Source organism: Hibiscus syriacus, unplaced genomic scaffold (genome assembly GCF_006381635.1).
Source record: "Hibiscus syriacus cultivar Baekdansim isolate YM2019G1 unplaced genomic scaffold, ASM638163v2 tig00109972_pilon, whole genome shotgun sequence".
Classification (NCBI taxonomy): Eukaryota; Viridiplantae; Streptophyta; class Magnoliopsida; order Malvales; family Malvaceae; genus Hibiscus; species Hibiscus syriacus.
The window spans coordinates 777,824-845,666 of record NW_024062543.1 but is presented as its reverse complement, the minus strand read 5'-3'; the positions used below and the strand labels follow the sequence as shown (position 1 = coordinate 845,666).

The 67,843-nt window shown below is 34.7% G+C and overlaps 4 protein-coding genes and 1 pseudogene across 5 annotated transcripts; 3 read left to right on the top strand and 2 right to left on the bottom strand.

The window, feature by feature from the left end:
• The first annotated feature begins 4,377 nt into the window (after positions 1-4,377).
• Positions 4,378-5,742, top strand: LOC120211408 (serine/threonine-protein kinase STY46-like). Its single transcript, XM_039209949.1, has 5 exons — positions 4,378-4,429; positions 4,938-5,018; positions 5,143-5,196; positions 5,389-5,523; positions 5,667-5,742. Exons 1-5 carry the CDS (start codon positions 4,388-4,390, stop codon positions 5,739-5,741), a joined length of 387 nt encoding a protein of 128 aa, XP_039065880.1. The 5' UTR covers positions 4,378-4,387; the 3' UTR covers position 5,742.
• Positions 5,743-7,871: 2,129 nt separating this feature from the next.
• Positions 7,872-11,405, top strand: LOC120211294 (mechanosensitive ion channel protein 8-like). The gene is made up of 5 exons (XM_039209870.1): positions 7,872-9,415; positions 9,494-9,617; positions 9,916-10,209; positions 10,423-10,625; positions 11,108-11,405. The coding sequence occupies exons 1-5, from the start codon at positions 7,872-7,874 to the stop codon at positions 11,403-11,405; spliced, it is 2,463 nt and encodes an 820-aa protein (XP_039065801.1).
• Positions 11,406-30,986: 19,581 nt separating this feature from the next.
• LOC120211293 lies at positions 30,987-34,006 on the top strand. Its single transcript, XM_039209869.1, has 3 exons — positions 30,987-31,006; positions 31,106-32,771; positions 32,876-34,006. The coding sequence occupies exons 1-3, from the start codon at positions 30,987-30,989 to the stop codon at positions 34,004-34,006; spliced, it is 2,817 nt and encodes a 938-aa protein (XP_039065800.1).
• A 4,435-nt stretch (positions 34,007-38,441) lies between these two features.
• On the bottom strand, positions 38,442-54,825 carry LOC120211407 (transportin-1-like). 2 transcript variants are annotated; one of them, XM_039209947.1, is made up of 29 exons: positions 54,467-54,825; positions 53,681-53,968; positions 52,842-52,931; positions 52,690-52,767; positions 52,508-52,588; positions 52,145-52,195; positions 51,897-51,982; positions 47,461-47,527; positions 47,298-47,354; positions 47,186-47,216; positions 47,026-47,084; positions 46,791-46,904; positions 44,362-44,475; positions 44,056-44,154; positions 43,690-43,815; positions 43,511-43,585; positions 43,328-43,399; positions 43,091-43,201; positions 42,222-42,305; positions 41,443-41,550; positions 41,055-41,156; positions 40,782-40,844; positions 40,634-40,708; positions 40,431-40,502; positions 40,180-40,307; positions 39,969-40,020; positions 39,821-39,889; positions 39,677-39,736; positions 38,442-38,972 (listed from the first exon to the last, which is right to left on the bottom strand). In XM_039209947.1, exons 1-29 carry the CDS (start codon positions 54,653-54,655, stop codon positions 38,889-38,891), a joined length of 2,685 nt encoding a protein of 894 aa, XP_039065878.1. In that variant the 5' UTR covers positions 54,656-54,825; the 3' UTR covers positions 38,442-38,888. The 2 variants fall into 2 exon arrangements, with proteins under 2 accessions (XP_039065878.1, XP_039065879.1); XM_039209948.1 differs by having other exon boundaries at positions 40,180-40,304.
• An 8,428-nt stretch (positions 54,826-63,253) lies between these two features.
• The window catches only part of LOC120211292, an 8,373-nt pseudogene continuing 3,783 nt past the window's right edge, over positions 63,254-67,843 (bottom strand).

Here is a 67,843-nt window from a genome sequence, read left to right as displayed (position 1 = left end):
ACTGCCGAATTTAAATCATAGAAACATATTCAATACCTTAATAACCATCAACCTTAAATTCCACCTTTCAATCTAAAAAAATACTCAACAAATTTACCTGAAAAGACATATAAATTCACGAATTTGGGAAATGGTCAAACAATTATACTTTAATTATTTGAGTATTTATCACATTAGCTATAAAAACTCTCTCTCTCTCTCTCTTTTTATATATATATATATTTCTGACATCATTTTCTTCAAAATCATTAACAAGGTCACCTTGAGAAATGATCTTAACTCTTCAATTGGTAATTCCATCATATTCACCGGGAACATTGCCATTGTAATCTTTATTAATTGTTTCCTACCTATCCACTCATACTTGTACCATCACCCATTAGGGTTTACGACTATCATTTTAATTAAGATTGGTTCTAAAGGAATTCCTCTAGCTCTAACCAAATTTGTACTAATGTATGAATGTATAGAACCAGGGTTAACTAATACAAATACAGGCTCATCAAAAAGATGAAAAATACTTGTTATGATCTTCGGGTCATCCTGATCCTCATTAGTCTTAATATTATAAATTCTGGCGACTCCCCGAGTCTCTTGTCGCTGCATGGATTCAGATTGTCCCCTTGATTTTCCCTTCCCCTGCTTCTATTAAAGACTGAAACATATATTTCAAATTGCGCCGAATGGTCCCCAGATTTCTTTGGACAATTTCGAGCAAAGTGACTAGTCTCACCACATTGGAAGCAAGCTCCACTGAGAAGTTTGCATACTCCCTGGTGCACTCTACCACATGTCTAACATACATTTCTTTCTCCTACTGCTCTACTCGAGCTAGCAGCAATCGACTGGAACTGTTCTATTTTCTGTGAAACTGCAGCAGAATTCTCTCTGTCAGTATATCTAGAACTCGAGCCCTTGCCTCTCTTAACATAATGAGGAGTTGAAGGCGTTCCAACCCTTTTCCCCATTTGCAAACTCTGTTTCACTGCTAATGTCTCCTCTTAAGCTCTCTCGATAGCTTTGGTTCGGTTAATAACTTCTTGCAAGCTAGGAAAACTCAAAGCCATCATCATTTCTTTCAACTTTGGCCTCAACCCCTCAATAAACCAATCGTGTCGGGCCTTATCATTGGGAACCACCTCATTAGCAAAATGACTCAACTTATTATACTCAGCCTCGTAATTATGTACTGCTCGATCACCTTGTTTCAAATTAAGGAACTTTAACAACATTGCCCGTCGGAACTGCTCATCCATATGCTTATTCTTGAATTCTTCCAGGAAGAATTACCAGGTCACTTGCTCCGGTGGTGCATACATCGTAGTATTTGACCACCATACTCGAGCTGATCCCTAAGTAAAGATACAGCTCCACACAACCTTTCCGGATCCGAACAGTGAAAACTTTCGAGCATTATTATAACATCATTTAGCCATAAGTCGGCCTCCATAGGACCTTCACCCTCTTCTCCCTGGAACTCTGGAGCTCCCAAGCTCTTTAGTTATTTTGGGATAAACATTCTCGGGGTTGGAGGAGCATAGGGAGGCGGAGGAGGTTGAAAACGGGTCAATATAGCGTTGAGAGCTTGCATAAAAGCTCCATACTCTAGTACCGGCATCCCTTGATGTGCAGGCACACTAGCATTTTCAGATGAGACCGTCTGCCAACAAATTACATCGGGAGGTCCATCTTGGCCTCCTCATCGTCGATCAGGGGTCGGTTTCGTGAGAATCAACCATGTTTGTCTATAAAAGATTAAAAACCATTCGGCCTTCTTCTCCTCAGTACGCTGTCGGATCGTCCCCATTTTGAAATATGTTGTTCTTCTCACCAATGCGCACATCCTCACCGCTCGGATCGTCGATCGGAGGTCACTGTCTCCGGTAAGGCTTAGGCCGAATGGTAAAGACCCCATCTTTTTCGATTGTTTTCTTTTTTTCTTGCTATATATATATATATATATATATATATATATATTTCGAATAATAAAAAAATGGAAATTTTTTTCTTCTACTGTATTTTTTTTATTGATGATCCTCCTCCTTCCTACATTTGTTTCGGTTAGGTTATATAACTCACTTATCCCAAAATCTGACACGACCCGTTTCAAGCCCAATACCCGGATCCGACCCTTGCCTCTCTTAACATAATGAGGAGTTGACGGCGTTCCAACCCTTTTCCCCATCTGCAAACTCTATTCCGCTACTAATGTCTCCTCTTAAGCTCTCTTGATAGCTTTAGTTCGGTTAATAACTTCTTGCAAGTTAGGAAAACTCAAAGCCATCATCATTTCTTTCAACTTTGGCCTCAACCCCTCAATAAACCAATCATGTCAGGCCTTATCATTGGGAACCACCTCAGTAGAAAAATGACTCAACTTATTATACTCAGCTTCGTAATCATGTACTGCTCGATCACCTTGTTTCAAATTAAGGAACTTTAACAACATTGCCCGTCGGAACTGCTCACCCATATGCTTATTCTTGAATTCTTCCAGGAAGAATTGCCAGGTCACTTGCTCCAGTGGTGCATACATCGTAGTATTTGACCACCATACTCGAGCTGATCCGCTAAGAAAAGATACATCTCCACCCAATCTTTCCGGATCCGAACAGTGAAAACTTTTGAGCATTATGATAACATCATTTAGCCATAAGTCGACCTCTATAGGACTTTTAACCTCTTCTCCCTGAAACTCTGGAGCTCCCAAGCTCTTTAGTTCTTTTGGGATAAACATTCTAAGGGTTGGAGGAGCATAAGGAGGTGAAGGAGGTTGAAAACGGGTCAATATAGCGTTGAGAGCTTGCATAAAAGCTCCATACTCTGGTACCGACATCCCTTGATGTGCAGGCACACTAGCATTTTCAGATGAGACCGTTTGTCAACAAATTACATCGAGAGGTCCATCTTAGCCTCCTTATCGCCGATCAGGGGTCGATTTCGTGAGAATCGACCCCGTTTGTCTAAAAAAGATTAAAAACCATTCGACTTTCTTTTCCTTGATCCGCCGTCGGATCGTCCCCATTTTAAAATATGTTGTTCTTCTCACCAAGGCACACCTCCTCACCGCTCGGATCGTCGATCGGAGGTTACTGTCTCCGGTGAGGCTCAGGCCCAATGGTAAGGACCCCATCTTTTTTCGATTGTTTTCTTTTTTTCTTGCTAAAATATATATATATAGATTTCGAATAATAAAAAAATGGAAATGTTTTTCTTCAACTGTATTTTTTTTATTGATGATCCTCCCCCCTTCCTACATTTGTTTCGGTTAGGTTATATAACCCATTTACATTAAAAAAAAACTGCTGCTGATGGTTGATGCATTTGGTGATGAAATGATGTTGTTGTAGGGTATGGAACTGCTTCACGTGGGAGTCTGCTTGAGTGTTTGGTGAGGTAGAGATGGCCACGACAGAGAAGCAACATGGTGTTGGCAGTGGGCCTGGTCGGGTCGGATCTGGGTATTGGGCTTGACTCGGATCGGGTCGGTTTTGGGATAAAATTGGCGATTACAGAGATAAGTCGTAGCTTTAATATAATTGGGTATCTCTGTTTCCTGTTTAATGCTATATCGGCGATCAACTGATAGTGTTAGGCTTCTCCAATTGCAGTGTTTTCTACTTTTCTATACTTCATTTACTTTACAGAAAGAAAATCAGCGACTTTCATATGCTAATGTACATTAGCAAGTAGTCATTTTAGGTTTAATGTCCTTGATCAGTTTTCTAGCTTATAATTCTAACATCATGAAATCTGCAGATTTTATATTTTATCAAAATGGAATGCTTCTTAGTTCCAGGAATAATCTATTCTTCTCATCAACAATTTTCCTTCAAATTTGCAGGAAAGTTCGGAATAAGAATGTTGTACAGTTTATTGGTGCATGTACCAAGCCGCCAAACTTGTTTATTATAACAGGTACCCTACTGATTCTTAAGTTGTCTTTATTAACTTGATGAAAGTGAAATTATGATTATTGATCTTTCTCACTTGGTTATTCTTTTGTAATTGAAAGAAAATGCTAATGTTAGTTTTCTTTCCGTCTTTTCTCTCTGCAGAATTTAGGTCCGGTGGAAGTGTATATGACTACCTTGACAAACACAAGGGTGTTTTCAAGCTTCCTACCTTGTTTAAAGTTGCAATAGATGTTTCTAAAGGAATGGACTACTTGCACCAAAATAATATAATCCATAGGGATTTGAAGGCTGCCAATCTTCTAATGGATGAAAATGAAGTAAGATGATTAAAGTTGCCAAAGTTTATAAATCGAATTGACTTAAGCTTGTCCCTAGTTGCTTCTTTTCTGAAATCTTCCTTGGGAACAATTCATTGTGGTCAAATTCTAAGACGGGCTTTGCATTACAGCTGGTTAACTCAATCTGGAGTTATGACCGCTGAAACTGGAACATATAGAAGGATGGCTCCTGAGGGGAGGTCTTATTGTAAAAGCTGTTCGAAACTGTTTCATGAATAAATATAACTCTTCTAGAAATATGGTTTGGCTTAATGAAGCTAACTGATCCAGCCAGTTAATTTCCAGTAAAAGTTAATTTGCGACTTGAAGTCATTGATGAACCATGATACAAGTTTTCTTCATTTACTTTTCTAACCCTAGTTTAAAGCTATTCGAAGAATTTAGTTACGTTTTGTTGGTAATTTAAAGTTTCATAATTTTTGTCCTAGATGTGAGACATTTTGAAAAGGCAAATAATATTTTTTAAAGGAACATTCAGAAATCGGTTTATTTGCCTCTCTGTCTTCGTGTTTCTTTATTATGACTAGAAAGGAAAAGAGTCTTGTAACTTGATCAGTTTGCTCTCTTTATTCATTCTTGGTTTTATTTTCCTCTTTAAATAATTGATAATAACACTAATCCATTTGAGTTGAGATTATCATTCTTCCTCTAATTGATTGTTCATCTTGCTTTTGCATTGAAGGTTATTGAACACAAGCCATATGATCACAAGGCTGATGTTTTCAGTTTCGGAATTGTACTATGGGAACTGTTAACTGGAAAGGTATTTTCTCGGTCACTATCTTTTCTTTGATATGTTCGGGATACTTATACTTGAAGATGCCTGCCGGTTTGTTTTGGTTCATTGTCTGGCTCCTGTGGTTACTTGCTTTTGCTTGCATTTTCAGATTCCATACGAGTTCTTAACCCCATTACAAGCTGCTGTTGGAGTGGTTCAAAAGGTATGCCTTTTTTCTGTATCAATAATCTTAAGGTTTGGAATAGGATATTTTCTTCTTCTTCTTCTTCTTCTTCCCTCCCTCAGGAGCCTAAAAGAAAACAGGTTATAGAATTTATCATGACAAATTGATAATGAAAAAGCATCGGAGGGTTATTTTTGTAGTACTAAGACCTTCGTATTCATATTATTCTAGGGTCTACGTCCTACAATTCCAAAGCACACTAACCCGAAGCTCACCGAACTGCTCGAGAGATGCTGGCAACAAGATCCATCACTAAGACCCGATTTTGCTGAAATTATAGAGATTTTACAGCAAATTGCCAAGGAGGTTTGTGAATACAGTTCATGCACTCCCTTCTCATTTCCCTTTCGAAAAGCACAATCTGGAGAGCGAGCTTCCAGTTTGTGAATGCAGATGATGAAATACGAGCAACAATATCAATTTTAACACTGGATGAATCTGTAAAACAGTTAGGAGATGAAGCCGAGGATCGACGTAAATCTTCGGGAGGATTTTTCTCCGTCCTTAGAAGAGGCCACCATTAAAGACATACATAACCCGAACAAAAAGCATTTTTAGCTACGTTAGCCGGGCCTTTCCCGGCATTTGCATCAGCATTGTACAGTATTTTTTTTATTCACCATTGAAGGTCATCTACAACCATGTCAATCCTTCTGCCAGCCACTTCAATCCTGAGGTAAAAAGAAAACGAGGTCGTTTTGTTCCATCAAATGATTATTTGTAAAAAAAGATGAGTTTTGTTCCATCAAATGATTATTTGTAAACAAAATAAATTACGCCAAATACCACTTATCTAAAAGATAAATTACGCCAAATGCCACTTATCTGTAGGTGATGAATGGTTTGTACTATTGAATTTTCAATTGTTTCAGTTATAGTACTAAACTTTGGTTAAACTTTAATTTTGGTTTTAATTATAGCATTGAATTGTTGAATTTTAACGAAACAATGATGTGGTGGATCATCTTTATATCAACATGTCGATATAAACAAAACATCATTTTAACATATCTATTAATATCCAAAATGACATCGTTTAACACTAGACTTTATGGATGTATCAATTTTACCATTAAATTTTAAAAATATTAAGTTTTATCCTTTTAAGCACTATTTTTTTTTTGCTTTTTATTGACAATTAATCATCGTCTGTCACCGGTCGTCATTCGCAACAAGATCGCTATCAAAACATACTCAAAATTAACGAAAATATCTAATTTTGAAGTATGTTGTTCGCCTTCTCAAAATAATGTTTCTTATTGTTTGGATTTTCGAATAAATACTTCAAATTTCTCAAATCCGAGAAAACCCTCAAACTCTTTAAAATAGTAAAAATTTTGTTTAATGTTGTCAATTTTGAATGAATTTCATGAAAAATCGATCCTATGGGAAGGAGGAGGGAAATGAATATGTTTTGATATAGATCTTATCACAAATGATGATCGGTGAAGGACGGCGATTCACTGGATGAAAAGTTTAGCGCATAAAAGTGAACCGTTTAAAAGTTTAGTGCTAAAATCAATAGACCCCTAAAATTCAATGTCGAAAACAATTTCGTTCCAGACCTCAATAGCCATACCAAAATGATGACGTTGTGTTCATGTCATCACATCATTTGAATTTTAAAGTGTAATGTAGGGCTGAGCAACGAAATCGAGAAAACTGAAAAATTGATATGAACCGGACTATGCGGTTCGATTTGGTTCAGATTTTTCAATTTACGATTTGATTTTGATTCAATTTAAAAAAAATAAATATAAATTCGGTTCAATTTCAGGTTTTCTACATGAAAAAACTGTTTGAATTGAATCAAATCAAATTAAAATATAAAAGAAAATAAATATCCAAAAAATTCTTTTTAAATTTATTATAAGATAAATTTAAATAAATGAAATCTTAAAATTAATAATATTTTTTATAAATTTAAATTTATATATTTACACTCAATTTAAGCTTTAGTTTTTTGTAGAGGTAAAGTTTTAAAAATAGTGAATAGTCAAAAACTGTGAAATCGAATCGAACCAAAAATCACGGTTTTATGCCATTCGGTTTTGGTTACAATTTTTAAAAATCCACAAAATACGATTCGATTCATATTTTAATGAAAATCGAAGCAAATCGAATCGAATGCAATCCTCGTTCTTATGTTATAGATAAAAAAAAAAGAACAATGGAAAATTTAATAATATGGACTGTATATCTCCTAAAGCTGAATGGTAGAGTTTACTTAAAAGAATACTATTATTTGAGTGAAGAAAAAAATGGAAAGTAGACATGTTTGATTGGCCAAATGTCTTACCATTTACTCTTATAATTAGCAATAACGGCCTGACCATGTATTTTCTCTGACTCTGTCTCTATCGTCTTCAACGCCACCTTTTACTCTATCTTCATATCCATCCTCCTCTCTTTCTCCGCCGCTTTCCACTGTTGGCATGCCAAATTTATTTTCAAGCACAACCTCAATATCTTAATATTGAAGAATCATCATTGAAAACGAACCATCAATGTCTAAATGAAACCCGAAGGCCTTATCGTCTTCGTCAAACTCGTCTTAGAACGTAAAAGCAAGCAGAATTGGCAGCAATAAATCCAGAACCGAAGAGCTTCCGATTCTATCCGATTTCGATAGCCACGAGGAAGCGTTAATCGCCATGGATGGTGATCCGACTAAATCTTCGGAGCCGGCGGAGTCCAGGACGCCCGGCAACAGAGATTTGAACCAAGATCCGAGTTTTAGGCAATCTGAGGTAGAGTTCTGGAGCGACAGGGGAGAGAGGAACAACGGCGGTAACGGTATATTCGAGTACACGCAAGGGTGGCAAACGGGGGAGGAATCGCCGACGTGGAAGATAATGAACGATCATCTCATGAACAGAAGCAATGAGAATACATTAGAGATGGGATTAGACTTAGACGAACTTAAACGCGACCCGTCCTTATCTCTAGACTCTAGAAGGGTTTCTTTCGAAACCACCGGCGTGAGTCAAACGCATCAACAAGACGGAGGAATAAATGATCAGACCGATTATATGTCGAGACGCATATCGAACGTGTCTGCTCCTCTATTCGGAAAATCGGGTTTGCTATCGGCAATGAAGAGCACCAAGTCAAGGCTTATAGACAGGTCAGAGGATGAGGTACAATTGATGTCCGGTTTGTTAGGAAAATCCGGTCAGCTTCAGTCCGGTATGCTCTGTAAATCGGAAAACGAAGAAGAAGACGACCCTTTTGCGGATGATGTGTTGCCTGATGAATTCAGGAAAACCAATTTTAATGCATTCACTTGGGTTCAAATTGTGAGTCTTTTTGTCATTGTTGCTGCTTTGCTCTGCAGCTTGTTCATCCCTTCATTGAAAGTAATTGACCTATGGGAGCTTGCTCTATGGAAATGGTTAGTGTTCTTGTTGGTTTTGATCTGTGGAAGATTGGTTTCGGGTTGGGGAATCCGAATCCTCGTCTTTTTCATCGAGATGAACTTCTTCTTAAGGAAAAGGATGTTGTATTTCGTATATGGTTTAAGAAAACCGGTCCAGAATTGCTTATGGTTAGCCCTAGTGCTCTTGGCATGGCGTTTCTTGTTCGACAAGGAAGTCGAGAAGGAAAGCGTATTGCTTCAATACGTTACCAAAATCCTCATATGCTTGTTGGTGAGCACGTTCTTGTGGTTACTCAAGACACTGCTAGTAAAAGTACTGGCTTCATCTTTTCATCTTAGTACTTATTTCGATAGGATTCAAGATACATTGTTCAACCAATACGTGATCGCGACGCTCTCCGGTTCTCCGGTAATCGAAGCCCGGAGGATGGAAGAGGAAGACGAAAGAACGGCAGCCGAGATCAGAAGGTTTCAGAATGCTGGTGCAACTGTGCCTTCGGATCTTCGTGACGATGCCTTCCCACAGCAGAATAGCGGGGTGTTGAAGAAAACAATCACCAGGCTCAAAACGTTTTCTCAACGAGATTCGTCGAAGAAAGAGGATGCAGGGATCGCATTAGAACATGTACATAAGCTCAATCAAGAGAACATCTCTGCTTGGAACATGAAGAGATTGATGAAGATGGTCCGACACGGAACATTGACGACATTGGATGAGCAAGTGATGGAGGACGATTCGGTAAAACAGATCAGAAGTGAACACGAAGCAACGGCGGCTGCCAAGAAGATTTTCCACAATGTGGCTTGCCGTGGGTCTAAGTGAGTATTCTTTGTTGATTAGTTTGCAAAATAAAGTTGTTAAGGAACACTCTTGTTGTAACTTGTTTTGGTCTATAGATTTATCTACTTGGAGGATTTGATGCGGTTTATGCGAGAAGACGAAGCTTTGAGAACAATGGCGACCTTCGAAGACGCTTATGAGCATGGCAGAATCAGCAAAAAATCCTTGAAGAATTGGGTGGTAAGACATAGTGGAACATTACATACGAGTATATAATCACCCTACTCATCTTTAAAATACACCAAAACTTTTTTTAACATAATAAAAATAAATCAAAATTGGAGGGGCAAAATTAAAATAAACCAAAATTTAAATGTCTGAATTAGGGGGCAGTGGCCCCCAACATACACATGGCTCCGTCTCTGCTAAGAACTAATGATAACCTAATTACCAGAGATGAATCAAAAGTATTGATCATTTATTACAAGATTGAGTAATTAACATGTAAAGAATGATTAACTTCAGCTATTCATTTCAGTTAAATGCCTACAGAGAACGAAAAGCCCTGGCCTTAACCCTAAACGACACAAAGACGGCGGTAAACAAGCTTCACAAGATCATAGACGTCATCGTCGGGACCATTATACTCGTAATATGGCTTGTCGTTCTGGAAATCGCTTCCTCGGAGCTCATCGTACTCTTCAGTTCCCAGCTGGTCCTCGCAGCCTTCATCTTCGGCAACACCTGCAGAACAATCTTCGAATCCATAATCTTCTTATTCATCATTCACCCTTTTGACGTCGGAGATCGGTGTGAGATCAACGGAGTGCAGGTACAATACCAAACAAAAAATCCCATTAGTTGAATCAATCCCATTATTCGTTATCCTTACCGAAAGTTTTAAACTATCTTACATTTTAGATATTTTCTTTATATCTTTTATTAATAATATATATTAAAACGTTATTTAATATAAAATCTTACATGGATCTTTAGTTTTTGTGTTTATAGCATGTGTTCTAAGCATGTATATGGGTGTTTTTAGCTTGTGGTGGAAGAGATGAACATTTTGACAACCGTTTTCTTGAGATACGACAACATGAAGACGACGTTTCCCAACAGCGTTCTCTCGACGACACCAATAGGCAACTTTTATCGAAGTCCAGACATGCTTGATCTCATTGAGTTCGTGGTCCATGTTGCTACTCCGGTCGAAAAGATTGCTCTCGTCAAGCAAAGAATAATAAAGTACGTGAAAAACTATAGGGTAAACTATGAATTTGGTCACCCACCTATTTTCATGATTCCATTTTAGTCACCCAACTATTTTTTCTTCAAAATCATGCATGAAGTTACGTTTCGGTTCCGTTTTGATCACTCGCCGTTAAAAATGTAACAGTGATGTTGACGTGTTATCATAAGATAACGTCAGATAAAAAATTGTCACGTCAGCAATTTGTTTATTTTTTAATGACGGGTGACTAAAACGTAATGTTTGGTATGATTTTGAAAAAAACTAGTCGGGTAACAAAAACAAGACTAAAAGAATAGGTGAGTGACTAAATACATAATTTATCTAAAGTTATTACATGAGCTTTGTTCACCATGTATCTATGATCTCGATAAGGATTCATGAAATAATATCTCGAAAATAGAGGAACCATCTTATATCGTTATTTGTCGTAACGAATCGTACCGATAACACGAATACATTTTCATTTTGTTTGCAGTTATATCGTTAACCGGAAGGATCATTGGTGTGCTGATCCAATGATTGTGATAAAAGATCTCGACGAATTGAACCGGATAAAGTTGGCAGTTTGGGTAACTCATAAAATGAACTACCAAGACATAGGAGAGAGGCTTGAAAGGAGATCTCGACTGGCTGAAGAAATGGTGAACAGCTTCAAAGAATTTGACATTCAATACCGTTTGTTTCCCATTGACGTCAATGTCTGCAACTTGCCTACCTCCTCCCGTTTCCCTTCCACATGGACCACGGCCGAAAGTTCCGACAAGATCGATTGACGGTGAGATAATTGACCCGGAGAGTAAAACAGTTACGGTGATCGAATTAATTGTTGTAAAGATAAGGTTAAAGATTTTGATAACAAAATTAACATTTATAGTGGAATATGTGCTAGTGTAGACAGGGATATTATTGATCATATGCTTGTCGATTGATAGACTATTTTATTGGGATTTCTTACTTTTTTTTTGGCAAAGTAGACACATGGTCTGTTTGACTATAGAAAATTGTTTTATTAAGTCTCTCGGCTATTTAAAATTGTAAAATGTTCCTCTGATTGTTTTGTTAAGTCCCCGATTATTAAATATTTATTATGTTTTAAAAACGTCCATTTCTTCTAAAAAAATTGATATACGTCTAAGCTAAACGTTATCGACTACCAACTCCTTGTTGGTCCACTAACTGAGACAGACCTCCTGAGCTTTCTGTTGTGGAAAAGGACCTTAATTGTGCTAGTATAAGTTGGCTCATCGATGGTGCCAAAAACTCTTCTTATTTTCGTGCCTGTGCAAGCGGTCGACAACGCAGAAATTTCATTCCAAGCCTTTACAATTTCGTAGGTTTTGGGTACATCATCCTCACAATATATATATGGATGGAAATAAATTTTTTATTTTAAGAGATGAACTTATAAAATTTTAAGAAGAATTAAAATAAATTTTTAATAAAATATAAAAAATATTTCAGATATATGTATAAAACTTTAAATTTTTTTGGAGACGATTGTTTCCCTACTCGTTGTCTGTACTTTGCATGGGAAGGTTATTAACTACTTTACACATTTGTTTCAGTCATCAAATCTAGATTTTTGGACTCGACCCGAATCCTTAGATCCATTTCCGTTTTATAGGATCTGGATCTTAAAATTTTGGACCCGATGGATCCAAACCAGATCTGGATCTTCTGATTAAAGTACGAATCCAGGTCCAGATCTGACACTGAGATACTGGGTCTGGACCAGTTTATAGAAAATCTCACCTTTAATTTTAAATTTATATTTAAATCTCACCAGTTTATTGTTTGTTTTAGGATGTTGATGATTTAAATAATGATGAAAACTAGCACTCTAAGGAGGTAGAAGTGCGGTACTTGGCTTGAGACAATATAATGTTTCATGATCTACATTTTTAATGTTTGTGTTATTCAAAAGATATTTTTTGTAATTGTGTTGGAGTTTTTTTTTGAGATTTTAGTTTATCGTTTTTTATTCTACTACTATTTATATTGAAATTAATCTTTTCTTAATTGTATATGTGATTTGAAATTAGTCAATAACAATTTTATTATGTTAAAAAAATAGGTTAAATGGTCTTTTTTTAACATACCCGTTTTAGACCCGAATTCGTGAGATCCGTTGGATCTGGATTTGGGTTTCAAATTTCTAAACCCATGGATCCAAAGCAGGTCTAGATCCAAAATGTAAAAAAGAATCTAAATATGAGTCTATCTAAATCCGATCTAGATCCGATCCGTTACCATCCCTAATCACATCTCATGCGAACAACATTCTTATTACCACCTATACTAGTGATGAGATATTTGCTATTTTTGGGAAAATTCACCTCTTAAACTCCAGTTATTGATAGCCTCCCTGTAAGTTTTTTCTGATCTTTTGGCCTCTCATTGAGAAAGAGAGAGTCTCTGTCTCAATATCTTTTATAATTGGGTCCGATGGGTTCAGTAAATAAAATTGTCTTATTCCTAAAATATAATATTTATAATATCACGTATTATTATAATATAACTAAGTACTATATTATTTCTAGGAATGGTACGAGACCCGAACTCGATAGGTTTCGATCCCACTCGATTTAATCTAGTCAGATTTTTTTTTTAAAAATTCAACTTGAGTCGAGTCGAATTTTTAGAGAATATGTTCCAGTTGGGTCGGGTGGGGTGGAATTAATCTAAACTCGGGTCGAGTTGAATTTCGGGTGGAGGTATAAAATTTTCGGATTTGGTCGAGTTGGCCGAAACCTCGACTCATGCCCATCCCTAATTACTCCTTCCGTCCTACTAAATGTGTTAATTATTGATTTTTTAGAAGTTAAAAAACTTACATTTTAACTATATAAAATAATATTATTTTGCATGTTTATATTTTAGAGTAAATAGTTGAAAATATTTTATGAAAAAATCATATCGTAAAATATTTTATAAAATATATAATGAAAACTATGTTAACTAGAAAAAATAAATTACATTTAAAATATATATTTTACGTAAACCAAACACTAAAATAATGAAAAAACGTTTTTCATAATTTATTTTTATGCTATCTAATAGAATCTTGGTTATGTGTTCTCACTTTATGTTTTGACAGTTGAAATTTAAAGAATAAATTGATAAAATATTTAAAGTTAAATTATAATTATATATAAAAATAAATATTAAATATATTATTATGTCGAAATTATTAATTAATTTATCAACTCTATCGATCATTTTATAAGAAAACATCAGATGGTTTTAATAAAAAGTTAGAAGCTTAATTACAAAAAATTGTATAATCTGTAATTTTTTTCTTTTAGATGTTTAATGTTTTTAACGTATAAATTTAATATTTCAACGTTACCATTTTAAATAGATGATCCATTATAGTCATTAAAAAATTATGTCAATCGCTCAAATTGTGACTTTTTTTTTTGAAAGGTTGCTTTGTGTTATATATTTCAAAGAGCACAAAGCGGGAATATCGGTGAGGGTCTCATTAAAATATATCCCTAAATATATTTTGAAGGTATCGAAACGATTTTTTTTCCTTAAATTGTGATTTTAAAAAAAACATTTTTAACTTATCTTTTTTGGTTAATTTTTAATTAAAAGCAATGTGATTTTAAAAAATCTATCGTTTCAAAAAATTTGAGATTCCTTTTAAAAAAATAAAATAAGATTCTAGGAGTCACCACCAATATTTGATTAAGGTGTGATTAACCACCTAAAACATTTTGTCATTTTAATAAAAAATATTAATTTTAATTAAATCGAAGAATTTGCGGTATGGGTACCCAAAAAATGAGTTCGGGAGTCGGTTACGTGTGGGAGAAGGATTAACACCCCCACAATGCCCTAAATCGGTACCTAGTTGACTAATTAATTGTCTTTGCAATGAAATTTACAAATTCAAATTTAATTTGGTTTAAGATCCCTTAAAACAACATATGTGAATGTTAGAACGAAACCAAGTAATATTTAATTATTTCCTATCAAGAAGAAACGATCTCACATACCTTGAGACAATCAATTCTTACTCCAATTGAAATAAAGAAATATTACGGTTTTGTTGCAATATTCAAATGCACAAAATTAAACAAATTAAATTAAAAAGTATCTATCCTTTTAGAAAGAAGAAGAATATTTAATTATTTAAAGACGTCGAGATCGGACCTTTGATAAGTTCTAAAGATCTTTTCTCGATAAATTTAAATAAACAAACATTTCTTTTTCTTTCGTTCCCAAATTTTCGATGGAATCATTTTTTTGTTTCACTTTTGGAATACGCTTTCAGTTTAAAATCATCGGAAGTGACTTTCTTATAAGTTAAGACAGTCTCTTCACAACGATTTTAAAATGGAAGGGTATTACCCTTAATCCAATTATTTTATATAATTCGAGTTGAGTCAAGTTATGCTTATGAGGGCCTCATACATATCATGCAAAAATGGCGTCTTATGGTTCATAAATAATTTGCTTTCATGCACATGTACACACAAAGTGTTAACTATTAATCAAACATGTATAACTAATTAAAAGAAATATTTATCAAAGTAAAAATAATACCTACGTGCTAATCAGAACACACATTAGGAAAGAAAAGCAGTGATTAAAAATAAAATAAAAAAACAGCAAGTTTGGGGGTAACACTCAGCAAGTCAAGTAAATACAGGCCATTTAATATGAAGGTTAAATATTCCAGTCCCTAAAGTTGCAATAAAACCAAGAGCGTACATAGGACTAAAGTAAAAAATCTAGAAATAATAGGCCAAAAACATAAACAGTACAAAATAAAAATAAACAAACGAGATGGACTATAATGAAACATGCAAAAACTTAAAGGTCAAATGTCTGAAACAACATAAATTAAAAAGTTACATTTGGGACAGAAATGAAACACACGTAAAACTTAAGAACCATATTGTAAATTTACAAAACCTCGAAGCAAGGACCAAAACACAACAACTTGAAACTAGAGAGAGCCTGTGCGCGATTAAACTTCTCCCAAATGTGGGTTCTAAACGGTGTCGTTTTTCCAACTAGATATATAGGGTATTTTCGATAAGAATTCTAACCTAAATCATTTTATCAGCTCTTAAAAACCCTCCACGCCATTTCCTCTCAATCTCCTCTCACTTTTTCCTTTTTCTTCTCTCAACCCTCAAGTTTCCTGCAAACTGGGTGGCCGCTGTTAGGTCTACACCTGAAATAGCGAGAAAAGGTTGAAGAAGTAGAGAAGAAATGTAGGTTTACAGAAAGAATGTTTCAATATTTACATTCATAATCTCGTTTTTGTCCATTACATTCAATATATTACTCAGCTTATCCAATTATTTATTGACAGTTGGTATTCCTTCTAACAATAAAACCGCTCCTAGTCCAGCTCAGCTCTGGCCCGCCTCATCCTCATCAGTTGACTCCTTCAGCCCATTTGTCATCCTTCAGCCCAGTTACCATTATCCCTCCTCATCTGCCCACATTATCATCAGGTAAAGTATTCAAAATCCCTAACTCATTCTCAATTCCCCATTTCTCATCACCAATCCCTAATTTCTTCTTCCCCATTTCTAATTTTTCGTCCAAGGCCATGACAATACCCACCCCGTTCATTCGATGCATGTCCCCAAGGATCGAAGTCAGGGAACTGTAATTTCAAGACATTAAAATCCTCCCATGTAGCATTCTCCGATCCTAAATTAACCCACTGAATTAACAATTGAGTAACTGCTTTCTTGTCTCTTTTCACGATTCGTTTGTCTAATACCAGGTGAGGATAAACACGAAGTTTTCCTTCAGCATTAACCTCCGGTGGATCTCGAGAGGTCACTGCTTTATCTCCGATTTTCTTTTTCAATAGGCTAATACGGAAAGCAATGTGTATTTTTGATTTGTCAGACAGCTGCAATTTGTAAGCCACTGACCCTATCTTTTCTGTGACTTTGTAGGGTCCATAGTACCTGGCTGACAGTTTAAGGTTTTTCCTTAACGCCACTGACGTCTGCCTGTATGACTGTAATTTAAGGTAAACTTTATCTCCCACCTGTAATACTCTGTCACTTTGCTTTTTATCTGCATACTGCTTCATACGTTGTTGTGCTTTGTCAAGCTGATCCTGTAGGATTGTATTCATGTTATCTCTTTCCTGTAGCCATTTTTGTACATCTGCCACTTTTACTTCTGTTAACCATGTCATAGTAGGAGGAATGTATCCATAGAGGGTTGTGAATGAAGTAGTTCCCAAAGCAGTGTGGAAGCTGGTATTATACCACCATTCTGCTTGGGACAACCATTTACTCCAATTAGTTGGTTTCATGAAACACATCCCTCTCAAATATTGCTCCAAACATTGATTTAGACTTTATGTTTGACCATCAATTTCTGGATGGTAGGCTGTAGTAAATAGGGTATGAGTTCCCAATAGCTTAAGTAATTTTTTCCATAAAAGACTTGTAAAAATCTTATCCCTGTCAGATAAAGCTATTTTTGGCTTCCCATGTAGTTTATACACCTGATCCAAGTAGACTTTAGCTACTTCTGTTGCAGTAAATGGGTGTACCAGGGGTATGAAGTGTGCATACTTAGTAAACTTATCAATAACAACCAATATGCAATTGTACCTATTAGAAGTTGGAAGTCCCTTAATGAAGTCCATAGTAACAAATTCCCAAGCTTGTTGGGGAATTGGTAGTGGTTGAAGCAACCCTGGTTTTAAAACATGCTCATCTTTAATCCTCTAGCAAATATCACATTGCAACACATAATCTTTAATCATCCACTTCATCCCTTTCCAATAAAAATAAGACTCCACCTTGTGATAGGTAGCTTGAATCCCTAAGTGACCACCTTGGGGAGAATCATATAGAGCCTTTATAATCTACTTCCTTAGGGAGCTTGTTTGTCCAATATAGACCTTACCTTTATTCCTTAGGACACTCTTTGAATAGGACCATTCTGTTGCATCTTGAGTAGGAACAACTAGTTTAGTGATCATTTTTGCTGCCACTGAATCATTCTGATAACTCTGCTCAACCTCTTGAACCCAGGTTGGAATAACAACAGTAGATGTTGATTGTTGTAATTCCACCACATCATCATCTCTTCTAGATAAAGCATCTGCTGCCAAGTTATGTCTTCCTTTTATGTACTGAATAATATAATCCAGTCCTAATAACTTTGTAAGCCCTTTTTTCTGTATAGAAGTAGTCAATTTGTGTTCTAGTAAATGTTTTAGGGCCTCATGGTCTATCTTTATAATAAACGAACCCCCTTTTAAGTAATGCCTCCATTTAAAAATGACCATAAGTATAACCAAGTACTCCTTTTCATATATGGACAGATCCAATTGTTTAGGTCCTAATGACTTGCTAAGATAAGCCATTGGTCTACCATATTGGGATAAAACTGCTCCAATTCCTTTAGAGCTTGCATCTATCTCCAAACAAAAACCTTTAGTGAAGTCAGGCAGTGCTAAAACAGGAGCCTGGCACATTGCAGTCTTAAGAAGTTGAAATGCAGCTCTGCTATCTTCTGTCCACTGAAACTGGTCCTTTTTAAGCATAGTGGTTAGATGTTTAGCAATCTCCCCATAGCCCTTTATAAATCTCCTATAATATCCTGTCAAGCCAAGAAACCCTCTTAGAGATTTTAAGGTTTTTGGTAATTTTCATTGCTGCATAGCCTGAATCTTTGCTGGATCAGTAGCTACCCCTTGATTAGATATGATGTAGCCTAGATATTCCACTTCTTTTTTACCAAAGAAACACTTGGATCTCTTTGCAAATAACTGATTCTGTTTTAGAATTTCCAGAATAGTCCTGAGGTGTCTGGTATGACTTTCCAAATCCAAACTGTAGATGAGAATGTCATAAAAAATCGGTACAAATTTCCTTAAATAAGGCTCAAATAACTTGTTCATTAATGCTTGAAAAGTGGCTAGGGCATTTGTCAATCCAAAAGGCATAACCTTAAACTCAAAGTGGCCATTATGAGTCCTAAAGGCTATTTTAGGGATGTCTTCAAGAGTAATTCTAATCTGCCAGTACCCTGATTTCAAATCCAATTTAGAAAAATAAGTTGCTCCAGTCAACTCATCCAACAAGTCTTCCACCACAAGAATTGGAAACTTATTTTTTATAGTTAAGGCATTCAATTGCCTATAATCTATACACATCCTCCAACTTTCATCTTTTTTCTTAACTAACACACATGGTGAGGCAAATGGACTTTTACTGTTATGAATTATAGAAGAATATAACATTTATTTAACTTGCTTTTCAACCTCTGACTTCTGATGGTACGGCATCTTGTAGGGTCTGATATTCACTACTTATGTACTTTCCTTTAATTTGATTGAGTGGTCATGTTCTCTTGGAGGTGGCATTCCCTTTGGTTCTTTAAAAACAACTGAGTATTCCTATAATAAACTTTTTAACTCAGCATGTACCACTTCATGACTAACCTCCCCACTCAACATAAAAATTTCCCCTGTTAGATCATTATTTTTTTTCCATTAACTTCTATATTTTACTGTTTGATATCAATCTAACAGTAGATGAACTCTGCCCTCCTTTTAAAGTAACATATTTCCCTTCTTTTTGGAAGCTCAAAGTCATGTGATTAAAATCCATCAGCAATGGACTATATTTTCTCAACCAATCCACCCCTAACACCATATCACTCTCTTCCAGAGCTAAAACTCTGAAATCATGTTCAAATTGAGAACCTTGCATTCCCTACCTTAAATTTTTACTTATAGCTGAACCGTATAATTTTTCTCCATTAGCAACTGTAATGGTTAAGGGATGAGTCTGCTCCACTTCTACTCCTTCTTTAGACCACTGCCCAGTTATGAAACTATGAGTGCTTCCACTATCTATTAAGATGTTCAGTAGTTTCCCTAATATGTGACCTTGTATCCTTAAGGTATTATGCCATGTGTTACATATTATTGCATTTGTAGAGATTTTCAGTTCTTCCTCTACAGAGTCTGCTCCCTTGGGCTCATTGTATTTTGGTTCCACATTCTCAAACTCTCTTGCATCCTCTATCTCTTCCATAGAATTTAATTGTTTGACTTTGCATTGATGTCCTGAACTAAACTTCTCACCACATTTGTAGCACAGTCCATGTGTTATTATATACTCCACCAAAGGTTGTCTATTCTGATTAGTATTCTGAGCAACTCCCTTTTGTGGTTGATTCAAGGTAGTATTAAGAGATTTATAGATGGGACTTTGTCCTGTAGATGCCACTCTAGGTTGAAACCTCAACTTCCTATTTTCCACCTCCCAAGTCAACTCAACTAGTTTTGTTAATCTAAATGAGTTTTTACTCTGTGCTTGATTTCTTCCTTCAATCCACTCAAAAAACTGGAAACAAAATATCCTTCCTCCAAAAATGGACTATATTGCAACATATAAGACTTCAATTCTTCAAACTTCTCATGATAATCTTCTACAGACTATCTTTGGGTCAACTTATTAAATTCCTCCACAATATCATTACAATTCTGATCACAGAATCTATGAAATATATATGTTGTAAACTCATTCCAATTCACCTTGTGCTTTTGAGCTATATAACCATAAAACCAAGTTTCATCCTTCCCAGTTAAATACATTGTAACTAATTCCACTTTCTGATATTCAGGTACTTTAAAGATAGAAAAGTACTTTTGGTATTTTCTGACCCACCCTCTTAGATTTATTCCATCAAACATTTGAATTTCTATTTAGGCCTAAAAACATAGCTTGACTGAACATCTCCACCAATAGAGGACTCCCCTAAGTCCATTATATTTCTTTCCATTTTCAGCTTTTGCACATCTATAGTATCCTTAAGTGGACTTTCATTATTTTGAGGAATGACAGCAGGTTTAGATGATAATATTCCAGGATCATCTTGCTTATAAGTATATTTCTCGTGCTCATTAAGAACTTTTTTTAAGCATGGATGCTTACATTCCTTCTTATTTTGATTCACATCTGTTTGCACTCGACCTTTATCAGACAAAGGTGAATCCTTTTCCTCAGCTGGCTGGCTCACCATATGCAAGATCCTCTGTAAATATTCTCTATTCTCAGTCATTCCAGTTTCTAGTACCAAGATGGTAAGGTCTCTTCATTCTTAGCTTTCACTGATTGTTATGGTGTCTCTGTGGTTCCAGTCTTATGCATTTTCTTTGTTTTTCCCAGCTTGAATTTTTTTTAGGATCAATAATCTAGCTCTGATTACCAATTTTCAGGTCTACACCTGAAATGGCGAGAAAAGATTGAAGAAGTAGATAAGAAATATAGGTTTACAGAAAGAAAGTTTCAATATTTTCATTCATAATCTCGTTTTTTCCCATTACATTCAATATATTATTCAGCTTATCCAATTATTTATTGACAGTTGGTATTCCTTCTAACAACATAACCGCTCCTAGTCCAGCTCCGCTCTTGCCCGCCTCATCCTCATCAGTTGACTCCTTCAGCCCATTTGTCATCCTTCAGCCCAGTTACCATTATCCCTCCTCATCTGCCCACGTTATCATCAGGTAAAGTATTCAAAATCCCTAACTCCTTCTCAATTTCCCATTTCTCATCACCAATCCCTAATTTCTCCTTCCTCATTTCTAATTTTTCGTCCAAGGCCATGACAGTTGTCGAGGCTAAAACCGTACCTCGAGACTCCGACGAGGAGCCGAATGGCTCTAGAACTCAACCTACAACCAAGCCTTGACCAAAAACCCTTTGAAAAAATCGAAACCCAAAGCTTTTCTTTTTGAAACCAGCCAAAAGAAAGTCATGCATGACACCCCCTCCGCCGTTCCCCGGCTCCGACGAGGAGCTAAGATACTCCGAACCGAGACCTAAACTCAAAACCCTCTAAAACTCTTCGAACCAAACCCCCTAACAACCTCATTTTCTTCAAAAACCCACCACACCTAAGGTTTAAATCCATACAAAAATGATCTCGTGACCCCGAAAATAACTAACGAAGACCAAGGGACAAAGGGTTTATCTTCGACTGTATGGGGTTATGGTTCCTAGCGACGGGGGTGAAGACCTCTGGATCGGGAAGATGAGTTTTTTTTCTTTTTTAGGTTGTTTTTTGGTTGGTCGGTGGGTCGTTCATAAAACAAAGAGGTTTTTCTTGATTTTTCTCTGTGCTATCTTTGTTGTTTTTGGATGATAATTTTTTGTTTCGGGTTTTTGCTCATTCAAAGAAAAAGAAGTCTTCTTCTTGGTTGTTGATCTGTGTTGTTATATATTATCCTCGTCCCTTTGTTTTTTTGCTTTTCCTTTTCTAATATTTTGTTGGTTTATTTGTCTACATGCATCGGAGCCCCTACCACTGTCGAGGAACGTGGAAGAGGGGAACAATACGGTCACTGGTGTTCGGGGTACAACAGGGACCAGATCACGGGCGCGTGGAGTCTTTGGGTGAAGCCAAACCGTTGGATCGTTGCTTAGATCCAACAGCTGTCGTCATGCGGCGGTGGAAAAGTCACATTCGGGTAAACAAACCCTAAAGGGATCTCATATCTTGGATTATTCTAGGCCATCAGATTCGTCCATATCTGACGGCTAACATAGGAGGCGAGCTAAAGGGTTACGCAAACCCAAATCTAAAGCCTTAATCTGGATCATCAGATTGGTTAACAGATCTGACTGCTCCAGGCTTTTGGCGGCACTAGACAAAAGAGTGGAAAGGCTAGGGTTTCCTTCGGGCCTTAATCCACTGGGCCTACTTCAACTCGGGTTTGGCTACTGGGCTACTGATTCTTGGGCTCCAATTGGTTCGGGCCTATTGTAATTAATTCTTGTAATTTGGGCCTGTAAAAATAAGACATCTACGTAGTGAATTATTACTTATTTATTTATACGTATAAACATATATACGATAATGGTTACATACACCCATAATAATAATATATAGGACCGCATGTATCACTAATATAAATAATTAAATAAGTAACCCATATTTAATCAAACACACATATAACTAATAATATAACTAACTAATGACAATATATATATATATATAGTCACATGCACCACTCGGTAATAAGAACTAATAATTAATCCTAGTAATATACATAGAAATCCGAATAAAAATCGAGTAAAATCCTCGGACAAAGCGAGCATCTACCCATGTTTAAAAAATAATCAAAATGTTCGAATGAGCATACCACCAATGTACGCAGCTGCAAACAACAAATTACAGCTCTAACTCACTGCAACAACTAAGAAAAGAAGTTCCAGTCACCGAATTGCATACAACAATTGCATCCGACACCAACTAAATTTTATCACCCATACCACATCATTAATTTTCACTAATTAAACACAAGGGTCAGGAAAACCGTCACGAAAAGATGGCCCATCGCCCTTAGATTCTTCTCCCTCTCTCTCCCTCCAACCCCACTACATCTGACTTCTGAGAGGGACAAGCGTTTATACAATCACGTTCAACGTTACAAGGCAGAGATTTCAACACACAGTATCTAATAAGATATTATTTTATTGAGTAATTCAGTTATTAAAAGTTATAAAATAAATTTTTAATTATAGAACGTCGTTTTATTGAGTTTTTTATTATTAAAAAATTATAAAATAATCATCTGATTATTTATAAGTTTTAAACTCGCTGTTTTTATTAAAAATTAACGATCATTTGAGTTGGAAATTAATCTGTTATTCAAGATATGATAAAATCACATTTTAATGATGTCTATTAAATCGTCATTACTTTTAAGAACTAGTTCGACAACATAATGTATATGGAAGAATCGATCTAGAAAATACAACTCAAACAGCTATAATATCAAATTTTATTATATTTCAGTTAATAAATTAATGTATAACTCAAACGATCATTAATTTCTTAAATATAAAGAACGGTTTTAGAATATATAAATAGTCAGATAACTATTTTATAACTTTTACTAGTCAGGAAATTCAACAAAATAATATTTTATAATTAAAATGATTATTTTATAACTTTTAATAGTTATAAAAATTAACAAAATAATATTTCATATTCGAAAAACCATTTATGTACTTTATCTTAACACATTTATGATTTTATTTTAGTGATAAAAATATATTATATACAAATATATTTATAACCTTTTTCAACGAATTATTGCTACAAATAATAAAGAGTCATTTATATAGAAATATTTTAATTTCATATTCAATTTTTAGTTAATTTTAAGTTATTTGTAAAATAAAAGATAATATTATAATAAGATTTACTATCGACACTATTGATATTTTCGATTAAAATTTACTTATTACCTTATACATGTTTATTGAGTTCATACAAATTATTTCTGGATTTAAAAAATTTAATTCAATTTTCGACCTATTAATATTTTTCGTTAAAATTTACTCTATCTATGTTTATTGAGTTTATAAAAAATTATAAAATAAATGTTGAAATTATACTTTTTTTTTTCTAAATAAGTGTTTAAACTTTCTTTTCGAATGATCTAAGCGTCTAACATTATAAATGTTATAAACATTTATTTTTTAAAAAAATTAAAAATAATATTATATATATAAAAAAACCTCATATCCCTAGCCCGTCGTCGTCACCTTTTTCGGCCACAACCACCGTCGCTGACATAGTTAATGTCATCTTCCTAGTCATACGTCATCGTAGTTGTCGCCGATTGGCCATTAATATCTCATGGGGTCACGATTTTCAGTGTATAGTTCGATGTACAAAACACCATTAGTCGTCGATTGGTCGCGATTTCATAAGATTATTGATCGTCGGGGGAGGTGGGTCCGGGTGGAACTTTGTTGACGACAAAGGATGACGACCGACATGAGTTTAGGGGTTGAAATGAGGGTTTTCAAAGTTTTGGAGCTATTTAAAAAATTGTGTGTTTATTTTTAAAATATATTTTTTATTTTAGATAAAAAAAATTAAAATTATCAGAACGTGAGACATGTCCTTTAACGAAAGATTTTAATGACGGTTACGACCCGAACATCTAAAATGATAACGTTTACAATGTTAAATACCTAAATGATATAAAAAAATTAGATATATATTTAGAGAAAAAAAAGATATAATTTGAACATTTATTTTGTAATTAAATATTATAAAAATTTACTTCTGAGTTTGATATGATTCTAGGGACATATTAGTGATAAATATTAATATTTTTTTGGAAGAAAAAGTTCAAAATTAAATGAAGAAAACAAACATGTACTATATCGTTGATAATCATTAAAGTATTAAAAGTTTATTTTATTTATCTGGATAAATATAAAAAAATATCTATTTAAATATATTTTAATTATTTAATATTAAACATTAATATCTTTAATGGTTTTAATGTTCTAACTTGAAAAATTAAAAAATAATAATAATTTTCTATCATCAAAATCATTTAATTCGTACCTTTCATTTAAAAGTATTAAAAGTCGAATGTGGAGCCATGGTCCATGGTGCACAACGGAGGAGACATAAATATTAAGTGCACGGAAGGTTAAATGCTGATTGGGAAAAAGAATGATCGTGAAACTGAATGTGGCGCCATTGCTATATATCTAGACCGAAGTAAAAGACAATGGTGTTTCTTATAATAGGGAAAATATTTTAATTATTTAGTTTAATAAGACATATGAAGTTTATGAGATCTATAATATTTGTTATAGTAAACTTGAAAGTCGTCACTTTGAAATGATAAATTCCTTTGGAAATAATTTTTAAATGGTCTTAAGTATGTGAGTGCCACGCGGATGAATATTTTATTATTTTCAGTAGAACTCATCACATCAAGGTAATAAATCTTGTTAAAAATTATTATTATTTTTTAATTTTTTACTAAATAATTTAATAATAAAAAATTTGTAAATATCGTCACCTCAAGGTGATGATTTTACCTTAAATTTAAAAAAGTAGTTGTTTCTAACCGTTGCACAATGGGCAGTTGCAACGGACAAATAGTAACGATCATTATGAAACTCGTTATATCGAGGTGTCGAGTTTGGTGAGATTTTTGAATTAACAAGTCGTTTCTGGTCGTTGGGTTTAGGGTTATAAATAGGAGTTTTGAGTTTAGTTTTTTTTTATTGTGTTTAGTTAAGAAAAAAATTTAAAATTTCTAAAAACTGTCAACTCTCAATGAAATGTTACTCCTTGATGATGTCCATATTTCTTCGCTCGAGCTCAAACCGGATAAAGAACGGAGTGTTTGTCAAAGACGAACATGTCTCCGAGATCCGCATTAGCGGATTATTATATATTTGCAACAATCTAATCTGTATCCAACAACGTTTTTGTGTGGTTTTAAGGTGAACCCGACATTGATTATGACACTCATTGAACGTTGGATGCCAGAGATGCATACTTTCAATTTTTCAAGTGGTAAAGAGACAATTACGTTGGAAGATGTAGCTTACCAACTCGGTGTTTCAGTTAACGGTGCGTCAATAGTGAGGCACATCAATTTCAATCGATTCATAATTGTTCACTAAGTTTTGGGAAAGATGCTACCATAAGAGGTCTTAGATGGGTACCTGATACAGATCACCTGGTTGGAGTCCGAATTTAATGTGACGGACGAATCTACCGAGCAAGAGGTGATTTTTTCAGCCTAACTGTATCTGCTCCAATTGATTGGAGGGATATTGTTACCAGATAAATCCGATAATTTGGCGCACATTCAGTATCTTTCGATAATGAAGAAATTTATTGTGTGTCGCAACACTAGTTGGGGCTCGACGATTTTGACTTTTTTATACCGAGAACTTTGCAAGGCTTCAATTGTTCAACTGGGTCAAAAAACAAAGTGGTTGTCTAATCCTGCTACAATCTTGGGCGTGGTACCGATTCCCGTTTTTTAAGCCAATTACACCCATCCCGGTTTAGTTTCATCTCCCTTCAAGATAATTTTTTACCATTATTTATTTAGTAAATTTTTAAATTTAATTTTTTGTATTTGTTTATTTTTGACTTTTTATATTATTTAGACGAGGACATAAAATTATCGAGACAAAGTTGTAGGGTGCAACTATATAGACAAGATATACTAATGAAAACTGATATCGCTGTTGACATGCTGTAAATATTATTTTTTTAAATTACTAAAATTTAATTAAATTGTTTTTCACTTTATTTATACTAACTTTTATTATTAATGTTTACAGTTTTTATGGATCCTGTATTATGATGATGAGATTCACCGAGTATTGCCATAAGAGTTTTCTGAAGGGTCGGATTGTGGTGTGTCGTAACGCCTCTGCTACACTTTGCAATTGTTAAGATTTACATGGCAGATAGAGTGTTGCGACAGTTTAGGTATCATTAACCGATTCCTACGCAAATTGCAGATATGAACACGCTCCATAGAATTGATACGGTGGGAAGCATACCCACAATTGGTCAAGGAAACATGTTGATTACATTGAGTAATGGAATCATCGTCATTTCTCTGTCCCTATGCGTTACGAGATTATACCCGCCGACCTTGATTTCGACGTTTCTCCCTACCTCCGAAATTATGAAGCAAATGGAAAGTCATATTTAACGACATCACAAGAGCATGAAGAATGGGCACGAAGAAAGGCCAAATTCACAAAGGCCAAGAAGAAATCATCATCATCTTCTTCGTCTTCTGCTTCTACTTCTGTTTCTATCGATTATTTTGCATCTCAGTCCAGTTTTGGTTTTTATTCTCCATATCATGTTTCAACGGAGACTCAACCGAATTGGGTTGGAGGTTCATGGAATGAAATACAAAACACTCAAGCATCTTCGACTGAATATGCGAGTGTGGCTGAATGAGATCATATTATATATGGTCAACAACATAGCCAAGTCGAGTCAACAACGATAATCATGGTGTCAAATACCACAAGCCCATTATTGTATTTCGAAGGTGCATCTCAAAGTGGAGTGATGTTCAATACACCTCATCTTCAAGATGCAAACAAAGATGAAGACGAAGATCAAGGCAAACAACCCTCGCGCCATTATCATTCAACGACTCCTTGATATCGTTAAAAACTAAGAAAATATAAATAAATTTTATTATTCATTGTATTTAGTTTGTAATAAACTTATTTATTTCAGTCTTTTATATTATTATTTATTTATTTTGTTTCATATATTTTTTTAAATAAATCTGATGAAACTTGTCACTTCGACGTGACGAGTTTCAACAGTTTATTTTTTAAATTTCAAAAGTTGCTCGTTGCACGACACATTTTTTTTAAATTCAAAATAAATTCATCACATCGATATGATGAGCTTGACAATTTTTTTATATTTTCAATTTATTTAGTAAAAGTAAAAAAATAATTTTTAACAAGACTCATTACGTCAACGTGACGAGCTTCATTAAAAATAATAAAATACTGGCCCACATGAGACTCACGTACCTGGGCCACTAAAAAATTATTTCTAGAGGAACTTATCACTTCGAAATGACGAGTTCTAGATTCACGGTAATAAATGCCGTAAATCTCAAAATAAACTTTAACATGTATTAGACTATATAATTAAAAATATTTGCCCAGTGGACAAAAAAAAACCTTCGATTACATGCTATTGTTTTGAACTATCAAATCAAACGATTTTAGATTTAATAGATTCAACTAATTAATTTGATCTGATTCCTATATTTTTAATAGATTTATGAAATTTTTTATTTTTGATTTTCTTTGTTCTAGTGTTTGAAATCAATGGTTAGTAATACAATATTGATATGTTTATATATAAGTAGGATTATTATTTCATGATAAAAATCAAAATAAGAAAGGAAATGTAATAGAGTCGTTACATACAAAGAAATATAATATTTTATGATATGAGAGATTGATTATTTTGTCAAGAGATTTATTAAGCAGTATAGAAAATAGAGAAACAACGATTCAGCTGTACCGAGTAAAAAGTATAAATGCACACTTCCTAAGGCAACTATTATAGACTAGTTACATGCAAGTTAACCACGTAACTGCCTAAAAACCCTAACAGCAAAATGCTAACAACCACGTGAAGCAGATAACCAGGCGACTTCCTGCTGATAACTCTAATAAGATTGATCTTTTATTTTTAAATATTTCTTTGTACTTAAATGAAAGAAAAATAGTACTACATGTCAATCCATCGAACAAGACAACCCATTGGGAGTAGACACACTATACACCTCAACAACAATGATAACCCGAATACCAGCAGAAGTGCCACTAAAACTATCTTAAACCAAAACAACCCAAGCGTATGTAGGATTAAAATCCATAGCACACAGGAAAGGAGACCCACCAACTAACGGCAAGGGATCCCTTTCTTTGCCTTGGCATTAGCACTACCATTTGCATCTCTGGGAATGACTTGAACCTTCCAAGAATATTTACAGCGTAATTGATAGCATAAAGTGCAATCAAAACTCAGAGTGGGGAGTGTTAATCCAAGAAACCGTCGGATTCGATTATAAGTCGAAATGAATGAAACCTACTTGAGTCAAGGAACCAACGACAAGCTTCCACTACGACTTGAAGTTTAGCACCTGATGGATCCAACAAACCAACATCATAATTTGACAGTAAAGTGAAGGATGGTGCACGATAGAAGGATTCTCTGGGTGCACGTTAGCAGGGCTAATGAACTCTTTCAAACAATTCCTACCTTTCCATATGATCTCCCCTTCAACTGATGGACTAGAGAAAGTTATTTGGTTGCTCAGAAGGCCACGACCTAGATTACTATCCACCAAAGTCTCTCGAAGGAAAACCGACCGTCCTCCCACCTCCGGAGATCTTAGAAGCTGGTATTTCAGAATGGAAACTATCTCTAGTGGGAAAGTTTCTCGGTGTTTCTCCTAGCTTTGCCTCAATCCAAAGGATCGTAAATAGTTTATGGAGCAAAGCATTGAAGGGTTCCCGATTTAGGTCAGTACTACTGGTAATAATTTGTTCATATTCTCTTTCTCTTCAGAATCTGCTAGGAATTGGGTGATTGAAAATGGCCCATGGCACGTGCATAATAATCCCCTAATAATAAGGAAATGGGAACCAAACCTTAAAACCCTAAGCTTTAATCTGTCTAAAATTCCAATTTGGATTCAATTGTTCAATGTCACACTTGAGCTTTTTTCTAGAGCTGGCCTTAGCTATGTTGCCAGTTCCATAGGTGTTCCCATATCTATGGATACTATGATTGCATCCAAATCTAGATTGGAGTATGCTAAAGTTTGTGTCGAAATTGGGGCTAATGATACAATTCCTAAGTATGTTGATGTTGTGCTTAAAGATGGACAATCTACATTGATTTTAGTTGAGGTTCCTTGGCTCCCTCAAGCATGAAGGAAGTGTAATGTTTTTTGTCACAGTGAAAAAAAGTGTATTCAGAAGTTTAATCCTTCATCTACTGTTTGCCAAGTATGGAAAAGAAAATGAACTTTTGTCTTTAACTCTTTAGCCCCTATAGTTGAAGGAATTGAAGTTTTACAGGATCCTATTAACACTAACACTGAACCTTTAACTTCTGTTGATGACTCTCTTAATGACATTGTTGTTACTAATTCTACTCATCAAATAGGGGAATATTCTGATCTTAATGAAATAGAAACACAGAAAGTTAAAAATGGTTCTGATCTCAACTTTGTTGTTGCTGCTGACCCTAATGACTTAGCAGCCCAGAATGAAAAAAAACTTACTCTGATCTAAACTCTACTGTTGCTAATTCCCCAAGTAATCTACAGTCTTATGAAGTTCAAGGATTTAATCCCTCTCAATCTGTTGGCTTTAATAGGGATAGCAGTAGCCCTATCATTGAGACACAAACTGTTATAACTGACAAAGACTCTACTTCTATTGTTTCTAATGCCTCTGATGATGCTAAAGCTCAAAATCTTTCTGAATCTTCTGAAATTTTAGAAGTTGATTCTTCTCAACCTGCTTCTATTAAAAATGGTAGAGGTAGACCTCCAAAGGTTAATTCTAAAGTACCTTTAGCTGGTTCAAAGAACAAATATGATATTCTCATCTCAGTTGATGACATCTCTACTTCCTTAGAAAACCAACAAAGAAAAGTTAGAACTGCTTCTTTGGGAGTAGCAAGTCTGGTGAATGAAATAAAATCTAAAAAGAAAGATCAAGTTGAAAAATCTAAAAGCCTTAATGTGGGAGGTCAAATAGGATCTTCTCCTTCCTAATGATCTTAAGCTTTTGGAACATAAGAGGACTTAACAATCCTCTCAAACAAGAAAAAGCGATCCATAGAGCTTCTCAGAATAAAGTAGATGTTTTATGCTTATTGGAGACTAGAGTTAAAGCTAAAAATTCAGAGAAAATCTTCAAGTCTAAATTCTCTAATTGGAATGTCAGTTCAAACTATGATTATGCTATTAATGGAATAATATGGCTGCTTTGGAGAAAAGGTCTTGATTTCAATGTCATTTTTGCTTCTGATCAAAATTATCATTGTTAAGGGCTTCTACAATGGTTCTCCTTTTTTTCTTATCTTCTATTTATGGTAGCAATGACGGAATTGTTAGGAGACAATTATGGCATCACTTAAAAGATGTGAATTCTTCTATTTGTCATTACTCTTGGATAATTGGAGGTGATTTTAATACCTTTTTGCATTCTCATGAAAGTTCTGACCATGACTATCTTGGTCATTATCTTACCTCTTATATGAATGATTTCCAAGATCATACTCAAGAGTTAGAACTTCTTGATCACCCTTTCTTTGGTCTTATTTTCACTTGGAGTAACAAGCAGACATATCTTTTTCTTGCAAGGAAGCTTGATAGGGTTCCAATTAATTCTTACTGGGCTACTTCATTTCCTCTCTCTTTTTTGGAATTCCTTGCTCCTGGTATCTCTGATCACTGTATGGCTATTGTTAACCTTGCAAAAGAGTCTCCTATTAATAGACTAAAACCTTTCAAATTTTTTAATTTCTGGTATGCTCATCCTTGCTTCTTGAATGTTGTGAGGAACTCATGGCTCCCAAATGCTCTTGGTAATCCTATGAATTTCCTCTTTACTAAGCTTAAAAGGCTCAAAGTTGCCCTCAAAGAGTTTAACAATGAAAACTTCAAAAATCTTCCTACTCAAGTGAAAGTTAAAAGAGCTGAGCTGGAATTGCAACAACTCCATACCTTAAAAGGTGAGGATGGAATTGAAAAGGAGATTTTCATTCAAGATGAGCTAAAGACTCTTGAAGAAGCTGAAACTTTGTTCCTTAAACAAAAGGCCAAAATTCAGTTGATTAAAAATTGTGATAAGAACACTAAATTCTTCCATTCTATTCTTTTTTTTAAGAACAAGAGAGACACCATTCATGTTCTTATTGATGAAGACGACAATAGTTTAGAATCTTTTGATGCTATGGCTAAGGAAGTTACTACCTCTTTCTCCAACTGGCTTGGATCTGTTGACAACAGAGTTAAAAACATTGATCATTCTTCCCTTAAAGAGTTATTGAATTACTATCTTCCTTCTGAAGCAGCTTCTGCTCTTGTTATGGATATTACTAATAAAGAAATTCAAGATGCCTTTTTCAGTCAAGGGAATGAAAAAGCCCCTGGACCTGATGGTTATTCTCCTTGTTTCTTCAAGAAGGCTTGGTCTATTGTGGGAGAAGATGTCTTAGCTGCTGTTAAGTATTTTTTCCATAACAACTACATGAACCTTGGATTTAATTCCACTATCATTGCTCTTGTTCCTAAAGTTCCAAATCCTCGAGTCGTTAAAGATTTCAGACCCATCTTGTGCTGTTCAATCTTTTACAAAGCCATCACTAAAATTTTAGTTAAAAGACTGTCTGAATTTCTCGCTGATATTATCTCTTTAAACCAGACTGCTTTCATCAAGGGTAGGAGCATTGTTGATAATACCCTTCTCGCTCAAGAATTGGTTAAAGGATATAGTAGGAAATCAATTTCTCCTAGATGCTCCTTGAAGATTGACCTTCATAAGGCTTTTGACTCCCTTCATTGGGATTTTATTTCCTTTATTATCAAAGCCCTTCATCTTCCTCCAAGATTTATAACATGGATTGAGACTTGTTTTACTCAAGCTAGGTATTCCATCTCTTTCAATGGCTCTCTTATTGGTTATTTCAAGGGCGCTAGAGGTGATGATTTAATGATCTTCTGTAAGGGTAATGTTGACTCTATTATGGGTGTCTTAAGTGTCTGGACCTTTTTTATGAAATCTCTGGGCTTCAACTTAATTCCTCCAAATGAGAAATTTTTTCTGCTGGTTATTCTTCAAGATCAGTGGATTTTTTTCATTAGATTTCTGGTTTCATAAAAGGCAGCTTACCTGTGAGATACTTAAGTATTCCACTTGTTACTTGTAAACTTACTGAGAAGGATTATGTTGTGCTTATTGATAAAATTAAACAGAGGCTTCACCATTGGTCTGCTAGAAATCTGAGCTACGCTGGCAAACTCGAACTCATTCGTTCTGTTCTTTTCAACGTCTCAAATATTTGGTGCAGACAACTTATCCTACCTAATTTGATTCTCGCTAAAGTGGACCAGTTATGTTCTGGATTTTTCTGGAAATGTAAAGACAAGTCTGCTGCAGGTGCTCGAGTAAGCTGGGATTTTATCTGCTTCTCTAAAGCCGAAGGTGGTCTTGGCCTAAAGAACACTAAAATCTGGAACATAGCGTGTACTATTGATCTTATTAGGAAAATCTTAGCGGGTGATGGCTCGCTTTGGGTAGCATGGTTAAATTCTTATGTTTTCAAAGATCAAGATTTATGGAATTTTGTTGCAGGTTCTAATGTGAGTTGGAGTGTCAATAGAATATTAAAATTGCGTTCTACTTTACTCAGTATTTTCTCTTCATCATGTTCTCTTAGGCTAAGAGACATTTGGGAATCTATCCGAATCAAAAGGGGGAAAGTTCCCTGGCAGAATCTTATCTGGTTTCCCATGCGCATTCCTAAATTCAGTTTGATTACTTGGATATCTTTGTTAAACAGATTACCAACAAGAGATCGGCTACTCAAAATTGGAATTTCCACAGAAGGTACCTGTGTCAACTGCAGTAATGATCAAGAGATAAGAAATCATCTTTTCTGCCAATACACTCTTGCTGTTCGACTTTGGAGCTCCGTCTTATCGCTTAATGGCTTGAAGAATACATCCTCCACATGGGAAGAAATGGTTACTCGGGCTTCTTCAACTTGGAAAGGGAAATCCTTGCTCATTACAATCCTGAAGATATCTTGGACAACCTATATTTACGCATTGTCGGAGGAAAGGAACCGTAGAATCTTCCAAGGTCGTCACAGATCAACCGATGAATTGCTCAAGGTTATTATTGAAGCTGTTCAAATTCAACTAAAGGGCAAAAATATTAATAGAGCTGATAGAACTAATTCAAACCTTTGTATTGCATGGGGTATTACTTAACCAATCGTTGTCTTTTGTAAGTAGGTTGTGTATAATTCTTTTGTTCTGATTGGTTGATTGTATTTTGTAACAGAACTCTGCTATTTTGGATAATAAAATTTGATTTATCCAAAAAAAAACAACAACTCTCGAGAATTTGAAGGAATCTGGATATTTATTTTTACACCAACAGCTTACTCTCGCCAGCGCTGTGTGAATTGCATGAATATCATGCTACTTCTGTGCGGTTTACAAATTTTAACGGCGACTACTTGATCCATCCTTGACTATTGACATTTGTCGACACCATTTTTTTAGGGAAAAAAATAGTACGACATGACTTTTGCGAAATCATGATGAGAGTCACTATCGATCTTTGGATTAGGTAAGTCGAATACCTAAAAATGTCTTTTAAAACAATTTTAAGAAAAATCATTTTAGAGATAAAATGGTTTGCGTTACCAATGATTCATTTTTAAGGGCTCGAGAGTCGGTTACGTGTGGGAAGTATTAGCACCCCACAACGCCCAAAATTAGTACCTAGTCGCTTATATGTTGTCGTAGTAGTGGAATTTATAAAATCGAGTCAAAATTCAAAATGTGATCCTTTTATTGATCATTGATCAATTTCATTTTTTTATCAAAACATACTCGATTATTTTCAAGTTCGTTTCCATTCGAACATCGTATTGAATCGTACTACCTCTATAGGTTGCACTTTTCACGCCCATTTTACGATAGATGTTCATGAAAATTCACACAGATGCAAAATAAGCTTAGTGATGAATATTATCGAATTTTAAAGGCATTTTACCATTCTAAGCAATAATATGTATTATTATACTACTCACAAAATAATATGAGGGGTAAAATATAAAAGGGTTAAAGTTAGAAAACACAAAGACATAGATTAATCAAATTCATATGAATCGAAACTAAGCAAGAACTAGGGAACTCAAGCTAAAATTCATAATAACATAAAATGTAGGTACTGGAAGTGCAATAAAATGTTAAACATTTGGGACTAAAATAAACATGAAGTAAATTTCATGTACTAGAAATGAAATAAAACTCATAAATCACATGAAGGCAAAAATGAAGTAAAGCATAATGTAGAGTTCAAATTAAAAATAAACAGAAAAGTAAATGTTGGAATTTAAAAGGACTAAAATGTAAAAGTTGAAAAACAAGAGGGTAGAATAAATAAAAATAAAAATAAAAATACTAAAATTCAGAGATGAAGCTTTGCATCATGTGATGTGGTGTGATGTAAAAAGGCAAAAAAAAATAGAGATTTCAATTGTAGATCAACACCTTTGCATAAAATGATGTGATGTAAAAAGGTAAAAAAAAATAACATAAAAAACAAAGGAGATGAGTTGTAGGTAAAGTAATTGATACAAGCAAAAAAATGATGTTCAGAGATGAATATAGTATCTATTCCGTCATGGTATATATCCAACATGGTTTATTGAAATGGGTCCTACCTAGACATGCTTTCTACCCGACATGTTTTATTTCAAGAAATTAATCATAACTTCATGATATCTAATTCACATGCTTTCATTCGAAAAGAAAAAGCAATCTATGAATTTAAAGCAAAAGGTGAAAGTTTAAAGTCGTTCCTCCCTTGTGAACACCTAGTTTGGTACATATCGACGGACAAAGATTTGACATGACTCTACCTAGGGTGATCAATCTATGGTTCACCATATGCATGGTTTTAACTTTACGGGGAAAGGGTTCTCGAATTGTTCTTGATGTCGGTGCCCCCTTGGGCAGCCAAAACCTCGACCATCACCCATTACAAGCTTCAAACGGAACGAGTTCAATTGAGATCCACTTCCCTATACCCATACGAGGAATTAAATTCTCACAGAGGTACAAGGCATAGCATAGCTCATACGGGGAATAAATTCACCATGAAAGCATAGCATTCATCCCTACTTAATCAAGACGAAGCTCGGGTATAGAGCTTATGTCATGTAATGCAAGTGAAGTGTGTGAGGAGAAATATTCAAACCTTTGACCAAACACAAAACAAAGAATGAAAAATAAATTAATCAATGTTCAATGAAAATTATCACAAGATAATTTTGGACTTGAATCCATATATAATTTCCACGACTAAGACAACACATAAGCGACCAACGACCTAACTCTCTAATTCATCTCCAGTGGAGTTGCCAAGCTGTCGACACTATTTTTTTACGAAATAAAAATAATATTGTATGACTATTGCGAAATGATGATGGGAGTTGCCATTGACCTTTGGGTTCGGTAGGTCGAATACCTAAAAACGTCTTTTAAAACCATTTTAAAGACAAAATGGTTTGCATTAACCAAAGATTCGTTTTTAAGGTCTTGAGAGTCGGTTACGCGTGGGGAATGATTAATACCCCACATCGCCCAAAATTAGTACCTAGTCGCTTATACGTTCTCGTAGTGGTGGAATATATAAAATCGAGTCAAAATTTTAAAATTTGATCCTTTTATTGATCATTGATCAATTTCATTTTTTTATCAAAGCATACTCGATTATTTTCAAGTTCGTTTTCGTTCGAATGTCATATTGAATTATACCACATCTATATGTTGCACTTTTCACACCCATTCTACGATAGATGTTCATAAAAAATCACACGGGTGAAAAATAAGTTTAGTGATGATTATGATCAAATTTTAAAGGCATTTTACCATTCTAAGCAATAATATGTACTATTATACTACTCACAAAACAATACGAGGGCTAAAATATAAAAGTATTAAAGTGAAAAAACACCAAGACATAGATTAATCAAATTCATATGAATCGAAACTAAGCAAGAACTAGAGAACTCAAGCTAAAATTCATAGTAACATAAAATGCAGGTATTGAAAGTGCAATAAAATGCTAAACATGTGGGACTAAAATAAAAATGAAGTAAATTACATGTACTAGAAATGAAATAAAGCTCAATCACATGAAGGGCAAAAATGAAGTAAAGCAGAATGTAGAGTTCAAATTAAAAATAAACAGAAAAGTAAATATTGGAATTTAAAAGGACTAAAATGTGAAAGTTGAAAATAAGAGGGCAGAATAAATAAAACTAAAAATTAAAATACCGAAATATAAATAACAATAAAATAAGGTTAATAGATTAATATTTTCATTTTTAACTCGGACCGTAATAATGCAGATCGTACCTCGGGACGGGTCACCGCAAGGTCATACAAAGATTGGAATATGAGAGATAAAAGTTAGCGGTTAATAGCATAAAAATAAAATAAAATAAAAGTTAGTAGTCAGAGGTTAGTACTGTTAGAAATAAAAACAAAATAAAAGTTAGGAGTTAGCGGTTAGTAGTGTTAGTATTTTAACCCGGATCGTAATAACGCGGATCGTATCCCAAGGCATGTCACCGCGAGATCGTATGATGATTCAAAAAAATTAGTTGACCCTATTCTCATATGTAAGGGGTGAGGGGGAGGTAAGGTAGTAGGCTGCCCCCAACGGACTGAGAGCAGCTTCTGTGGAAGACCTCCGGCAGTCAGAATTATGAATTGCCCATCGTATGATGATTCGAATACAATAAAATTAAAGTTAGTTGTTAGGAGTTAGACAGGTTAGTAAATAAAAAATAAAAAGGTCTGGATCATAATAATGTAGATCATACCCCAGATAGAGTCACCACATGATCGAATCGAATATTAAAATAAGTATATAAAGTTAGCAGCATGTGACTAAAATAAAATAAAGTAAACTGAGATGTATGATTCAAAAATATATAAATAAAATGGTGACCAGAGTGTAAAAGACGCCTAAAGTTGAGGGACCTATGCGTGGTTTAACCTAAAATTATCCTCCTAAAACACTGATAAATAAGGCGAAAGATGTCAACTTTGTCTTCATCGTATTTACAAATGGAATCATTATTTACCGGCCAAGAAAGTCGTCTTCAGAAGAATCATTGTAAACCACTTCTCTTCTCTCCCAAACAGCCTCCTTCATGTTCATCCAAACGACATCGTACATCCAAAAGAGGCACCCAGACGAACCCTTTTCGATGCCCAATGTTGGAACGTTTTAATTTGATCCAATTAGATATTTAAACAATGCTTCATAAATGAAAATAATAAATAAATGTTGGAATATTTAGTATTGAGAATTAAATATTGGATTTGAAGTTATAAAATGTTTATTTTATGATCAAATTAGACATTGGATTGATGAAACAGAAAAAATTATAAGAGATTGTAATCCTTCAAAAGTGGAATGGATCCAAATTTCAATAAAAATAAAAATTTATAACCAGGGTCGCAATAAGAAGCGAAAAATAATATGATCCAAAATAGAAGCACAGAGTAATGCATCCAAAGCATCGGAATGGGCTAAAAGACCAAGACCAAGACTTATTGTTACTTGGGTAAACAGTGAAAAACAAAGAGAAAAATATCCACCCTCCAATTCTTGAATGATACATAAATTAACACCCCCAAAACTTGTAATGATGAAACAATTAAAAGACCTTTTACAAAAAAAAAAATCTGTGGAAATCCACAGACCTCTATCTCACAAAACAATCAAAAGTTGTCTATCAGTCAAATGTACGGAATGCAAATGCTTACCCCCATGTTTCAATTACTAAACCCCAAATAAAACTCCATCTTCAACCTTTTGGAGGGGCCGCATATTCCTGCATACACGAATACCCCTCCCCTCCTCAAACCATGACAAGAAACCCGATATGCTTTGCCTCAGAGACACCCATGACCACGTATAGATATTTGCTTTTATATGAATCACAGCTTCAATGCAGTCGGATAATGCACAAACTATACCGACAGTATTGATGCTGATAAACCTCTGTGAAGAACCACTAATAATGTAGAACAATGACAATCGTGGATAACGACCGGGTTCTTATACTTGATACTTTGAAAGTTTATCCTTAACAGGTGGCTCCAAAGCAGACATACATTGGTCCCACGCCCCGTTCCTAAGCATCTGCAGCAACAGTTATTCACTTCACTCGGTAAATGAACCTTAGTCCAATGCATGTTATAATTATGTATCCTTCAAAATATAAACAACCAAAAAGCACTCAAGTTCCCTTGTTTACTGGATAAATAAAAAAGAAAAGATAAAAAACTCAATCAATAAGAATGAACTAAACAAGAGTTTCACAGCCATCAGGTAACCTATATGATCGCAGGAGAAAAGTGGACCTTCTGCAGAAAGATAAAGAAGCAAAAAGGCATGCAATAACAAGATTTAAGGATTTTGATCATTTTATTATATATTACGTTAAAGGTTAAACTACACATTTAGTACCTAAACTATTACTTTTGTTCTGTTTTGGTACTCAAATTTTATTTTTTTTTCCAAAACCATACCTAACATTTAGTTTAGATTTCATTTTGGTACTTAAAAATTTAACAGTGATGTTAACGTGTCACCCTAAGGTAATATCACTTCATCATTGGAAAAAAAAATAAAAAAATGTCACATCAGTAGTTCTGTTGATTTTTTAATAGTGGGGTACCAAATTGAAACCTAAACTAAACATTAAGTATGATTTTGAAAAAGAATAAAGTTTGGGTACCAAAATGGAACAAAAGTAATAGTATAGGTACTAAATGTGTTTACCCGTTATAATCAGCAAGAAGGTATAATCAACAAAACCAAAGCTGACAATGGCAACTCCCTACCTGTTTGTAGCTCTGCAAGACCTGAAAAACTTCATTATGTAGTTCTTCGTTCCTTATTTCCTACAGTCAGAATAAAGTCAACATATCAAACTCTAGTTTGACATAACAAAACCCTGAAAATACAATTAATGACAGCATCCTTACATGCCAACTTGCAATAGCTTTACACATGAAAACAAGTGAACTCAGAGCCCCTGATGGATTTGCCCTGACCTGGAAAAGTGTACATCCAAGAACATATTAGTTTATTGATTCACTGTTAATTAACATTATTACAAAAACAAATGCATACCATTGCACATAAACCTCGGAACGCATCTTCTTTCTCAATATCATCTCGTATCCTGACAAAGTTATTTGTCAAATGAGTTGACATAAAGCTCGCTAATAAAGTAGGATGCAGATTCTGCACTAATAAGTGTAATTTAATGGACTGACCCAAACCGGAACTTAGCTATACATCACAGCAACGATTACAAGTTACAAGAATAAATTATACTTACATAGACAAAGCAATACACCATGATTGCATGAAATGCTCCATGTGTGGCGATACAAGATCCGGACAGACCCATGCAAGCCTCCCTAGTGTAATTGCACTATTTTCAACAAGTGACTTGTTGAGCCCCTGCTAATCATACAGAGATGAGATTATGGCATTAAAATGACTAATACAAGAACTAACGTACAACAAATAATTATGCATATATCAGCATGCATGCCAAAAACTTCACCGACGAAAAGGGAATATTACCTCTGCATGTTGGAGGATCGGAACCAAACACGAGATCACTGACAAAGCAATTGGAGAAATATCTTGACGTATCTGAAATTCAAAAGGCAAGTAGTTAAAAAAAGGATTCAAAGCACCCAAGGGAGAATCAACTCATGAAGGCATGTCAATGAAATGGTAGATAATCTAATTTTATCATGATGTAGAATGAAGAAAATACATACCTTAATTGCTAGCTCGCCGATAGCCCAGCATGCATTATTTGCTACTGAAATGGTTTCCTTTAACTTGGGAGTATTCTGCATTGGACATATACTATGTAAAAATGTAAATATGACAAATGAAATAAGGAATCCCAAAATGAGTCCTTACCAATTGCTTTGCTGCTATATCAAGAAACTCAGACAAACGAGGATGCAAATGAACAGGGCAGACCTAATCAAAGTCAACATTTGAATACAGTTAACAGACACTACCTAAACACTATAAAAAATATAATAAGTTTCAAGTTGCTCAGCTAGGATCATGTTCGAGGCTTATTTAATAAGATATTAGAAGCTTTTTGTCCTTCGAGGCAGAAAGGTGATGTTTTATTGAATATATAGCTCTAAACTAGCATAATTGGTAGGTTCATTTTTAACATACTCTCGCAAGGTCCCCAAGAAGTGCAAAGGCACTTTGTCGAACATCAGATGCATCGTCCATGCAACACTGCAGAAGCAAGTCCTTCAAATTGCTCTGTGAAACCTGCATATAATAGGTTTATGGGAGCAAAACAAACATCATAGGTCACATTATATAGTTGAGGGAAATATTCAGTTTGCACACCCAATATCAAGAACGTACAAGACCTCAAAACATAGGAATGATGACAATTAATCTATTAAACATCAATTATAAACTTGGGATATATGGTATAAGGAAGTTTCCGTGAATAATAGTCCGTTAGTTCATTACATTCATCCATGTGTTCCCTGCAATTGCCCACTTCAGTTCAAGATATGAAAAAAGGGTGCAAGGAGAAAGCAAGTACCAAACTCTCTATTCCACTACCAAGGCCTTCTGTTAGTCCAGAGAGTAAATCAAGCGCACATACAATGAACTCCTTATCATACTGAACCCCAGCTGAAACAGGATCAACCTGCAATTCAAATTCCATCAATTTCTTCAACAAAAAAAAAACTAAAAAAAAAAGTTAATAGATCAGCAAAATAACCATACATGGCATAAACATTATGCAAAGAGAAAAGCAGATTCCATGAATTATCATGCAGTGAAGAAGGGGTTCAGTTGCTTTGAGGTTCGAGCACAGGTGGAGTAACATTACTATGCAAATAGAAAATAAGATTGAAAAATCATGTGGTAATGTATCAAAAGTACAAGCGTAAATTTCACTGTTGGATAATATAGCACACTCATATGTTGATTCCTCTCTACATCTGTTTTATGTATATGCTTCTCAAATCAAATAAATTCAAACATATATTGTTAATGCAACACAAGTTTAAAGGAAAGCACTGTACTTGACATGACATATCACACAAGGAAATTTCAGATAGTCTTGGCTAAGCATCTCGATCCCCAAAACCAAGCACATTATAACATGACAGAACATAACAAAAATTAAACAAATAATCAAGGCACTAGTTGATATGCTGCTTGATTCAGGAGATTAATTACAGTGAACAAAATATCTATAAAAGCATTAGTCAACCACGAAGGGGAAAGCACAACTGAACAAATTGAGGCTGGAATATAAAATCAACCTAAATTGTTGATTGGTAGAGAAGTAAAAGAGAACTTTATAAAAACCTTGGCCAATTGTCGACTCTGGATGATATTTATGCACCTTTGGAATACAGGACCAGCAAATTGAGAGAACCCAGTACCCAATGCCTGAAGAAGTAAAAAACATTAATCCCAGTGTTAACTTTATTAATATAGTGTACATTCATCTTGTTCAAATATATAATCCAATATCACGTTGAAGGAAGCTATGGTTCTACACTGAGAGCAGATTAAAAAATTATGCAGATTGGACTGGCCCTAAGATTAATATGAAGTTCTAGTTTGTGCACACTCCCATCTTCCATGTTACATTATGCAGAGGAAGAAAAAGGCAAACACCATTAAGCAAAAAACAACATCCTGAAGGGAAACCTCAGATGCTCAGTGATTAGATTGAAGAAAAACCAGCAACAGATGTAACTAGAACAGAACAGAAATTTCTTTTTGTGATTCAGAGTCCCAGACCACACAACAAAGCATACCCCAGAGCCATGCCTTTTTGTAATTATATTATACTTATCATGTTGAAATATCAGCCTAGGTACTCCCAATCTCATTTTCAAGTCCCTCACATCAAGATCACTGATTTTTTCACTTATACAGTTGTTCTCTTCTATTTGCAGTACGCATTACAAATCTTATCAGAGGATAGAGTGGATGGTGGGTCAACACAGCAAGGGCAATGTAATTACAGACAACTCTATAGCAGTGTAAAGCCTCTTCCAAAATACTGTTACATTTATTCAGTATTCATTATTCAATTTATCACTGACCTCAGCTAAAATAAAAGGTTAAATATAAACCAAAACATCAAAATTAAAAGAAAACAACACATCTGTCCTCCTTAAAGAAAAAATATAAATAAAAAAGTCAGGCAATAAGAGACAACAGACCTGTGCTATGGATGTGAAACACTCAAGCAGTGGAAAGAGATCTTTGTCAGAATTTGAAACCTGATGCCACTTTGCAATAAGTGGAGGCATCAGAATTTCAAGATAAACAGGCTGCAAAATGACAAAACCAGTCAATGGAGAGAATCATCTTTATATCAAAAAGGTGCAATGACTTTTGTGCATATTAATACTCTAATACTCTAATATACATCAGAAGGAAGAGAGAGTGCGAAGAACCTTATTCAATTCCCCTCCAACAGCATCTGCTAGAGTTCCAATAGCATCATAAACAATTCTAAGGTTTCGTCTCTGTGAATTATACACAAATGAGAAAAAAATTATTCAAGGTGAAGAAGAAGCAGCATCTATCATAAGGCATTATAGCAACAATCCAAAGTAGCTTATTGTCCAGAAAACAACCTGATATTTGCCAAAAGCACACATAAGATGCTGCAGAATTACATCTAACCTTGGTGCCAACTCTTCAGCAGCCTCCTGCAAACAAAATTAATATATATATATATGTGTGTGTGTGTGTGTGAAATGTACAAGAATTTAAATTCCATATGAAAAAATTTGTGCAGCACGTTTATGAGGACCTCTTCAAGTGTTGCAAAAGCAGAACAAGCAGCCTCTTGCACTCGCTTGTTAGTATCCAATATTCTTCGCAGAAGACCCATAAGAGTTGCATCGAATTGCTCGTAGCCTTTTTGATGACCACTATCCTGAGATAAACAAAACATGAGTTTTAAACCACAAAATCCAAAGTTATAGACAAAAGGAACAAACAAAAGATTGTTGAATGATGCAAAAGGATTACTTTGTTGTATATCACAATTATTTATCATTCTAATAAAAAAACTATTTATCATTAGTAGTTTAAGAAAGATATACAGCTAAACAACAACAACGTGAAAGTTATGGCCTTCAAAAGAAATAACTGAAGCAGCAATTTTCATCCATACCTGAACAATGTATTTGCTGAATCTAGAAAGTGTCCAACAAGATATACTCCTTATGAGAGGAAACTTATCATCTAAAAGAGGAATTAGAAAAGCCACAATCTGCAGGGAAAAATAAGTTTTTCTAATCATTCAACACTCAACAGCATGGCAAACAAAATAAAGAAAAATCAATGAAAAAAGAAGCAATGATAAATTAAGGAGCCTAACTTGCTTTTAAAACAAATAAATGTTATATATGCACAATTATTCTTCACCTCATAATATGCCTCAGAACTTCGTGCATCAATACAGAACAACAAGAATTACCTCAGACAAATGAGGGTAGAGACCACTGATGCAACCTTCACCAACTGCACCAAGAGCCAAAACAGCAGCTTCTCTATCTTTCCAGGCTTCATCACCAGTAGCAGCTAGCTTGGCCTAGAAAAAATCAACAAGAGGAAAAATCTAGATGCAACTCCCATGACTATTCTGTTCAATTAAGCTCAAGCACAGAGCAGCAAAAGTTAGACATTAGCAACTAACAATTATCTTTTTTATCAAACTAGCATATCTATATCGTAGCAAATTATTTAAATTTGCAAAGTTAGCGCATGAAACAATCTTATTTTCTGATATGCAACTTGGAACAAGATGAGGTAACATCTCTTTGCCAAAATGAACTCATAATGCAGAGTATTTATTCAGGTCCTTGGTTGGGGACATTGCTGCATTAGTTTCTGCTAAGGGCATTATAGTTAGATGGGTCCCTAGGAGCTGCAATTGGGAGGCTGACAAGCTAGCTAAGGAGGGGATAGGTTGAACGATCATAGCCTTACAACTTGGAGAAGTAAGAAACAATCTGTCGTTTCAAGAAGTAGTGTTGAAGCTGAATTTAGAGCACTAGCATTGGGAATATGCGAAGGAATTTGGCTACTTAAACTACTGAAAGAACTTGTCACTAATCAAGAGGATCACTTTGAAGTTTTGTGTGATAATCAATCTACTATTCAAATTGCCAAGAACCCAGTTCAACATGATCGGACAAAGCATGTTGAGATTGATAGGCATTTTATTGCTGATCAAGTTAACAAAAAGACAGCCACACTTTCATACATTCCTTCAGAAGAACAAGTTGCAGACATTCTTACTAAGGCTTTGCCAAAGCCTGTTTTCAATAAATTCCTATTCAAGCTGGGATTATACAATGTATATTCTCCAGCTTGAGGGGGAGTGTAGGAATTATAGAGATGATTTGTTACCATTCCTATAGAGATATGATTTGTTACCATTCCTATAGAGATATGATTTTGTAAATATATTTCTACAATCCCTTATTTTAAGGGATCATATCCTAGGATTATTATTTTTCCTTTCTTAGAGTTTCCTACTTTAGAGAGAACTTTTGTATATAAATATGTAATCTGTCATATTGAAAAGAATAAGAAATTATAGAGAATTACTCTGATTTCTACAGGTTCTAATTTGGAAAAATTCAATAAATTTAACCCTTCAAATTTAAAAATTCCACCAATTGTCTTTGTGCATATTGTCAAACCAAACAGAGTCCATCGGATCAAAGAATCAGTCGAACAATTGAATTCTACTATAAAGCAACAAGAAGTTGCTATTAAACTGTTATTATACCAGGTCTAGTGACGGTGTGCTGCTGTGTTCATTCTCAGAGTGTTGGTCCTGGGCCTCCTATCCTTGCTGAATTATAGGCTATTAAAAGGGGTCTGCTTTAATTTGTGGAGTCTGGTTTTGATTAAAGGGGAAGGCTTATTCTAGAATCGGATTGTTCTACTGCTTTGGAGTGGATCAAAAATCCGGGTTCCTGAAATCCTTTGTTCGAGTCATTGGTGAAGGATATTGCTGCTTTAGTGGTAGTTATCATTAGGCATATTTTGAGATCCGCCAATTGGGAGGCGGATGGGTTGGCTAAAGTAGGAATTAGGTGATTCTTGTGTTTTCGGGTCTGGGTGATTATGTTAGGTTCTGGGTGTTATTCTGGTTGTTTAAGTGTGGGTTTGTATGTTTTGGTCAGTTTTGTGTTGAGGTGTATTCTGGCTGTTATTGTTTGTATTGTACGAACTGGTATTGTACTTGGCATTATATTAATAAAATCTTAAGGCACTCTTTTCCTCCTTCCAATGTCTTTTAAGCTACTTCTGTAGTTTTACGGTTATGAAGGGGATTTTTAACGAGGCCTCCTATTTTTATCAAAAAAAAAATGAAAGGTTAAATTTATTGAATTGTTTTGAATTAGGACCGAATTGATATAATGTATAATTGTTTTGGACTAAAACTACTATTATATCAGGCCATGTCACTATTCCGTCTAATATTTAACGGCCGGTGACCTATTTGTAACGATATTTTAATTGAGTGACTAAATTGTAACTTTTAGAAAAAATACCTATTTGTAATTGAACTAATAATTGAGTGACTTGGGTTGTATTTTACTCTTTTAAAAACCTACTCACTTCTTTAAAAAAAATTAAATAAACCAACAAATACAATTATATGTTAATTTCCCTTAAATTGTTTCTATAATATATTGTCTGAAAACAAAATATACAATAAAAAAAACTACCCATCCTTTTTTCAAAAATTTTGAATATATATACTATAAAATTTTCTTTTAATCCCATGTATGTGGGTGTTACCAGGTCTAGTGACCAAAAAACATAAATAGATTAGAAATAGATACAATTTCCATGTCCAAACAGTAACGTCCATGCCAGGTAAGTTACCTGAATAATAGGCATCAAAGTTGAGAGAATTTCATCCCCAAACACATTTGATAGAGCATCAAGAGCTGCCGCACTGCATTTGCGTAAGTTCCATATGTTGAATGAGTCATCATCCTGAACCAAAATGATCATTTAGGGAAAAGTTCCACTAGAAAACAGATCTTTTAAAAACTAAAAGAACCATAGAACTTAGCTATGTGATTGACAGGCAGAGAAAGGGGGAACAAATACTTACATCATCTTCTGCATCATCAGAACCATGAAATCGTGATGTATGAAAGTGAGGTTTAAGATCTTGAATGGCAAATATCAGGTAGAACCACATTCAGCAAATGCTGATTTAGAATACATCACAGAAAACTAAGAGAACAATGATCAGCAACAAATTATATCAACCTGATCTCTGTCTGGAAGAGACTCATCCACCTACAAGAATGAATTAACTCCAAGTAAATTATCAATTATAATTGCCAGTTCGCATAATCTGAATAAAAAGACAAAAATAACCTCAGCCTCAATAAGTGATTCATCATCGTCTGCATAAACCATGTTTGACAACAAAATCTACAAAGAACAATGACAGACGTGTGGAAACTAAGAACATGATTTTATAAACAGCTCTGCTAAAAAGAAAAGACAAAATATAGAACTCAGCAAAGGATTAGAATACTGGAATTAGACGTGGCAAATATTCTCTCAAAATCGCAGGTGGTATTAGGGCATCACAATATGCAGACCTGCAAACCAAGATTAATATTGAATAATAAACATTAGCAAATACCAAAGTAAAACGATAGTAAAATTAGATGCATAACCTGTAGGAATTATAGAGATATGATTTGTTATGATTTGATATCATTCCTTTAGTTAAGGGGTTCTGTACATATATTTATATAATCCCTTATTTTAAGGGATCGCATCCTAGGATTAGTATCTTTCCTTTCTTAAGTGTTTCCTACTTTAGAGAGATAATTTGTATATAAAGATGTAATCTGTCCTATTGAAAATAATATGAAAATACAGAGAATTACTCTGATTTCTACATGGTATCAGATTAGGTTACGGTTTCTTTCCAACCTAGACGATGTCCACAACTTCTTCTCTTACTCCGGAGATCACTTTGAATCCAGAAATTTTTTTTAGTTCTGCTGCTCAATCAGAAGATAATCTGGTCATGAAAGAACCAGAAGGTAAACCTCATTCTACAGTTTTTTTCTCCTCCCAGTTGACCCCTAATTGGATCCTCGATTCTGGTGCTACGGATCATATGACTGGTAATAAGGATTTGTTTTGCAATTTTTTTCATAACTTTGGTAAAGCTGTCAAAACGGCTGATGGTTCCTTGTGCAAAATATGAAATGGCACTGTTATTCTCAATGACCAGATTGTACTTAAAAAATGTCATCTTCGTACCAAATCTGGCTTGCAATCTCGTTTCCGTTAGTAAACTTTCCACCGACTTGCACTGCTCTGCAATTTTTAATGATATTGATTGTACTTTGCAGGCACTGAACTCTAAGAAGATGATTGGTATGGCTAGCTTGCAGAATGGTCTCTATATTCTTCCTGCCTCTACTAAAACCGAAATCTCGAAATCTTTCACCGCTTTAGAAAAAGTTGATAATGTTATGTTATGACACTATCGTTTAGGTCATCCTAATTTCCACTATCTTGCAAAAGTTTTTCTTGCTCTATTCATTCATAAAAGGCCAAATTCTTTTTCTTGCAAAGTTTGCTCTCTTGCCAAACATACTAAATCAAATTATTCTCCTTCTACATATAAGCCTTCTCACCCTTTTGCTTTGATCCACGGTGATATTTGAGGCCCTTCTCGGGTGAAGAATGCTGATAATTGTAAGTGGTTTATCACTTTCATTGATGATCACAGTAGGATATCTTGGACTTATTTGATAAAAGATAAATCTGAAACTGCTGGTGTTTTTACCCAATTTTATAACATGGTTCTCACTCAATTTGGGTCTAAAATTCAACTCTTTAAATCTGATAATGGCAGTGAATTTTTTGCTAAGTATTTGGGTGTGTTTTTCAGGAAAAATGGCATAGTTCAGATTAGTTCTTGTGTTGACACCCCACAACAAAACGACATTGCCGAAAGAAAAAATAGACACCTCCTTGAAGTTACTCGTTCTCTTCTATTTACCACTAATGTTCCAAAAATTTGTGGGGGGAAGCCTTATTAACTGCCACATATTTAATTAATCGAATGCCTAGTAAGGTTTTACAATTTCAAACACCTCAATCTATATTTTTGCAATATTTTCCCCATTTTAAACCTATCTCCTCCATTCTTACACTTAAAATATTTGGTTGTACTGTTTTTATCCAAAACATTGCTCTTAATAAGTCTAAGTTAGATCCTAAATCATTAAAGTGTGTACTGGTTGGGTATTCTTCACTTAAGGGTTATAAATGCTATCATCCTCCTTCTAAACGATTCTTTACCACTATAGATATAACATTTTATGAGCAGGATCCCTATTTCACTCAGGCTGAAATTCAAGGGTAGACATGGAAGGATTTTCAGCCACATCAGATATCTCCTCCTACTCTTCATTCTCAACCTTAAGAATTGTCACCAATTTTGTCTTTACCTACAGATTTGTTACCTGTAACTACTCCCATTGATTCATCTGTAGTACCTATCACTACTTCACCCACACCTACTTTAAACACCCTTCCTGAAAACACAACTACTCTCATTCAAAATCTTCCACAAACATCACCAATCAAACAACTTCGTGTCTATACAAGGAAAAGAAAACATATTCCTGAGGCTATTTTGCAATCTGATGCTTGCCGAGAATTGGATTCGGGTCCAGCTGCCGAAATAGAAGAAGAAATCAGTTAGTCCACTTCCCCTACTCTAGATGACTTCCCTATTGCTATTAGAAAAGGGGTTAGACAGTGCACCAAGCATCCTATTGAAAAAATTGTTGGTTATAATTCATTGATACCGTCTTTTCAAGCATTTACAGCAAACTTGGATAAAGAACATGTTCCCACAAGCATAGCTGAAGCTCTAAAGGATTCAAAATGGAGAAGGGCTGTTGAAGAGGAAATTTGTGCACTACAGAAAAATGCTACTTGGACCGTTACGGACATTCCTCAAGGAAAAAAGGTTGTTGGCTGTTAATGGATCTTTGCTGTAAAGTATAACTCCAATGATAGTATTCAACGATACAAAGCTAGACCAGTGGCCAGAGGCTTTACGCAAACATATGGGATAGATTTCACAGAAACTTTTGCACTTGTGGCGAAGCTGAATACTGTTCGAGTACTCCTAAGTTTGGCTATAAATTGCGATTGGAAATTACACCAACTTGATGTAAAAAACGCTTTTCTTAATGGCAAGCTAGAAGAATAAGTCTATATGAAGTTGCCAACTGGCTTAAAGTTTGTTGAAGGAAGTAACAAGGTTTGCAAGCTCAACAAGTCTCTATACGGATTAAAAAAATCACCCAGAACTTGGTTAGAGAGGTTCACTAAAGTCATTATGAAAAACCGCTACAAGTAGTCCCTCGCCGATCACACTCTTTTCATCAAGATAACTTCTACAAATAAGAAAGTTATCCTTATTGTTTACGTGGACGACATAATTCTTACCGGAGATGATGCAGAAGAGATTTGCAATTTGAAGAAGTTGTTTAATGAGGAATTCGAAACCAATGACTTGGGAAAGCTAAGGTATTTCCTAGGAATGGAGGTGGCAAGGTCAAAAGAAGGACTTGTAATCAACCAAAGAAAATATGTACTTGATTTACTCAAAGAAACTGGTTTTCTTGGTTGTAAGCCGATTGATACACCAATGGAGGCAAGCTTGATATTTAGCAAAGAAGATGGGTCCTTAGTAGACAAAGAGAAATTTCAAAGATTAGTTGGGAAACTAATTTATTTATCCTTGACAAGGCCAGATATAACCTTTCCCGTAAATGTGATAAGTCAACACATGACTAATCCTACTGAAGAGCATATGGAAGCAGCAAATAGAATTCTCAAGTACTTGAAGAAAACTCCAGGACACGGCTTAATGTTTAAGAAGACACAAGACATAACTGTTAAAATTTTTACAGACTCTAGTTGGGCCGGAGATCTTACTGAAAGGAGATCCACTAGTGGCTACTGCACATTTGTTTGGGGTAACCTTACAACTTGGAGAAGTAAGAAACAATTTGTCGTTTCAAGTAGTGTTGAAGCTGAATTCAGAGCACTAGCATTGGGAATATGCGAAGGAATTTGGCTACTTAAACTACTGAAAGAACTTGGCACTAATCAAGAGGATCACTTTGAAGTCTTGTGTGATAATCAATCTGCTATTCAAATTGCCAAGAACCCAGTTCAACATGATCGGACAAAGCATGTTGAGATTGATAGGCATTTTATAGTTGATCAAGTTAACAAAAAGACAGTCACACTTTCATACATTCCTTCAGAAGAACAAGTTGCAGACATTCCTACTAAGGTTTTGCCAAAGCCTGTTTTCAATAAATTCCTATTCAAGTTGGGATTATACAATGTATATTCTCCAGCTTGAGGGGGAATGTAGGAATTATAGAGATTTGATTTGTTATGATTTGATATCATTCCTTTAGTTCATGGATTATGTACATATATTTATACAATCCCTTATTTTAAGGGATCACATCCTAGGATTAGTATCTTTTCTTTCTTAAGTGTTTCCTACTTTAGATAGATAATTTGTATATAAAGATATATTCTGTCCTACTGAAAATAATATGAAAATACAGAGAATTACTCTGATTTCTACATAACCTTCAACCTCTACGTGCCTGAAAGCAAGAAAAAGAATTTAAATTTTATAACCGAAACTATTAAGAAAATGATGGCTAAAACATTCAATTTTTTGATAGCTAGAATCCAGTTCACAGTATACTAACACATAAAGCCAGAGGCATGGGAAACACACCTCAAATGCAAACAGAGGTGAAAATGGAAAAAAGGATCTAATTTCAGGAGAGATTGCATTCCAACAAAAGCTATTTGTAATGCACAGGTTGTCAAAAATATGGTCTTAAAATTTTCTTAATCTACTATGAAATTAGAAAAGGAATGCACAAACGAAGTTACCAAAATTCACATGCTTCAAGTACCACTTCATCATCAGCGTCCTTATTAACTTGCAACATATATTCAATTACATTCTTCATATGCGGCTGTGAAATAATGCAAAGCCACATCAGAGAAAATAAAATGCAGGTTGTAAACAAGCCTAAAAGGACAAAAAGAACATGATGTAGAACTAAAAAGTTCCAGTATAAACTGCAATAAAGGAAGAATGTATGAAAACTAAAATGCAACAAAAAAAAGATATCTACCTCCAGAACAGATGGATGGACTTCAACTAGCTGAACAAATGCTGCACAAACCTGTTCATTTGGTAAGAAAAGGAAAAAGAAACATTGATCTGAATCCAGTTACTTATTGTATGCAGGGTCCATGATAGAAAAAAGACAAGAATCATTAACGTCAAAGACTAAATGAAAAAACTTGTCTGATTCTAGTACTGCATTCAAAATAAATGTTCAAATCAGAAATGATAAGTAATTCATGTCAAGCTTTTATAGGCTTCGATAATAAATTATAAGGAAAATTAGGAAATATTTACAGTGGAGTATTCCATGGAAAATATTAGATTATAAATACAATAAGAATAAAAGAGAGAAGGAAAAACTATTCACCAATTTCCGCACTTCTGCTGCAGGGTCATTAGCGATGGCAAACAAACCATGGAGGTATTTATCCATGGATGTATATAAGGCCTGAAAGAAATTAAGGCACAATTCAAGTATTACCCTAAAAGCATCAGAATAACATTCATCACAAGAAGAATATAAATGTCCAAACTTATAAGTTAACTTACAGAAGGCATCAACATAATATATTGGTTTACAGAACCCAATGACAGCTTTCTCAGAGAGGCATGGGGAGACTGAAAAAACTGCTCAAAGAAGAACATATATAATTAGAAATTTTAAAATGCTGACAATTTAAAAATACAAAAATGAATTTCACCTGAAATAACCGAGGAAGAAATATGTTGATAGGCCTTTCAGCTAACCCAGGCACATCTGAATCCAGCACTTGCGGTATATCCTCACAAATCTGTATTACAAAGGAATGGTGAACTGGTGATGTGTTCAAGGTAATTCAGAATCAGCATATAACAATGTCTTTGCCAGAGAGCATTTGTCAGCTACATTTAATTGTGACCCTCAAAATGCAGTAAGACCACCAACAGAAAAAGAAGAAATCGTATAGATTAGCTAGTGTAAGTTGACCCACTGGTAATCACTGGGATATATTGCTATTCATCAAATACTACAGAATATCAAGGATTCTGCATCAGGTAAACTCCATATATAGAGTATAAGCATATCAAGAAGAAAAGACAGAACTAGGGTAAAGTAGAACATGAGGGAACCCTCTAAGAGGTACGCAGCCCCTCATTGAGGGCATAGAACCTTGTTCCAAATGCATGTTTACAAGTAGGGAAATCTATTCTAGATGGCCAAATAATCATCTCACTTGTCTCACTAGACAAATGGGAGATGAGTAGTACATCTTACACTAGAGATTTTTTGCATACTAACTTCATGTAACTAAGGGGAACATTTTCAAATAACTTTCACACTAAATTCGAGTCACATTAATCAACTCTTCCATAATTTAATGGCATGAACTATGTAAAAGCATGATAAAACCATGGTTTAATATTGAATAAACCAAAATGCTTGATGCTTCTATTAATTTGATTTATTCCTTCACCACAAACTTTAGGATCTCTGCAACAGTATGACAACTTCCATACAATGAAAGCAGAGATTATAAAATTAATCACCGGCATCGCATACCTTTGACAATGCATCCATAGAACCTTCCATGTGATTTAGGTCATTGCTATCCAAACAATTTACCAAAGCTTGCAACAACTCAGGCCACCCCAAAATCCCCCCAAGTTGAACAACCACAGTTATAATACTCCCAACCGTTGACCTAATGTGTTTATCTGCTGCTCCTAAGCAGGGTAATAGTTCTGACTTTATATATTGTTGGTGTGCAGGAGTCATTATCTTATAAGCAGTACTTAGATTATTTTTCAGCAGCAAACCAGCCGCTTGCCGAATCTCTACCGATTTATCCTGCATAAATTTACAAAAATGAAAAAGAGTTACATTAGCACATCAAAGAAAGCAGGTTTTCATTGTATATCCAAAGGCTACTGATTTGCCATGCATAATTAAAAAAATGAAACGAAGCTCTATTATCATATGAAAACGAACAGCTATGCTTAATATATTGCCTCTCCAACTGAGAAAATTTAGTTTTAAATAGTATTTTCACTTTTAAAGGTGTAATCAACCAAATACCCGGAATGTAGTACATCAAAGAAATGGATAATCTTTGCAAATTATATTACAGTGTAACTAACCCTACAAAAACGAACTCTAGTATCGAATAGAAGCATAATCCAACAAAAAAAATCCCAAAATAAAGTAGAACAGCAATCATATCTCTTCCATAAACGTATAACCCGATCAAAACCCATAATACAGTTCATCAGGGGGAAAACACCTTAAAAGAAAATTTTTGCAAGCTGCTCAATGAGTAAATAAACGAAGATAGAAAACGAAGCAAACCTCGGCTCGTGCTAGGATGAAAACGAGATAGTTGTTGAAGTCAGGGAACTGAGAGTAGTACTGAAGCTGTTGCCAAATCTGAGATTTATCAGCCAAAGAAGATGGCGAAATCTGCTCCTCCAGCAGTCCACAGATCTCCTTCAACCCCTCTTCTTGTGGCTGCCACGGGGCACTTCCAGTCGCCGCCATTCTGAAACCAGATTCTGAATCAAATAAAAACTTATTATCCGGTTTCGAATTTGACAAACAAAAATGGATTTTTGGTGATTTTTTTTATTGAGGTTTTTTCGAAGAGTTTTGCACAAGCTGGGAGATTTTGCCTTCGGATGAACAAAACAAGCAGAGCACCGCAAGGAAGAAGTTCGGGAAATTTTTTAGAATATATACGGCAAAATTGAAGTGAATATATATATATAAAGTTTAAAATAATAATAATAATAATATTATAATATATATATATAGTTTTAAAATATTATTATTTTAATATATTCTTATTAGGGTTATTACGTGATACGATAATTTTACATTATTTTTTTTAAAATTTTAAATATATTTTAAAGAATGATTTTTTACAGAGTATATATGTATATTAAAATTATGTATTAACAATATATATATTTTAAATATATATTAACTATATATTAAGCCTAATAACAATATATTAAAATAATAACATTTTAAAACTATATATATGTATGTAAAGAATTGTTAGGTTATTCGCTTATTGCCTTGGGGCTGTGTGTCTTTTTCAAGCTTAAATTTTGTTTGAAATGGGCAAATGATAACTACATGGAAGAAAATTGCTGTTTGGAGTGGGTGGGATCATCCAACTATTAACCCAAAATAACCATTAAAGCTTCAATTTTAATCTTATTTCTTTTGCTTAAATGTTCTATTGCCCTCAAATATATCATTTGTATCGAGTTGTTTATTAAAGTATTTTTCGAGATATTTTATCTTATCAACTATAAATTGTTACTTTATTTCTCCTAAACCGTTAACTCCGGTAAAAATAAAATTTTCAAACCAATCAGAACACATTAGGTTACGTTTTTATTTTTATTTTTTTATTTAAATAAATAAAAATCAAATAATAAAATAAAATAAATAAAGTACCCCTCTCCCACATTCCCTAACCTAACGTCAACCACCTTCACCACTATCCGCAAGACTGCCTTAGCCTCTCTATTTCTCCTTGCTTTCTTCTCTGAAAGAGCAGCATTTTAATGCCCCCAATAACCGTCTTTAACCTCTCCTCGCTTTCTTAAAACCTTATAACAAAAGGGTTTTTTTCCTTCCAATTTCTTGTTCAGAAAACAAAGAACCAAAAGTTTCACTTCTCTTGCATCTTTTCTTTTTCACTCTCTATTCAATGGGTGAATAAACAAGATGTCATGAAGATGCAGGTACTGTTTAACTTAATTAGTTCACCTGTGGGTCTTTTTGAAAAAAAAAGTAATGATTTTTACTTGATTTTCAATGGTTCTCAAAGAGAATATACAATGTAGCTTTGATGGGTTAAAAGTGAAAAGAAAAAGTAATAATAGAAAGAAACGACATAAATCCGAAGTGAAGATTTTTCGACCATTGTTTTAGCTGTGCAGGGATTAATACTTCTTGGACAAGAAATTGAAGGGTAAGAGCTATAGAAAAATGGGTTCTGAGATTTGGGTTTTAATGATGGAAGCTTTGGGTACAATGAAGAAGCAAAAGAGAAATGATAAGCCATGAACAATTATGAAGAAAAACAAAAAGCCAAGATCTGAGTGGGAAAAAAATCAGAAGGTTAAAAGATTGAAAGAGAGAGACCTACATAGTGAAATGAAAGATTTACAGAGGTGTTGAGTTAGGGATGGTGAAGATGAGGTTGTGGGAAGAGAGAAGAGGGGGGCAATATTGATATTTTATTTTATTATTTGGTTTTTATTTATTTAGATAAAAAAATAAAAATTAAGAGGTGATGAGGCATGTTTTGATTGATCCAAGAATTTTATATTTAACAGAGTTAATAGTTTGAGGTAAACGGGATAACGATTTATAATTGAAAGAATAAAACATCCCGAAAAATATTTTAATGGGCAACTCGGTACAAATGGTATAGTTCTGGGTAATCGAGCATTAGTCTATTTCTTTTAAGAGTTTTTTTTTTTGTCCAATAGGGTACCTTGCTTTTTTATTTAGTCCAATAGGATATATTATTTTAATGGACCTAGATGAGTGGGCATTAGTGTGTTATTTATTTATTAGAATTAAAGCGACTTATCACCTCGACGTAATAAGTCCGTTTAAAAAATAATAAAAATTGTAAAATAATTTTAATATTAAAAATAAAAAATAACTCACCACTTCGAGGTGACGAGTTCCTTTGAATTCATAAAATATATTTGTTGGTCAATAGGCAACAGAGACAGGTACCATGAAACTTGTCACTTTGAGGTGACGATTTTGGTCGAATTTTTGAAATTTATAGTTGTTGGGATTGAGACTATAAATTGAGGTTTATGATTTAGATTTTTTTACGATTCACTATTATGAAAATTATTGAGAAAAATTCCTACTTTCTGGAAAAAAAATCTCAAAAAATGGTTTCCCGAGAAGAAATGTTACACCTTGAGACTTTTCATATTTCGTCAATCGAACTCTGTTCGGAAGAAGAATGGAGCATTCGTCAGCGCGGGATAACATCGAGAGATCCGTATAAGCAGATGCTAATATATCTTCAGCATATATCCAGTCATATTTTTCGTGGCTTTAAGGTGTATCGGGCGTTGATTTCAGCTCTGATTGGACGGTGGAGGCTCAAGACGCACACTTTCCATTTCCCGAATGGTGAAGCGAGATTACTTTGGAAGACGTCACTTACCAACTCAGTGTTTCTGTCAATGGTGTCGTCGTCGACAGGTGAAACGATTATCACCCCATCGCTTTGGTCCACCAAGTTTTGGGAAGACAACCACCATTTAAGGTCATGGACGACTATCGGATACGGATGATTGGTTGGAGTTCAAATTTCAATTGACAGATGACTCTACCAAGAATGAGGCTATTTTTGCATCCCGAGCATATCTTCTCTTACTAATCGAAGGGATATTATGATAAATCCGATAATTTGGTGCACAATCAGTATCTTCCTATATTAAATAATTTCGATGAGTGTCGTAATACCAGTTGGGGCTTGGTAATTTTAACCTTTTTGTACCGGGAGTTTTGCAAGGCTACAATCGTCCGGCGGGACCGAAAAATCAATGTAGTAGCATGTCTAATATTGCTACAGTCTTGGGCTTGGTATCAGCTTCCATTTTTTACGGCAATTACAACAGCCCCGTTTGAGTTTTCTCTCGCTGGTAGGTAATTCTTTAATTTCACTTTGTTAACTAAATTTATTTTTTTAATCTATTTTTTATATTTTTTAGATGGCGCCATAAAATAACCGAGACCAAGTTGTCAAGTGCTACTAAAATCAATATACAAATGAGGATCGACATCATCGGTTGATATGACGTAAATATTATTTCTTTTATTATTTTTTTAAATTATTTAACTTTATATATACTAACTTTTATAATTAATATTTATAGTTTTCTTGGTTTTCGTATTGCGACGAATAGATCTACCAATTATTGTCACCGGGATTTTTTGATGGGTCCGATTTATGGTGTGTCGTGACTCCATTATTACATTTTCTTATTGTTGAGATGCATGCCGCTAATAGAGTATTGCGATAGTTTGCGTCTCGTCAACTAATTTCTACGCAAATATGGGACATGGAGGCGCTCCATAGAATTGATACGCGTGGGAAACATACCGAAAATTGACCGTGAAAGCACGTTATCTACATTGAGCAATGGAATCAACGTCACCCATTGATCCCTCGTGTTACAATATTACACCAATCAACCTAGATTTTGAATATTCTCCCTATCTCCAAAATTTTAAAGCAAATGGGAAACCATATCTGACGACACCGGAAGATAAGGGAGAATGGGAACAATAGAAAGCCAGATTTGCCGAGTTGGAGAAATCATCGTCTTCTTCTTCTTTTTCTACAAGATCTACATCTGAAAATTATTATTATGCATCTCAAGCTAGTTTCAGTTTCTATAATGCATATTATACTTCAACCGAGACTCAACTGACTTGGGTTGGACTTTCATGGGATACAATGTAATACGCTCAAGCATCTTCAACAGAACATGCAGGTGAAGATGAATGAAATCATACCATATATAGTCAACAAGGTAGCTAAGTTGATTTAATGACGACAATGATGACGTCAAATACCATAAACCCATCACCATATTTCGAAGGTGAATCTCGTAGTGTATTAACTACGCCTTTTTTTTTAACAACAAAACCAAGATGAAGACGAAGACGACGACGATGATCAAGGCCAATGACCACGACGTACTCGACAAGTCCCACGTCATTATCATTCGACCACTCCTCGTCATCGTCAAGAATTTCGAAAATATAAATAAATTATATTATGTACATGTTAGATCGTAAAAACAGTTTTTAATAAAATTATTACTTTACTTTTTAATTAATTTATTTTTTTTAAATTTAATCAGGAGGAATTTGTCATCTCGAGGTGACGAATTCCATGGTAACAATTGTCATGTGATCGTTGTTGTTACCTGTTGACCGACAACTACTTTTTCTGAATTCAAGGTAACTCGTCTCGACGTGACGAGTTATTATTATTTTTCATTTTTAATATTAAAATTATTTATACAATTTTAATAATTTTTTAAGCAGACTCGTCGCATCTAGGTGATGAGTTGTTTTAATTCCAATAAATAAATGGCTTATATAAGGTCCACTCATCTGGATCCATTAAAATAATATATTCCATTGAACTCGTCACTTCAACGTGACGAGTTCGTGGATCATTGTAGCTTTTACCGTATTCTTCAAAGTAAAAATCGGATGCCCTATTAGGGTAAATAAAAAAGCAGGGTGACCTATTGGGCCAAAAACATCTCTTTTAATAACTTTAATCTTTAACATTTTATTTTAAGCAAAATAATTTTTAGTTGGATACAAATTATCAATTAATTAACGATTAACATTTGTTATTAATGTAATAAGTTTTATGTGTTCAAAGTGATGACATGACACATGTGATGTGTATATAAATGATAATATGACCCATGATACATTTTTAATATGATAACATGAGATATATCATATGTATATAAGTAATATCGTGACATATGCTACGTGTACATAAATGATATATTGACATATGTCACATATACATAAGTAATGATGTGACACATATTATATTATCACTTTAGACACGATGTATTTGTCATGTCAGCTATAAACATTAATCATTAGTCAATTAACATTTTTCATTCAATTAAATAGTATTTTGTTCCAAATAAAAAATGAATAAGAGTTAAAATAACTATTTTAATTATATGATGATTAATTATACTTATGTTGTTTAGATTCATATATATATTATATATGTTATTCATAATTAGATAATTCGAATAAATTTAAGTTCGAAACATGTCAAATGGGTGAGTATGATTATCTAAAATTATGCGAACCTTGTTCATGTGTAACATATATTGGATACATATAAAGAAAATGAAGGTTCAAATAACATAAATGATTTCGGCAATTAGACAAGACCAAATGTCATTCTTCCTCCGCCATGCATTTTCTAGCACAACTTTCTAAGGGCCAAATGTTCTGATGCATCTTCAATCTGCTCATAAACGCATTTTCTTTATCTTGCAATCAGAGACGGATTTTTATTTTTTGAGAAAATAATTTCAGTGACCGAAAATGCCTTATAATATACGATTTTAACCAATTTTTTTTTTTGATTTGCGAAAATGACCAACAAATTCGCTACGCGAACTCCAATTTCGCAACTCAGTTTCCAAATTTGCAACGCGAATATATAAATCGTATTGCGATTTTCCAAGTTGAGAATTTGAAAATCGCGTTACAAATTTGTAAATCGCAACGCAAATTTATAATTCGCAACACAAAAGTCAAATTCGCAAAGCGCGTTTATTTTCGCAACGTGAATTTTATTTTCAAATTAGAAATACAATATTAATTTCGCAACATAAACGTAAACAATATAATCATAAATCATAACCGAAAACCTTAAATCACAACTCAGTCTCATCTCCATCTCTCACTCTCTACGGTGACATCCGTCCCCATCTTCGGCGAAATCCATCCCCATATCCGGTGACCCCCCTCTATCTCCATCTCTTAGAGCCACTCTCACAACCATTCACGGCCACAAATAAAAAATCAACCACCAAGGGTTAGTTTTTTTTAATTATTTTTATTTTAAAATTTTTGTATTATTATTAGATCTTTCATATTTAAATTGATAATAAATTTACTGGTAATTTCAATAATAGATTAATCATTTCACTTAGAATGCTTAGTAAATTCATTCGGTTGCTGGCAATACTACTAAACTGTTTAGTCTTTAACCTTGTGAAGTTAGTATTTGTCTTTATTTTATCTTTTGGTTGAAATAATGCAATTCATTCAAGTTTCAATTTACAGAAGAATAGTTTTTGAAACTTAAATTCACAACACGAAAATGAAAATCGCAACGCGATTTTAGTTTCGCGTTGCGATTTTTGCGTTGTGATTTTCATTTTCGTGTTATGATTTTCATTTTCACGTTGCGAATTTAAGTTTCAGAAACTACTCTTCTTCTGCAAATTGAAACTTGAATGAATTGCATTACTTCAAAAAAAAAAAAGACAAATACTAATTTCACAGTGTTGCGAATTTAACTTTCAAGAATAAACTACTACTCTTTATGTTGTCCTTGAACCTGCACTAAACCTATATGTTATCCTTTTAAATGTTTATATATAAGTGCTTACTTCTGGAATATTATCTGATGCATTTTGTGAACTATGATAGAATAATGACTTGAGTGAATACCGTGCTAGTTTGAAACGTATTTGGCTTTGTTTTCACTGTTTAATATCATGTTTGTTTATAGTGTATAATTTGTAGTTTTTGGTATATCTAACTTGGCATGTTTATTGTTTTTGTTAGAAATTTTATTCAGCTTCATTGACTCTAAGGAATAAATTAAAGCTAGACGCTACAATTGCGTCGACACTTACACATGTACAAAGAAAATTGTTTGAGAATACCTGCTTCGGGCCATGGCTGAAAGTACAACATCCAGGTAGAGATGCTATGTTGACCCATTTGTTTCTTCAGACCATGACTAACGATCTACCCGAGAGGATACAACATGGTGATGAAGAGATATGGTTTCATTTTCCACTGGCGTATACTTGTTTTGGGCGGGAGGAGTTTTGCTTAATCACTGGTCTATGTTTCGGACACGATGAAGTAGGTCGGTACACTAGTCATATCGCCCACCCATCATGGTTATCTCGGGTTTTTCCTGAGCTGGCAAAGGTGAAGCCCAGTTTACACGTCGATGACTTGAAAAGATTACTTCTTAAAGATGGTTTTACTCGGATGGATGACCTCGATGTTGTCCGATTATGCCTTTTATTACTTTTGCATGCCGGCTTTTTAGGCAAAGAGGCCAGACAACCTATTTCTGAGGACCTAATATTATTGGTAGAGGACCTAAATGCATGAAACGTGTTTTCGTGGGGTTCGTATCTATGGAAAGCTACCTGGAAAAAGTTGTCTTATGCCTTTGAGGACCGTCGTAGTTTGCGTGGCCATGGTTCCAAATACATTTTGGCATGCTTTATTTGGGCCTTTAAGGTAATAATTTCTATATAATGTTTCCAAAATTATAATTAATTATTTAACAATTACTAATGTTTGTGTATTATATTGTTTGTAGATTTGGATATTTGAGGCTTTTCCCAGCATGCAGACATATGCAATAAAAATTTCAAATGATATTCCTAGGGCTATTACCTGGAGGAGGATCCGGCTGTTGGATTGGGAAGTGTTACTACCATATAAGACGATGAATGATGTAAGTTAACACAAATACTACCATATATAAACAAGTTATTACTAGTAGACGTTTAACTTTGTTTGAGCTTTTACATTGTTAGGATGTCAACTATCTATTACAGAGGCTAACACCCACAGAGGCTGAGCTTGCCACTGATTGGTGGCAAGCTAGTAAGCGTTTTTTTGATGGGATGGATGATGAGCACCCCCACTTCGAGAGCATCACCTGATCGAGCCGATTCTACAGCTCGACACCCAGAGCCATCACCTGATCGAGCCGATTATACACCTCTACAAAGAGAGCCATCACCTATTCCATCACATCATCGAGCCTCTTCTCCACCATCACCTCATGATAGGTGACCGAGAAAGATGCCACGACATTTATCTCCCTGTTCTCCACCTCCACAGGATGAGTTAGGGGAGTTGCGTGATGAGGTCAGTGCTTTGCGTGATGAGGTCGGTACTTTACGTGACGACAATGGTGCATGGCGTGATGAGGTACGGTCATTACGTGGTGAGGTAGATGTTTTAAGTGATGATACTGGTACTTTACATGGTGAGGTATCTACTTTATGTGATGAGGTAGTGACTCTACGTGATATTGTTTCATCATTGTAGAATGAGGTTCATACTCTACGCAATGAGGTAAGTTTGTTTAATACTATAATAAAAATGCAAATAACTTTTTTTTGACATTATTTATTTATTTATTTACTGATTTATGTATTAATTTATTTTTAGCGGCCGATAAGGTAGATGCTTTACGTCGGGTTTTTCTTGCATGACGGGGTTCACGCATCAGACGTCGTGCACGTGCCATTACATCTCCTTTCACCCCAATACTTCCAAGACCCCGTAAGAAGAAGCCCGAGGCACCTGTCATTGTTCAAGAGGCCCCTGTCATTGTTCAAGGGGCCCCTCTCATTGTTCAAGAGGCCCCTCCCACCATTCAAGAGGCCCCTCCTACCGTTCGAGAGGCCCCTCCCACCATTCGAGAGGCCCCTCCCACCGTTCAAGAGCCCAATTCACATGGCATATTATGTCGACATATTGATAAACCCCCTCACGTACCCGATATGATAGATGAGAGTTGGCTTTCGTATCAGTTACCGGTCAGTACCATTCATCAGCAGGAGATAAGAACACTACCAGACATAATTTTGGATAATACCCTTTGGGCTAAGACCGCAGTTGATTTTTATTTACATGAGCGGAGCCAGGGGTGTTACGTTGACATATGCAAACTCGACGATGATATGTATTTGTTTCTTGATCGGTCTTGGTGGGGTATTTTATTAGGGGTTGAAGAGAATGACTATTTCGAATGGGGGGTAAGTCTTATATTCTTCTTATATTACATTTTGATTAATTTTTTTAATTTATTAAATTCACTAATATATGTATTTTTTTTATAAAACAACATATTTATGCATGGGTGTCACGTCTTCTGATAATAAAGAAATTGAAGAAAATAAAAAATACGCGATGAACTATTATGCCTTCGTCTTTTCACGTAGCTCACTTGAAGGATCAAAGAGACGTTTCATATGTGTTGGGTAATGGAAAAGCTAAACTTTATCCTGCGTGGTGTGAGGTCGATAAGGTTAGTATTTATTTTTGAATATTTTAAAGGTGTTCATAAATTTTATTTGATGTGCGCAATTGAATTATTATTTATGTTTGTAGGTGTTTATCCCTATTTTGGAATGTTGTCATTGGCTTCTCGTCGATCTTCAGCTCCCATCCCTGAAGACGATAGTATATGACAGCATGTTGAATTACATACCATTGTCTGATTTGAGAGATATTATTTGTAAGGGATGGAATACTCATTTGGCTAAATACTTGGATGCGATTGATTATTGGACTAATTCTAGAAATAAGAAGCCAAAAAAGTTCAAAGTTACAATGATCAGAGACGAGACAGTGCCACAACAAACGGAGGGAGCCAGAGGGGATTGTGGTCCTCTTGTATGCATGTGCTTGGAACATTTGACGACAGGAAGTAAACAGTTTCTACCTCTCACAGATAGAGATAGAGGTGTAGTAGGGTTGTGGTTTCGGCATTTTATGGCTAGAGCGATATATGCGAGACGTTGTCTACCTGCATCCGCGTGCTGAAAGTGTGCATAAACAACCATTTGTTATTGGTAAGTTTGAGCAAGTGTTGTTAACATATACACTCTTTGTTGGTTTGAAAATGTTTGGTTAAGTACCTAGAATTCAATAATTTGTTGTTTGTTGGTTTTAGATGTGTATAAATTGTTGTTTGAGCAAATGTTTGGTTTATGCAGGTTAATCCTGAAGTAAGCTGCGTGAAATTGATGTATTTGTGCATAAACAACCAGTTGTTATTGGTAAGTTTGTGCAAGTATTGTTAACTGTTATATACTTGTTGGTTTGAAAATGTTTGGTTTAAGTACCTAGAATTCAATAATTTGTTGTTTGTTGGTTTTAGATGTGTAGAAAGTGTTGTTTGAGCAAATGTTTGGTTTCTGCAGGTTAATCCTGAAGTGAGCTGCGTGAATGTATTTGGATGTAAGCTCCCTATTGTTAGGAGCATTTGGATGTACTGTCTAGGGTTAAATGTGCTGTTAATTTTTAATATTTTAGATGTATAAATAAGAATTGTTTTTGCTTGTTTAATTGATTTGTAAAAGTTGATTTGTTGTTTAAGAAAATTTCAATCTGCATTATGTTGAAGGCAAAAAAAGACCTGTTGAAGGTACACTTTCGCAACGCGAAAATTAAATTCGCGTTGCGATGGTTGCGAAAGTCAAATTCGCAATGTGATTTTCGCGTTGTGAATTTTACTTTCGCGTTTCAAAGTTGACTTTTGCAACAATCGCAACGCGAAAATCGTAACGCGAATTTGATTTTCGCGTTACAAATTTACTTCCGCGTTGCAAATTTGACTTTCGCAACAATCGCAACAAAAAATTGCAACGTGAATTTGACTTTCGCGTTGTAAACTCAAGGAAAACACCTTATAAAAGATAACAGACAACAATCTGATAAGTGATAACAACTGAACATATCATAGCAATGTTCAAACTCAAGTTACTAATGAATGTCTAACTGAAAATGTATGCATTCACACATAAAATACATATAATACAACGTTTGCATTTAAAAATCACCTAAGTTAATAAGTCCCAAAATGTGAAGCCGGTTGTGATTGGGATTTTGATTTTGATTTCCTTTTGCTTGGCACCATATGAGCTTTGGATTTTGATGAGGATCCATAGTTTGGTAGAGGAAAAGATGATTATGATGGCACTGGTGATCCACAGGTCAACCTTGTATGGACACTTTCCTTGCACCAACTACATGTCGATATCCTCTTCTCTTCACCCTTAGACGGTATACGATCGTGATTTTTTGGTCGGCCAGGTAGCCTGCTGTCCATGACTGGTGGCAAAACTGTTTGTAAGTTATCTGATATGTCCCACTTAGAAGGATGTAGAATAGGGTAGACAATCTCGGCATAAGTCTGTTGATATACTTCTGTAGTGTAGCAATCCATAGTGTATGCGCTTGAATCATCTTGGTTTAGATGAATAACAACTTTTATAACATGGCCACACGGATAACCAAATGTTTGCCATTTCATACAACTACACGTCTTTGCATTTAGATCGACAAGCCCATTTAAGTTATTATCCAATACTTCAAACAAAGTGTTTGAACATGGTTCAACTCTCCATGACGTTGACTTCACAACACGTTTCATTATCTTTTTTTTCAGTCCATGGTGTAACACGACGTTCCAATGTTCCTATAAATTTAAATAAATAATACTTAGTAAAATATATAAATATGATAAGTTACGAATTTAAAGAAATAATACATGCATGATTTCTTTTCTTGTAGTACCACTGTTGAATATAGGCTCAAAAAACCTCCATTAACATAGTAATGGGTAATTTTCGGGAATGACGACTTAGAGGGTTGATTGATTCTGCACTATTAGACGTCATGAAACCATATCTTACTCCAAGTTGATGTACTCTTGACCATCTTTCAAACCCGGCATATTCTAGTGTTTGAGCACATTGAGGCAAAACACGTCTTAAACAATTTATATGCTTATTAAAATCCACTTCCCGATAAGCTTTTATAGCCTTCCAGTATGTCCATTTGTGATTTTTTATCCCAACAGACCTTGATTTTCTGTACAAATGAACACCACAAAGTCCATGAAAAGCATATGGGAAACACCTTCTAACAGCGTTGTCAATTGAGTTTGCCCTATCGGATATAATTGTCAGATTGCTAATAGGACCTATGCAATCCCTAAGATGCCCTATAAATCATGTCCATGAATCAGAGGTTTCAGATTTGCCAACCCCGTAAGCTATTTGCAGTATCCCATTGTTAGTATCCATGGCTACTGCTAATAAGTTTACTCCAAGGTATCGAACTTTCAAATGTGCTCTGTCAAATATAATAACTGGGTGCATGCAAGTAATAAACGAACGAATCTACAAAATAATATACATAAGAAATATAATTATTTAAATGTGAAATGCATGTAACTATCAAAAATGAGTAAATAAAATTATATTGATTTACTAACCGCAACACCAATGGCGATAAACAGCAACTCAAATCGTCAATCTCTAACTGTTTTGATGAGTTGCCGACCCAGGATTTTTCAGCTTTAAATTGTGACAATAAGCTGACAGTTGGGCAAACGATGCTTCTGGAGACCCCATCAACAATTCCAAGGCATAACATGTGGCTCTCCAAGCTTGACAATATGAGATACTAATCTTGAACCGAGTATTCATGTCAGTCATAATTTCATGTCCCCGATATACCCTGCCATTCAAAAACATTAACTCAGCCAGTAAATCACCCACCTTTTTGTTTGCCTGTCTATGGTGAGGAAAAACTTGGGTTCTTGAACATGTATGTTTATCAATAAAAGTCCTAAATTGAAACATTTCGTAATCTTTTATCCTCTTTGCAATCATACGCCACTTACAGTTTTGTCAATCATACACTTTGTTTCGAAACGATCTTTGCTTGATTTGTTAACTTTTAGTTAATAACCATCTTCCACACATTTTGTATACAAAGCTATCTTCAAGTCTTCCTTTGTATCAAAACAATCATCTTTCTTGATACGAATAACTTTTGTGTAACAATCAACTGCTATCTTTACCAACTCTTATTCCTGTATCTGAAGTAATTCTGACATATTCCAGTTATACTCCTGTGGCATTTTCTTCTTTTTCTTTTCTTCGGGGACTTCTTATTCTTCTTTTTATTCTTCAGGGTTATATGAATTACAGAATGGATGTTCAATATGTTCATTCACAATCGTAACTTCTTCCTCATTATTATCAACAACATCTTCCTCGGAAGCGACAATTTCATCATCAAAATTCGAGTATTGACCAATATCAAAATCAT

Coding starts and splice junctions, on each gene's coding strand:
- LOC120211408 (XM_039209949.1), top strand. CDS start 4,388: ATGACCGCTGAAACTGGAACATATAGAAGGATGGCTCCTGAG. Junction 5,197..5,388: donor CTGTTGGAGTGGTTCAAAAG/GTATGCCTTTTT, acceptor ATATTATTCTAG/GGTCTACGTCCTACAATTCC. Junction 5,524..5,666: donor TACAGCAAATTGCCAAGGAG/GTTTGTGAATAC, acceptor TCTGTAAAACAG/TTAGGAGATGAAGCCGAGGA.
- LOC120211294 (XM_039209870.1), top strand. CDS start 7,872: ATGGATGGTGATCCGACTAAATCTTCGGAGCCGGCGGAGTCCAGGACG. Junction 10,210..10,422: donor GTGAGATCAACGGAGTGCAG/GTACAATACCAA, acceptor GGGTGTTTTTAG/CTTGTGGTGGAAGAGATGAA. Junction 10,626..11,107: donor GTCAAGCAAAGAATAATAAA/GTACGTGAAAAA, acceptor TTTTGTTTGCAG/TTATATCGTTAACCGGAAGG.
- LOC120211293 (XM_039209869.1), top strand. CDS start 30,987: ATGGCTGCTTTGGAGAAAAG. Junction 31,007..31,105: donor ATGGCTGCTTTGGAGAAAAG/GTCTTGATTTCA, acceptor TATTTATGGTAG/CAATGACGGAATTGTTAGGA. Junction 32,772..32,875: donor CTATTATGGGTGTCTTAAGT/GTCTGGACCTTT, acceptor TTTTTTCATTAG/ATTTCTGGTTTCATAAAAGG.
- LOC120211407 (XM_039209947.1), bottom strand. CDS start 54,655: ATGGCGGCGACTGGAAGTGCCCCGTGGCAGCCACAAGAAGAGGGGTTG. Junction 52,768..52,841: donor TTCTTCCTCGGTTATTTCAG/GTGAAATTCATT, acceptor TTCTTTGAGCAG/TTTTTTCAGTCTCCCCATGC. Junction 38,973..39,676: donor TCTTGCAGAGCTACAAACAG/GTAGGGAGTTGC, acceptor CTGTTGCTGCAG/ATGCTTAGGAACGGGGCGTG.